The sequence below is a fragment of the Macaca nemestrina genome, chromosome 11 (genome assembly GCF_043159975.1).
Source record: "Macaca nemestrina isolate mMacNem1 chromosome 11, mMacNem.hap1, whole genome shotgun sequence".
NCBI lineage: Eukaryota > Metazoa > Chordata > Mammalia > Primates > Cercopithecidae > Macaca > Macaca nemestrina.
The window spans coordinates 130,492,217-130,561,304 of NC_092135.1; the positions used below are offsets into that span (position 1 = coordinate 130,492,217).

General features: G+C 53.0%; 3 protein-coding genes, 1 long non-coding RNA gene and 1 pseudogene across 4 annotated transcripts; 4 read left to right on the top strand and 1 right to left on the bottom strand.

The window, feature by feature from the left end:
- The first annotated feature begins 2,001 nt into the window (after nt 1-2,001).
- On the top strand, nt 2,002-7,010 carry LOC105474006 (alkaline phosphatase, placental type-like). The gene is made up of 10 exons (XM_071072484.1): nt 2,002-2,331; nt 2,837-2,953; nt 3,067-3,182; nt 3,372-3,776; nt 4,021-4,155; nt 4,255-4,327; nt 4,458-4,592; nt 4,674-4,865; nt 5,085-5,201; nt 5,327-7,010. The coding sequence occupies exons 1-10, from the start codon at nt 2,145-2,147 to the stop codon at nt 5,620-5,622; spliced, it is 1,773 nt and encodes a 590-aa protein (XP_070928585.1). The 5' UTR covers nt 2,002-2,144; the 3' UTR covers nt 5,623-7,010.
- A 3,228-nt stretch (nt 7,011-10,238) lies between these two features.
- Nucleotides 10,239-16,514, bottom strand: LOC105474005 (endothelin-converting enzyme-like 1; annotated as a pseudogene).
- A 1,267-nt stretch (nt 16,515-17,781) lies between these two features.
- LOC105473916 (uncharacterized) lies at nt 17,782-26,602 on the top strand. Its single transcript, XR_982573.2, has 3 exons — nt 17,782-17,894; nt 18,645-18,847; nt 26,433-26,602. It is a non-coding gene; the product is annotated as an uncharacterized lncRNA (long non-coding RNA).
- An 11,368-nt stretch (nt 26,603-37,970) lies between these two features.
- Nucleotides 37,971-41,302, top strand: LOC139357242 (DIS3-like exonuclease 2). The gene is made up of 2 exons (XM_071073553.1): nt 37,971-38,470; nt 39,157-41,302. Exons 1-2 carry the CDS (start codon nt 38,303-38,305, stop codon nt 39,484-39,486), a joined length of 498 nt encoding a protein of 165 aa, XP_070929654.1. The 5' UTR covers nt 37,971-38,302; the 3' UTR covers nt 39,487-41,302.
- Nucleotides 41,303-52,188: 10,886 nt separating this feature from the next.
- LOC105474004 (intestinal-type alkaline phosphatase) lies at nt 52,189-56,371 on the top strand. Its single transcript, XM_024790291.2, has 11 exons — nt 52,189-52,255; nt 52,337-52,453; nt 52,568-52,683; nt 53,168-53,342; nt 53,419-53,591; nt 53,837-53,971; nt 54,067-54,139; nt 54,270-54,404; nt 54,494-54,685; nt 54,899-55,015; nt 55,127-56,371. Exons 1-11 carry the CDS (start codon nt 52,189-52,191, stop codon nt 55,477-55,479), a joined length of 1,653 nt encoding a protein of 550 aa, XP_024646059.2. The 3' UTR covers nt 55,480-56,371.
- The last annotated feature ends 12,717 nt before the right edge of the window (nt 56,372-69,088 follow it).

The following is a 69,088-nucleotide window of genomic DNA, read 5'->3' on the forward strand; positions in this document are numbered from 1 at the left end:
AAAAATTAAAAAGTAAAAAGAGTTTAAAAATAAATAAATAAAATTATCAATGAATCCCAATCAGAATAAATATAAAGTTGAAAACCACACTAAACCAATCACTATATTATTTAGGAAAACATGCATATGTGGTAAAAAACAATCAACAGCAAAGTCAAGATTAACCAAAATACAGGATAGTTGTTACCTCTGGGGAGAAAGGTGGGAGACTCAAAGGCTTTAAATGTCTTAGTAAATCGTTTTCTCAAAAAAGATTTATCCCTAAGAGTAAATAAGGGTTTATTTTTGTTATTCATCTTAAAATGGAACAGATGGAAAATATTTTTTTGCATGACCACAACAAATGGAAAATATATTAATGAAGTTCAGTCATTCTTCTTCTGTTTTACTCATAATAACAGAAGCCAGAAACCTGGGAGTTACCCTTGACCACTCCCTCACCAACCAAGTCCAATTAATTTTCACTTCTAATCACACCTATAATCCCAGCACTTTGAGTGGCCAAGGCGGGCAGATCACTTGAGACTAGGAGTTCGAGACCAGCCTGGCCATGATGGTGAAACCCCATCTCTACTAAAAATACAAAAGTTAACCAGGTGTAGTGGCTCATGCCTGTAATCCCAGCTACTCAGGAGGCTCAGGCAGGAGAATTGCTTGAACCAGGGAAGTGGAGGTTGCTGTGATCCGAGTGCACAACATTGCAGTCCAGCCAGGGTAACAGACCAAGACTCTGTCTCAAAAAAAAAAAAAAAAAAGGATTACTTTCTATTCTTCCCTACCCACAGCACCAAATCCTGGCCCCAGCCACTGTGATTCTCACCAAGAACCCAAATCCCTCCCTCTTCCTTAACATCCCCGCTCTAATGCAATCTCCATACAGCAGACAAAGCCAACACTTGAAAACATGATTAACTTTGTCTTCAACTTGAATCTCCCTCACCACCCTCCTTTTCTATCAGAAGCAGCAGAGAGACAAGTACATTGCCCAAGGCCACACAGCAGGACATGGCAGAGACAGGATTCAGAATCTACTAGTCCTGACAGTTCACACGTCTCCTCCACCCACTACCCCACCTTGGGTGATCCCAGAAAAGGGATTGCCCTAACACAGGGTAATCTCGGACAAGAACAGACGATTTCCTGCAATCACCACTTCCCTTCCTTTATCAGCCTAACTCCTAGTTATCCCTAATTCTGAGCTCAAACCACACTTTCTAGGAAAGGCCTTCCTAGGCCCCTTGTCCTGTTCCAGCAACTCCCCACAATTTGACGGCCAGCACTTTGTACATCTCTAAAAACATTCCTCTTCAACTAGATTGTGCCCTCCACAAGGGCAGAGGTCTGTTTTGCCCACGATTGTGGCACATGTCACATACCCTTGAGCACTCTGGTTCCTCTCCAAATCCATTTCTCCCAAATGTGGGCCCAGATTGGTGGCTCAAGTCTGGAACCCTAGCAGTGTTGAAGGATCGCTTGAGCCCAGGAGTTCAAGACCAGCATGGGTAACATAGGGAGATCTTGCCTCTATACAATTTTTTAAAAATTAGCTGCACGTAATAGAAGATAATGGGAGGTTGATGTGGGAGGATTGCTTGAGCCTGGAGGTGTGGTGTGATTGCACCACTGCACCCCAACCTAGGTGACAGAGCCAGGCCCTGTCTCAAAATAATAATAATAATAATAATAATAATAATAATAATAATAAAACAGAAAAAAAAATGATGACAGGATATTTGAACTGGAGAAATACTTTTTAACTCAGCCTGAGGCTATCAAAACATCTGATCCTCATGTGAGAGGCTACAGTTCTGGGCGTGCTCAGGGCCCATGGAAAACAGAGTCGGCCCAGGCACCTTCTACCTGTGCAAGGGAACAGATGTCAAATTCAAGTGCACAAGCTGCTCTGGAAGACCCAGCCCAGGCCTGGCTGGCCGAGGGCACTGGACTTTCCCCATCTGCATCGTCCAAACATTAGTGAAGATGCACCTGCACAAACACATACACAATCACACACAACACGTGAGCAGTGGGCAAGACTGGCCTGGCCCCACTCAGTGTTGTCACCACTGGCCCCATAGCCGCCCACAGCCCTAGAGCTCTGGGCCCGGATTCCTGCCAGCCCCCGCTGTCCAGGCCAAGGCCAGATGATGGAACAAGGGGGTGCCAGGGCAGCAAATCCCCCACGTGCCCCTTTCCCACAGGGCACAGGCTCCTGGAATCAGAAGGCTGAACCTAGTCCCTGGCCCGGGCTGTGTGCTTCCAGCCTCTTCTCCTCTCGACACCAGAACAGAGCCTGGCTCCAGCTCCCAGGAAATACAGAAAAAAAAATGGGTAAATGAACGAGTGACAGGGTGTCTTGTTCCACATAAGACACAGTGAGCAGGGGGAGGGGGAGGGGCTCCTGGCTGCAGGATGCACCCCACACCGTACCCAAAACCCCACCCTTCCCTGGGGGACACATGGTCCCACCCCGAGCTGCCTTTCTTAGGACCCCAGCCCCAGCTGAGCCCAGCCACACCCTTCCACTCCCTTCAGCCAGTCAAGAGGCTGGGCGGGGTCAAGTTGGCAACAAGGGGAGGGGCCAGGACACAGTTCTCCTTGATTTAAACCCAGGGAGCCTGGAGTGCAGCTCATGCTCCATACCCCAGATTCCCACCTTGCCACTCTCCTGCTGCCCTCCAGACATGCGGGGGCCCTGGGTGCTGCTGCTGCTGTTGGCTCTGAGGCTACAGCTCTCCCTGGGTGTCATCCCAGGTAATGAGGCTCCCCTAGCTGCCCCTACACACAGGGCACCCCCCAGCCCAGGCTGACCTGATCTTTGCTCTCCCCTGGCCAGTTGAGGAGGAGAACCCGGACTTCTGGAACTACCAAGCAGCCGAGGCCCTGGGTGCCGCCAAAAAGCTGCAGCCTGCACAGACAGCCGCCAAGAACCTCATCATCTTCCTGGGTGACGGTGAGTGAGCAAGGCCTGTCCAGCCCCGCAGCCCTCACAGCCGCAGTGCCCAGACTATCGGTGGTTCTAGGACAGCCCTGGGGCCCAAGCTTCACACACTTCTGCTCCTTCAGGGATGGGGGTGTCTACGGTGACAGCTGCCAGGATCCTAAAGAGGCAGAAGAAGGGCAAACTGGGGCCTGAGAACCCCCTGGCCATGGACCACTTCCCATATGTGGCTCTGTCCAAGGTAAGGGCTGGGCCACCTTAGAGTCTTCAAGCAGAGAAGGGTATCCTGGCTATGGAGTGTCATAGGACGGAGGGACCCTAAACAGCTGGGCCTCCAGTAAGGAGCTGGAGGCAGTTGGAATCCCAGAGGACAGAGATCAGGGTCTGTGTGTCTGCCCCAGAGAAGAGCTCAGAGTGTCTCTGTCCCCAGACATACAGTGTAGACAAGCATGTGCCAGACAGTGCAGCCACAGCCACGGCCTACCTGTGCGGGGTCAAGGGCAACTTCCAGACCATTGGCTTGAGTGCAGCTGCCCGCTATAACCAGTGCAACACGACACACGGCAACGAGGTGGTCTCCGTGATGAATCGGGCCAAGAAAGCAGGTGAGCTGGGGCCCACTGCGGGATCAGGGCCAGGTCACAGACCTCTGTCACCCTTAAGGAAGTCAGTGGGAGTAGTGACCACCACACGGGTGCAGCGCGCCTCACCAGCCGGAACCTACGCCCACACGGTGAACTGCAACTGGTACTCGGACACCAACGTGCCTGCCTCGGCCCGCCGGGAGGGCTGCAAGGACATCGCCACACAGCTCATCTCCAACATGGACATTGACGTGCGACCCCAAGGCCAAGGGTTGGGGCTGGGCAGAGAGTAGCAGGGGGCACCAGCTCAGACCCAGGCAACCAACAGCCTGATCTGGGTCAGCAGGGTCTGGAGGTGGGGTTGGGGGCATAGAAGGTGCAGCCCAGGCCGGGCCACTCCCACAGCCTTGGGGAAGGGAGCCAGGGGCTGTGCAGGAGGAAGTGGCACAGGGCCAGCCAGGCCCCAAACCCACGTGCCCGATCCTCTGTTCCCAGGTGATCCTGGGTGGAGGCCAAAAGTACATGTTTCCCATGGGGACCCCAGACCCTGAGTACCCTCATGACTACAGCCAGGATGGGACCAGGATGGATGGGAAGAACCTGGTGCAGGAATGGCTGGCGAAGCAGCAGGTGATGGGGGCTGGCGGGTGCAGGAGGCACAGCAGGGGGAGGGCAGAGGTGTGGGGCTCAGGGCTGTGGGCTGAGACCTGGCTCTCTCCCTCCCTGCAGGGTGCCTGGTACGTGTGGAACCGCACTGAGCTCATGCAGGCTTCCCTGGACCCATCCGTGACCCACCTCATGGGTAATGACCCCCTTCCTGCCCTGGCATCCCTCAGACAGCCTCAGATGGCACCTTCTGAACCTGTGTACACGTCTGCCAGCACCCTTCCACCCCCAGCCTGCCAGTCACCATGGGACCCCTTGTCCCACAGGTCTCTTTGAGCCTGGAGACATGAAATACGAGATCCACCGAGACCCCACACTGGACCCCTCCCTGATGGAGATGACAGAGGCTGCCCTGCACCTGCTAAGCAGGAACCCCCGCGGCTTCTTCCTCTTTGTGGAGGGTGCGTGGTGGCCCCTGGGGAGTGGGGGTTGGGGTTTGGAGCAGGGCAGGTTCAGCACCACCCTCGCTGGCCTTCCTGCAGGCGGTCGCATCGACCGTGGTCATCACGAAAGCAGGGCCTACCGGGCACTGACTGAGGCGGTCATGTTCGACGACGCCATTGAGAGGGCGGGCCAGCTCACCAGCGAGGAGGACACGCTGACCCTCGTCACCGCTGACCACTCCCACGTCTTCTCCTTTGGTGCCTACCCCCTGCGAGGGAGCTCTATCTTCTGTAGGCCCGGGGAGAGTGGCAGGTGCTGCTGCATCAATTACGTGGGTGAAATCTGAGCCTCAGTCTCCCCCTCTGTCAAATGGGAGTAATGCTGGCACCAGCCCTGTAGGGTCTCCTGAGGACTAAGCCCCTGACCAGGCAAAAAGTGGCGGTGCCTAGCACGTGGGAGGCACTCCACAGCTGTGTTCAGCTCAACCACAGGGACCCCTCTCTCTGCAGGGCTGGCACCCGGCAAGGCCCAGGACAGGAAGGCCTACACGGCCCTCCTATATGGCAACGGTCCAGGCTATGTGCTCAAGGATGGCGCCCGGCCGGATGTTACCGAGAGCCAGAGCGGTGAGTGCTGCGGGGTCGCCCCCTGAGGGGGACCAGGGTGCCAAGGATGGGGGACTGGCGGGAAGGGGTCACCTTCTGTCTGCCTGGAACTGAACCTTCCTACCGGAACTGAACCCTCCTACCAGGGAGCCCTGAGTACCGGCAGCAGTCAGGAGTGCCCCTGGACGAAGAGACACACGCAGGCGAGGACGTGGCGGTGTTCGCGCGCGGCCCGCAGGCGCACCTGGTTCATGGCGTGCAGGAGCAGAGCTTCGTAGCGCACGTCATGGCCTTTGCCGCCTGCCTGGAGCCCTACACGGCGTGCGACCTGGCGCCCCCCGCCGGCACCACCGACGCCGCACACCCGGAGCGGTCCGTGGTCCCCGCGTTGCTTCCTCTGCTGGCCGGGACCTTGCTGCTGGGGACGGCCACTGCTCCCTGAGTGCTCTGTCCCTAGGGCTCCTACTTCCCCATCCTGGTGTTCTCCTGCTCCTCACCTCCAGTCGTCCTGCCCAGCCTCCACCTGGAGCTGTCACCCCCGGAGTCACCACACAGATGTCCTGCCATGGAACCTTCCCCTCCCAGTGCACCCTGGGGACTGAGCCGTTGACATCATGCCCTTTGTTGTATCTTGCTCTTCAAATTTTGGCCCCAACTCCAGGGACTGGGGATTTGTGCCTGGCAGCTGCCTGCATTTCAGGAAAAGAGAAGGCTTAGACCACCCAGCCCCAGCCCATATCCTGAGGTGGATCAGGCAGGCTCTCTCCCTGGGACATGAGGCACCCAGACCTAGGGCCCCCTGCGCCTTTCTTAGCTTCTGTCATGGCAGCACCTGAGGGACACAAGGATTGGGTGCATCAGGATGCCTGGAGAAGCGTGGCTTCCTGCCACCCTGCAACCCACCCTGCAGGCCAAGGAGGCTGCTGTGGTGGGGATCCCCAGGGGGGCTTTGACACAGTCCTCTGCTGTCCCTCCACTGGGCTAATGCTACACCCCTGCACCCCTCCTAGGGTGCAGAGAGGCTTGCCCCAAGTCACAGCCACTCAGATGCTCGAAGCCCTCCAAGGTCCATTCCAGCACCCAACTGAGTTCCCAGGAGCACCTGGGTGCAGGATAGCAGCCCAGAGTCCATGGCCCCTCCCAGGCCATCTGGGCACTGGGCATGGATTTCTCAACAAGGAAGACTATTACCTCCCTTCCCCGGGCCTCCATTCTTCTAGGAAACACAAAGCAATAATATAAGGAAGTGTTAGACAGTGTAATGCCAGTACTGCTTCCTAGGAGAAAAATCGTGAGTGCCTGTGGGCACAGTGGCTGGAGGGGTGGATAATGCAGGCCGGGAGGGGCTGCTGAGGAGCAGACGATTGAGCAGGAGACCTGAACAGAGAGGGGCTTGAGCAAGGCGGCACAGCAGTGCAAAGGCCCTGGGGCAGCGCCAGCAGGCTGTCTGAGAGGCCAGGGGCTGGATCAGAGGATGGGTAGATGGGGGAAAGCCTGAGGGGTCAGGAGGGTGGGGGACATGGGGGACTGTGAAGTCTTGGTAGAGGGGTGTGGTTGGAGGTCTTTGAGGAGGGCTGTGACCTGCCCTGGCTGGGAAATGAGCATTCTGGCTGCTGCTAGGAGGAGGGTCTGGTCTTTTGGGTAGAGGGTGGGGGTGGTAGAGGGTAGAAGGTAGAGTTGAGAGCTGGGGAAGGAGCTGACTCCAGGTGTTTCTGACCTCCCTCCAAAAGCATTCTGCAGCACCCATCCCAATATAGCCATACTTAGTGAGTATCACACTTGCCCCAAGAGAACATTGAAAAGAATTAAATAAAGGTGAAATCAACCACATTTTCCAGCGAACTTTACACTATTACAAATTTATTTGTACATTTACAATGGTACAAGAAGCACTTTGTCAACATGGTGAAATTCTGTCTTTACAAAAAGTACAAAAATTAGCCAAACTTGTTGCCCATGTCTGTGGTCCCAGCTACTCAGGAGGCTGAGGTGGGAGGACTGTTGGGCCCTGGGAGAGTGGAGGCTGCAGTGAGGTGTGATCATGTCACTACACTCCAGCCTGGGTGACAGAGCAAGACCCAGTCTCAAGGAAAAAAAAAAAAAAAGGACTTTGTGCTCACTAGAAATACTAGAATGATTGAATACTTCATTTATGAAAATTGAATTAACATTGTAAGACATCTATTTGCCAGGCGTGGTGGTTCAATGCCTGCAATCCCAGCACTTTGGGAGGAAAAGAGGTTAGGATTGCTTGAGTTCAGGAGTCCCAGACCATCCTGGGCAAAATGGTGAGACCTCACCTCTACACATTTTTGTTTAGTTTTGAGGCAGAGTCTCCCTCTGTCTCCCAGGCTGAAGTGCAGTGGCAGGATGTAGGCTCAGTGCAAACTCCACCTCTTGGATTCAAGTGAATCTCCTGCCCCAGCCTCCAATGTAGCTGGGATTACAGGCGACTGCCACCAAGACAGACTAATTTTTGAATTTTTAGTAGAGATGGGGTTTCACCATGGTGGCCAGGCTGGTCTGGAACTCCTGACTTTACGTGATCCACCTACCTTGGCCTCAGAAAGTGCTGGGATTACAGGCATGACCACCATGCCCAGCCCCAAATTTTTAAAAAAATTAGCCAGGCCAGGTGGTACGTGCCTGTCGTCCTGGCTACTTGGGAGGCTGAGGTGGGAGGTCACCTGAGCCCAGGGTAGTCGAGGCTGCAATGAGCTGAGATTTCGCCACTGCACTCCAGCCTGGGCGACAGACCAAGACCCTGTCTCAAAACAAAACATGTATTTGAGAACCTGGGTTTCAGGACAGTTTTTTCAATTCTGGGTTTCAGTGGCTGTCACAAAAATATGGGAAGTGAACAGAAGATGGACTCCATTAGCTGGCCTTACTAAATTATCATACTCCTTGTTAAATTCCATCCATCAAATATGCAAAGGTTTCTGGTAAAATCCAGCTAGTATATTTCTGTCTTCCCAGTTGTCAGTTAGTTCCTCTTTCTAACCAATGCGGAGGTGCTGCATGATTATATTTTACATGAGTGCTCACACCCAAGGACTTCTATTATTTAAAACTAGACAAGTTTAAAAATAGATTGTTCTGGAATTAGATTATTCTGTTCTCTAGGTTTTTGTTTTTTGTTTTTGTTTTTCATGTGTAGGTATAAGGGCTTATCAGTCAGCTACATTATTGACCACAAAATCAAGTGTCATGAAAATATTTTCAAACTTCTATTCAAAAATATGCCCTTTCCTTAGCATGAGTTTTCACGGAAAGATAATTACCTTCTCTTTTTGTCATTGAAATGACATCTTTACCTGAAGGACACACAGGAAGTATATTTATATTTTCCATCTTTTCACGGTACGCCTAAAATGGAGAGCTTTTCAGTTCAAAGTCAGCAAACTGGATTGTAAGAAGGAGGGAGGGAGAGTTAGGAAGAGAGGGAGAACTCAGGACAAGTGGGTTCGGTACTTTGTCATTTTGCAACTCATTCTATGTGGCCAGAAAGTTTCCATGGTTGCACCCACTCCCCTTACCAAGTATCTTAAAGTTTTTACTTATGTTTAAGTTTAAGTTTCTATTATGCGGCAATCTAAGCTTTACAAAATTAACCACCTTCTGCAACATCCCATGTAGGCTCCAGGCTTCTTCTTCCCTGTGCTGATTAGACTGGGTGTGAGCCAATGAGTGAGGGGTAAGGGTGAACCTACCTCTGCATGCTGATTCGTATCCAGAATGCTTTTTCTGAAAAAACGCTTTCTGAGTAGCTGTTCCATCTGTGGTTGCATTTCCACCATTTCCTCATATGTTGTTTTTATTTTATTTTTTAATTTAATTTTATTTATTATTTATTTATTTTAAGACGGAGTCTCGCTCTGTCGCCCAGGCTGGAGTGCAGTGGCCGGATCTCAGCTCACTGCAAGCTCCGCCTCCCAGGTTTACGCCATTCTCCTGCCTCAGCCTCCTGAGTAGCTGGGACTACAGATGCCCGCAACCTCGCCCAGCTAGGTTTTTTTTTTTTGTTTTTTTTTTTTTTTGTTTTTTGTTTTTGGTATCTTTTTGTAGAGATAGGGTTTCACCGTGTTAGCCAGGATGGTCTCGATCTCCTGACCTCGTGATCTGCCTGTCTCGGCCTCCCAAAGTGCTGTGATTACAGGCTTGAGCCACCGCACCCAGCCAACACTGTTTTTATTTAAAAAGGCATTTACTGTTGGCAATACATCTTGTCTGCTATATCTTCTCTTTAGTGGCTCACACACACCGACAGAAAAAGCGGTTTGTTTATTTCCTTATTGGAACAACACCTGGCAAATACCTTCAGCTGAGCCATGTTGGGAACATCTGTGCCTTCAGCCCACTGCAAAGCAAACCGCCCACACTGGGTACTTGGCTCTAACGCGAGTTTCTTCCAATCTTCGGCAGTGTTTTCTCTATATCTTCCGACGGTGTTTGCTGACAAAGAAATGCCTTTCGGTTTGTCAACAGATCATTTACTGCTCATTGTTTCTGCCATTTTTCCTGCAACAGAAAGAATTAAGTTTCTCCCTGGTGGTAGGTGTTTCTCACGCTATCATGCAAGAAACTTTAAAAGAGCTTTCCAAATATTAGTCATTGCGTATGGAAATATCAAGAAGTACTGGATTGAACTGCACTTAAATTTAAACATTGATGGGAAAAAATTACACTCTTTCTTCTGTTCTGAAAGCTTCGTTTGGCCGGGCACAGTGGCTCACGCCTGTAATCCCAGCACTTTGGGAGGCAGAGGTGGGCGGATCACCTGAGGTCAGGAGTTCAAGACCAGCCTGGCCAACATGGTAAAACCTTGTCTCTACTAAAAAATACAAAAGTTAGCCGGGCACGGTTGTGCATGCCTGTAGTCCCAGCTACTTGGGAGGCTGAGGAGGGAGAATCACTTGAACCCAGGAGGCGGAGGTTGCAGTGAGCTAAGATCTTGCCACTGCACTCAAGCCTGGGCGACAGAGCGACACTCCATCTCAAAAAAAAAAAAAAAAAAAAAAAAAAGCTTAGTTTTAGACACCTTGCCAACCATGAGGATTTCACACTGCTCACAAGTAATTAGTAATACCTCCAGGAACAAAGGCCCAGGGCAAACTTCAGCAGTAATCACAGAGTGCAGGAAATTCAGAGTTTTGTTTGCTGATTTTTTCTTAATACTTTATGTTTGCTGATATTTTATTATTAGGAGCTAACGTCTGGTCAGGTCTGTACCCCTGGTGACATGCGCTCTGCCAGGAGTAATAAGGAATTCTCAGCTCTCCCTTCTGCTGTGGTTCATCTGCTCTGGATTTCTGGTGTTAGTTGCAGATTCTTTATAGGAATCTTGTGTGAGCCTCTTGGCCCTTTTGGAGGATGAGGTCGGTTAAAACTAGATCATATAATCCGTCAGTCCACTTAAGCAGACACACTAAACTCTAATATTCAAAAACTCTAAAACTCTAATACTCTAACACTCCGCAATTTGCTGAAAGCTTGCCATCTGGAGGGCATACTGTGTCAACCCCTGGCCTGAGGGCCTGAGTCCCTTACTCCGGGACACCCAGGAACCACACGGGGTGGGTGCCTGCATGAATGGTGAAGGCACCAGCATGCAGCTCGATATGAAACATGAGCTCTTGGGGCGCTCACTGCCCAGGGCTGTGCTGAGGCATGTGGTGAGCCCAGCAAACAGTAAGCACTCAGGACGGCCTGATGTCCCTTTAACCAAACCCCAAGGTCCAGGTTAGTCTTGAGGTGCTTGCAGCCTAGGCAGGCCTGAGCAACTCCTTGTGAGCAGGGGCGTCTCACTCCCTGCAAGATTCAGACCCCAGATGGCACCACAAGTTCAGTCTCCACCAGATCCGAGGCCGCCTGCCCGTTGAGTGCCTGTGAGCCCCTGCACAGTTCCAGTGATGGGCACAGGAAGCCTCATGATCGGGGAAGAGGAGGATGCTCCCTGCAGCCTCTCGGGAGGACTCAAGGGGGATCCCAGCTGTGCCCTTCTGTCCTGGGTGCTGACATTGCATCTGATGATACCCTGGTCCCACTGGTTCTAGGAATAGGCCTCCCCACTGGGTTAGCATCTGTGTAACTGGCCTTTGCCCTCCTCCCAAGGGGTCCCCAGATGTCTACAGTGTGTGGGATTTACTATGTGGGACTTGCAATTGTACCCTCTGAACTAAGGGGGCCCCAGGGCCTACTGACTCCATCCGACCAGAGCTTCCTCCTTTGCTACCAGGGCATACACTGGACCCCAACACCAAGAAGCAGCTGAAGTTCCTCTTTATAGAAGCTTGCCACCCGGGATGCCACCAGGCATGCGGGTATGTTATGTCTTGGTCACTGAAGTCAGGTCATAGAGCCTGGACTGCAGGACATTCTGTGGTTACACTACAGGGAGGGTGTAGTCAGTGGGAGACCTGCCCACATTTGGACACAATAGGTGTAGAGACACACCCTGTACCCATCTGGTTCTTGTTGGGTAGATAGAAGGCAATGAGCACTGTGGGGGGAATAGCCACCTCTGTAGGAAGGTCACAGAGCCTGGACTGCAGGACATTCTTGGCAGCCCAGCCACACCCATCTCCTGACAATATACTTTCTGTGCCACCTCTGAGCTAGGCCACCACCCTCCCGGCTACTACCTCATGACCCTCCTCTGACCCCCCAGCTCTGGGCCAGGCACCCATGTGGACTTGTCCACCTCCTGCCCAATCTTCTTGACTGAAAGCTGGATGTTGAAGCGGATGCTATTCAAGATGTTCTTGTAGTAGGTCTTCTCGTGGACCTTAAACTATGCAGGGCACGGGCAGCACTCAGCCACAGACCAGGGCAAGGCTGCAGACAGCGCCACAACCTGGCCATGCAGGCCCTCCCAGGTGCCATTAGCAGAGGGGCTGTGGTCAGGCTGGGCAGGCAGGGACACAGTCCCATCTCATACTCCTTGTCCACAGACCCAGTTTGAGCAGGAAGTCTGAGTAGCCGACCATCGCCACCATGTACTGAAGCTGCGGGCCAGAGGGCAGGTGAAGGTGGCATGGGGCCTCAGGACACAGTGTCCCTGCCCACCCCCGCCCACCAAGGAAAGGAGTACTAGGCCAGCCTGGGAGTGGGCTTCATGGTGGGGGAGGCAGGCCTGGTCAACTCCACGAATGCCTCTTTGTCCCTTTTATTCTCTTTCACTGGCACACAGGAGGTGCTCAGTCAATGTTCATGGGACCAACCGGTGGCACTGGGGGCCCCTCGCCACGGCCCCAGCAGCTGTTCTGGTCTCCATGTAGTCCAGCTCCTCCAGGCACTGGCCCTGGAGGTACTTGATGTCTTCCACCAGCTGCCACACCTGCAGGGTCAGGGGTCAGGGAACAAGGGTCAACCCAGCAGCCTTTCACTCTGGTCCATCATTCCTGGCACGAAGGAGTCTTTAAGCACCACTTGCTAAGCCCAGAGCTCGGTGCTAGGTGCCAAGAGGACACATTGGAGGTAGGAGTCTAGACCCTTCCCCTCCAACAATAAGCTCACAGGCTAGAAGAGGCAACAGCTGCAGCAACCACCATGGGCATCCCTAAGGAGATGCCTCCTGAGCACGGCTGAGAAGGTGGGCAGGGGCCTGGCGGGGAAGGCCACCTGCCACTGACAGACCAGGAGGAGGAGTCCTGCGGAGGAGCATCCTGGAGCCTCAGAATGGGCTGAGGCCTAAGCAGGGCCTGGTACCCCTGCCTGCAGTGGGATGTGTGGGGCTCCCCACGCTAGGACCATGGCCTCGGGAGGCCTCCACCCTCAGTTCAGCACCAGCCTCCCCACCCTAAACCAGAGCAGCCCACGTTGGCTGAGGCGGGCTGAGAAGTGTTCATGTACAAAGAGGGCATGAAGCGCCATGCCAAAGTGGTGGTTGGCCTGGCTCAGGCTGACCCGGGCCAGTTCCTGTGGCTTGTTACTGCCCTCTATCTCCCGTGCCAGCTTGTGCAATGCCTCATGGAATGACACGAACAGGTGCTCACTCAGGACCACCACCACGCCCCACACAAGGTAGTTGTGCAGGATGCTGGGGGCCAGATGAAGCCAGTGGGGTGTCCAGAAAGACATTCATATGGGCCACCAAGGGCACCACCCCGACCTGTACTCCCCAGCCCGTGACTGGACCCAGCACCCAGATAGTCCCTCAAAGAAGGGGCAGGAGGTCATCCCAAGTATGTGGAGGCTGGAATTGGAGTGTGCTGAGCTCAATGACACAGCAAGACACTCTTGCTACTGATGCCAGCCCCTGATGTGATGGGTCAGGGCTTGAATCATTTCCTGACTTGCCATGGGGAGACAGCGTCTGACCTTGAGGGTGACTGTCTGACTCAGAACTGGCCTGCAAAGGCCTCTGTTCCTCCCCATGGTGGATAGACACCACGAGGCTCTCCCAAGGGTGGTGCAGGAACAGCAGAGCTGTAGCCACACTTTCTCTTTCCAACCATCCCTAGGTGAGGAAACTGCAGCTCAGGAAGCTCCCAGCCCTGCCCAGGGGCTTGGAAAGCAGAGGGGAGAGCTAGGATCGGATCTTCGGGCTCTGGGTCCTTTTTGAGTGCTGCCTCCTTTAATGTGACTACTGGACAGAAGAGGAGGCGGAAATTCATGGCACACCCAGCAGGCAAGTCCAGGGGGCAGGGGAGGGGCCTGGGCCATATGGGGAGGTGATATTCTGCAGCTGCCCCAGCGTCACCTTTTTGTACATGGAGCTGATATCTGGCTGGAAATGATCATACTCTGACACAGTGATCTGGGTGGGGGTAGAGATCAGGGCTGAGCCAGTCTTGTCCCATGGTCCCCTGTCATCAGCTGTCCCCACTACAGACACAGGGTCTCCTTGGCCTTCTGCTCTACAGCATCAGCACCCAGGAGGCTGAGCACTCGCTCTATGAACACACTGTATGCTGCCAGTATCTGCACCATGGGAAGGGGCTCCTCCAGGGACACGGACAGGCCTAGTCTGGGCCCACCCCTCCTGGGGCCCCAGGCCTTCTCTGCCTCCCCATCCCATGTCCCAGCACCTTCTCACTCGCCTTATCCTGAGCGAGGTACAGGGTCCTCTCTGGCAGGTTGAGCCCATCCTGGTCAATCTGGGGAGGGAGACAGGGGCCAGAGGTCAGAGGTCCACATGCCAGACTCCCCAAACAGATGGAATTCTCACCCCAATGCCCAGAGAGCGACCAGACATCCATGAGGACAGCTCCAGAAGCACGCAGACCCCAGCCCCTCTTTCCACCAGATGAGATGACCAAAGCCCCATCCCCGACTGTCTCAGCCTACCCCTGAACGCCTGCACTTTCCCTACCTGTCGGGGGCACTTGCTGCAGTGCCGCACTGACAGTTGGGGTTCCTGGCTTTGGCGCCAGCCCCAACCCTCACGGAGATGTCAGCCCAGCCCGCCGGCGCATCCTCCTTCCCCACCCTCACTGCCTTCCAGAGGGCTGGGAAATTGCGGCTCCCACAGCTCCGCTAAACACCTCAGTTAACCCAGAGAAATTACTTGCGCCCTCCTCCCGCGCTCTGCCGCCAAGCGCTCCCCTCCCCTGCTTTCCCTTTCTCTCCTCTCGCGCGCCCTCCTCCCACGCGCAGGGACCCCTGGACAGGGACGCCCCCGGGTCCACGGCCGCTGGAGGGGCGCTCGGGGGGCCTTCTCACGCGGATGATGTAGCGCGAGGAATTCCTGTAACCTAGGCTGACTCAGAGGGAGAAGAGTGCTGTGGCGCTGTACACGCCCTGCCCCTTGTACAGCAGCAGGCTGAGGTCCCAGGGCGTCACGACCCCCGGATGCTCCGCCGCGCCGCCCAGGTCCCAGCCCCGGCAGTCCTCCACGACCTCTCGCATGGGCCGAGGACTCAGTAGCTCGATCTCGCGCATGCCGAGGCACGAACTGAAAAAGGTGCGCACCTTGCGCTGGGCCGCGCCGCCGGGCCCACCCCTGGGCCGTGCCAGCAGGCGCCGCAGGCGCTCCTCTTTCTGCTGGCGGATGGCCGTGATGGTGCCATAGGTGAGCTTTTCGTTGGGAATGGCGCGGTGCCTCAGTCAGCCGCTGCGGGCGAAAGAGTAGAAGTGCTGGCATGGGTCCATACTGGCGTCCAGGTTGGCTGCCAGGAAGCCGGCGGCGCGCGCTAAGGCCTTGCCCTCGGGGCAGCCCTCGGGACAGGCGCCGCCGCCCGCGACGACCGGGTCCAGGTACTTGAGCGCCAGCATAGCCGCCAGTATGGCGCAGAGACCAGCGGCGAACACCAGCCCTGACAGCAGGCTCATCTCGTGCAGGGTTCCAGCGCGGCAGCCCAGACCCGTCCCCGGTGGCGCTGCTCCTCCAGAGAAGCCTGGGGGGCAGAAAGGCCTCTTGCACGATCCCCGCGCCGCAGCAGCTCAGGTACTTGACCTACTGGGACGCGTCTTAGTGCGCAGTCAGCGAATACTGCTCTCCATGGCACCGAGGCCGCCGCGGTGCAGCCCTGGGCCACCTGGGCTATGAGATGCGCACGGCCGCTGGCCTCCTCGTGGGCCTCTGCATGGCCCCAGGGCCAAGGCTGCGGGAAGAGCAGTCAGGCTTAGGAGGCGCAGCAGCCCGACGGGGCTCCCAAGCACAGCGAGGAGAGACGCAGGCCTGGGTGCAGAGGACCCAGCTGCCGGCCTCATTCACTGAGGAAACCAGGAATGAGGAGAATCTGGCGGGGCCACTACCCCGGCGTGCACAGTGGAGTCTTCTCCCCTGTCCTCCTCCCTGCACACACGTGTTGGACGCTGAATTGGGAGGCCTCTTATGGGAAGAGGGATGCTCCAGGCACGGGGTCTGGCATGTAGTGGGTCTTCATTGAAAGGCCATACCTCTTCCTTTCGCCTTTCTTGTCCACGACCTGGCCTAGCCAAGGTCAAGTGGGGTGGGGGAAAGACCGGAAGCTGAAGTGAGGAGGTGCGGTCAGGGGCACGTCTATGAGGCACTTTCAGCTCTCCGAACTGGACCCAGACAGACGCTCCGCAAAACGGCCAAAGAACCAAACTTTGTTCTTCCTCGCGGAAGTCCGCCGGATCGACCACTTCAACCCTGCTCGCTGGCTCCTTCTGCTCGGTGGCCCGACGGCCCACCCGCCCCTTCCCAAGGAGCACGCGCCAACGCCCCAGGGTCGCGGATGCACAACCCACTCCCAGCACGGCCGTGATGGAAAACCCGAGACCTGTCGGTCGCTATCCCCTTTCCGCTCCACTCCTGGCTTCAACAGGTTCTCCCTAGAATCCACACTTGGGCGAAGTTTCACCCACGTCGGGGCGCGAGCTGTCCGGGCGAGCCGAGTCCTGCAGACTCGGCGCGCAGTCCATGGAGCCGGAGAGCCGAGCCTGGGAGTCGCAGCTACAGCGGCGAGTACGCAGACAAAGCCGGGAAGCTCCGCGCAGCGGCTACGAAGGTGACGGAAGTGGCCGCCACGGTGACCGCGGCTGCAGGGACTCAGGCGCCACTTACCCGGCAGGTGCGCGCCGGAGCCTGGCAGAAGCGGAGCGGGTCGGGCCGGAGCCGCTGCCTGAGCAGGAGCGAAGCGACGCGGGCGGCCGGTGTCTCCTGGAGCCCGCTGCCTTCTTTGCTGCAGCCCCAGCCCGCCGCCCGCCTGCCTGCCGGAGGGAGGGGACGCGCCGGCGGCTCCACCCTCCTCCGCCAGTTCCGCGCTCCCTTCCTTCCTCCTGCGACCCTCGGGCCACCTGGCAGCGCGGCGGCAGCTGGGACCTGGGTCGGGGGCCGCGGAGACAGGCTTTCGAGGGTCGTGCGCGGGCTACGGTGGGGACTCCGGGTCTAGCCGCGTCCCGGGACGAGTGGGAGGAGTCCCCTCCGATCCCATGTCCCCACTCGGAACCTCCCACCAACCGGCTGGAAAGGAGCTGGAGCTACGCAGCTGGGGGCCGTCATGGCCCAGCCCACAGCCCTGGAGCACCGCCCAGGGAGGACTCCTCCTGAGGATTGAGGGGCGCTAATAGAGTGCCTGGGCTGCCCGAACAGCGCCTGCGCAGAGCGCACCTTCACCAGGGAGCTTCCTTTACCTCCTGGGAACCCCTGTCCCAGATCAGCTCTCCCCGGGGTGTCTGGGCTTCTGGTTGTCTCGCCCCCTTCCCCCAGCCCCTGATCCACGGAGAGCAACGCAGAGCCCTCCCAGAAGCAGGCCGGGGGCTGTGAGTGCGGCCCGCATGGTCCCAATGGGCGGTGGTCCCAGAGCACAGCAATCACTGCCTATAGGAGGTGACTTGGGTTTAGCCTCTGACCACACAGTCCTGGTCACCCTGCACAGACTGCCAATAAAGAGGGGTCCGAGGCCCAGCTCCTTGGCTCCCCTGCAGTTCCCCGAAAAGAGAAGCTGAGGCTGTGGGTGAGTGGGTGATGCCAGTGGTCCACCTCCAGTTCCCTCACTGTAGGGGGCTTCCCCTACCCCTGTGATATGGTTTGGCTCTGTGTTTCCACCCAAATCTCACCTTGAATTGTAATCCCCATGATCCCCACATGTCAAGGGTGAGACCAGGTAGAGGAAATTGAATCATGGGGCTGGTTCCCCACATGCTGTTCTTGTGATAATGAGTGAGTCTCGCGAGATCTGATGGTTTTATAAGCATCTGACATTTCCTCTGCTTGCTCTCATTCTGCTCCTGCGGCCCTGTGAGAAGGTGCTTTCCACCATGACTGTCAGTTTCCTGAGGCCTCCCCAGCTATGAGGAAATGTGAGTCAATTAAACCTCTTTTCTTTATAATCTACCCAGTCTCAGGTATTTCTTCATAGGAGGGTGAGAACGGACTAATACACCCTGATTGTCCAGGTGACCCCATGACTCATATGCAAGAGCATGACAGACCACAGCAGTGCCCAGTGACACCCAGTGAAGCCCTGAGTGACACAACTGGATATCTGATGTGAGGGTTGGGGGCGGGTGTTGGGAGGGGGTAGAGTAGCCAGAGCTGCCTTGGAGAGAGAAGGCGCGAGGGGATGCCAGGCACAGACCGTGAGGGCTTTAGAATCTGACTCACTGCCTCCTCCCTGACTAAGGACAGATCCCAGTCACCCAGCCTATGAACCTTGTCAGAATCAAAATGGAGTTCCTTTTGTTAAAAACCCTGAGAAGTAAAGCCAGGAACATGAAGGGGATTTATCATGCACAAAACCTGACAACAAGAACTATCACAGAAGACTGCAAACAACCAGCTTGCATAATGACTTTCACAACCTTTCAACAAAGAATACTTCTGCAAGGACATCTGCCCAGCAACTGCCTGTCCAGCCTCAAACTGGTGCCACTCATATCCTTGATCCTTGTAGCCAAGGATAAATATCTCAAAACAATCCTGTGATCCTCCTCCTTTTTCCTCTAAAAACCTTTATCTTCCTTCACCTCTCTAAATTCACACATAGTTTCCTATGGCCTGCTTATTCCCGTTGCAGTACCTATTTCCAAAGAAATTTCATTTTATTTTAGAGTCTCCCTGTATCTGTTATGCAATGTCACATAGTGGAGCCAGAAGTGGGACTGAAGTGAACTCTGAAGTGAACTCATCTTGGACGAATCAGAGTTTCCTGAAATCTAATGCAGCGTTGACTGAGCCCTCTGCAGACTGCCTTTCCAGGAGTTGATTTTCTGTTCTGGTGAATCTCCTTGAATACTCAGACTCCCTCCCTTTGGTCAGTTCCTTTTTACTTTATCGTGGATGTAATTTAGTTATAAGGCTTCCTTAAACAAAGGACCTTGCATCCTTCTTGGGAGTATAAAGGTTGGAGTTTTGTTGGGGCGTGTGTGTGTGTGTGTGTGTTTGAGACAGTCTTGCTCTGTCACCCAAAAGAGTCCTGCCCTGCTGCTCAGGCTGGAGTGCTTGGCAGGATCACGGCTCACGGAAACCTCCTCCTCCCAGGTTCAAGCGATTCTTGTACCTCAGCCTCCCCAGTAGCTGAGACTACAAGCGCGCACTACAACGTCTGGCTAATTTTTGTATTTCTGGTAGAGACTGGATTGCACTATGTTGGCCAGGCTGATCTTGAACTCTTGACCTCAAGTGATCTGCCCACCTCGGCCTCCCAAAGTGGTGGGATTACATAGGTGAGCCACTGTGTCTGGCCAGTTTTGTTTTTTCATTTGCTGCTTTGCTTTTCGCAAGCACTTTCTGGTATAAACAGAAGTGCCCTTCTGGTTTGAGGGCTCTGGTTTCTATAGAATTTATTTTCTGTCTAGACAGCAAGTCTTTTCTGGTGAACTCACTTTTGGTTCTGGATGCCTGGCTGAATATTTTGTTTGATGTGCAGCACCTTGGTTGAAATTTTTTTTTTTTTTTTTTTTTTTTTTTTTTTTTTTTTTGAGACGGAGTCTCGCTCTGTCGCCCAGGCTGGAGTGCAGTGGCCTGATCTCAGCTCACTGCAAGCTCCGCCTCCCGGGTTCACGCCATTCTCCTGCCTCAGCCTCCCGAGTAGCTGGGACTACAGGCGCCCGCCACCTCGCCCGGCTAGTTTTTTGTAGTTTTAGTAGAGACGGGGTTTCACTGTGTTCACCAGGATGGTCTCGATCTCCTGACCTCGTGATCCACCCGTCTTGGCCTCCCAAAGTGCTGGGATTACAGGCTTGAGCCACCGCGCCCGGCCGGTTGGTTGAAATTTTTTGAGCACTCTGATTTTGGTTTGGTTTCCCACGTCTGTAAATGATGTGGCCTTTTTTTTTTTTTGTGCTTGTGAACATCTTCTAATCATCCGATAGCAAAAATAAACATAAATGGTTTGGTACCGTAGGAAACATTTAAAAACAAATAAATAAATAAATGTTGAGTGCAGGCCTGGCACAATGGCTCGCGCCTATAATCCCAGCACTTTGGGAGGCCAAGGTGGGAGGATGGCTTGAGCTCAGGAGTTCAAGACCAGCCTGGACAACATTACAAAACTCTGTCTCTACAAAAAATACAAAGATTAGCCAGGCGTGTTGGTCCATGCCTGTAGGCCCAGCTACGAGGGAGGCCGAGGTGGGGGGGATTGCTTGAGCTCAGGAGGCTGAGGCATAAGAATTGCTTGAATCTGGGAGGTAGAGGCCACGTTGAGCTGTGATCGCACCACTGCACTCCAGCCTGGTTGACAGAATGACCCTGTCTCAATAACAACAACAAAACAATTTCAAAAGGTGGGTATGAGATGGCCAGTTAAAAGAAACTAGGGCATCACCACCATTGAAATACTTGTGCAAACTCCAGGATTTATAGGATTTTCTTTGCTTTTGAGATTCATAAGAAAGGGAATGACATTCTCAAACATTAACAGCCAGCTACATGGCTTTTCCTCATGCACATTTTAAAATCAATGGCATGATGGGAATCATTTGAACTCCCCAAGTTTGCTTTTTCCTTATACTGAATTTTAAAACTGCCAACTACAGAGTTAAGTGCTCTCTCTTTTTTCTGCCTACTTGAAATCTGCTGACATTTCTGCTGGTATTAAGATAAACCCACAATATCACTTTCCAGCCAAGATAAAAACCAATAAGGAAGAGGTTTTAAAAGGTTTTCAAATTAATGGCTCTACAAATTACAACAGCTCCATGGCAACCCACAACCTAGACACCTTTTGGAAATGTAAATTTAGGTTTGCCTGTCTAACAGTTGCTTTGGGTGATGGACCAGTCCATGGAAGGGCTGCTATTAGAAAGAACAGAACGAGAGAAATGTTTATAAAAATTAGGCTCTCAGATCAAAGAGGTCAAAATTGTGAACTCAGTGCAATAACAAAAAGGATCTCCGCTCAGAATAAAAATTGCTTTGTCTGCTACACAGGGCCAGAAAAAAGCTGAAAAACCCTCCTAAAATGCTTCCCTACCTGCATGGAGCTGTCAAGCAAATAAGAGTATGTTTTTTCATGTCGTGCGTTGTGTCTCCAATTTGAAATCTGACACAATAGTCCAGAAATTCCTTAAGGCATTCTATTCAGGTTAACTTAGATTAATTAAACTTGTTCAAATTTATAGTGAGCAGGGCATGGTGGAGCATGCCTGTTTTCCCAGCTACTCGGGGCTAAGGCAGGAGGATTACTTGAGCCCAGGAGTTCAAGGACAGTTTGAGCAACATAGCAAGACCCCATCTCTAAAAAAATATGTATATAGGTTGGGTACGGTGTCAAACGTCTTTAGTCCCACCACTTTGGGAGGCTGAGGTGGGTGGATTGCTTGAGCCCAGTAGCTGGAGTTCCAGATAAGCCTAGGCAACATGGCAAAACCCCATCTGTACAAAAAAAATACAAAAATTAGCCAGGCATGGTGGCGTGTGCCTGTAGTCCCAGCTACTGGGGAGGCTGAGGCAGAAGAATCACTTTAACTTGCGAAGTAGAAGGTTCCATGGGCTGTGATTGTACCACTGCACTCCAGCCTGGGTGACAGAGTGAGATCCTGTCTCAAAAAAAAAAAATGTACATATATATATACACACACATACACATACACACACACACACCTGTGTAGATACATACATATATAAATACATGTATACATATTACATATACCTACATATATAACATAGTAATGAACCCAAATACCTTTTAGTTCATGTGATTTAACCACATTTTTGATAAATAAGCTTGTTTTAAATTTGTTGATAAAATAAAAATAGAAATATCTTTAGCATTTTCTTTTCTTTTTTCCTTCCTTCCCTCCCTTCCTTCCTCCCTCCTTTCTTTTTTTTATTTTTATTTTTATTTTTTTTTTTTTTTGAGGCGGAGTCTCGCTCTGTCGCCCAGGCTGGAGTGCAGTGGCCGGATCTCAGCTCACTGCAAGCTCCGCCTCCCGGGTTCATGCCATTCTCCTGCCTCAGCCTCCCGAGTAGCTGGGACTACAGGCGTCCGCCACAACGCCCGGCTAGTTTTTTGTATTTTTTAGTAGAGACGGGGTTTCACCATGTTAGCCAGGATGGTCTCGATCTCCTGACCTCGTGATCCACCCGTCTCGGCCTCCCAAAGTGCTGGGATTACAGGCTTGAGCCACCGCGCCCGGCTCCCTCCCTCCTTTCCTTCCTTCCTTCCTTCCTTCCTTCCTTCCTTCCTTCCTTCCTTCCTTCCTTCCTTCCTTCCTTCCTTCCTTCCTTCCTTCCTTCCTTCCTTCCTTCCTTTCCTCCCTCCCTCCCTCCCTCCTTCCTTCCTTCCTTCCTTCTTTTTTTCTCAGAGTCTCTGTCTGTCACCCAGGTGCAATCTCAGCTCGCTGCAACCTCCACCTCCCAGGTTCAAGTGGTTCTCATGCTTCAACCTCCTAAGTAGATGGTACTATATAGGTGCTCATCACCACCCCTGGCTAATTTTTTTTTTTTTTTTTGTATTTTTAGTAAAGAATGGGTTTTGCCATATTGGCCAGACTGGTCTCAAACTTCTGGCCTCAAGACAAAAACGTTAAAATTAAAATTAAAAATCAAATGCCTGGCCTCAAGTGATCCACCCGCCTCGGCCTCCCAGAGTGCTGGGATTATAGGCGTGAGCCACCATGCACGTTCATCTTTAGTATTTGCAGCGTACGTCTTCCCCTGGGTTTGCGAGTCAGATAAGATTATATGTGTCTCTGCTAGATGCTTCAAGGTCATAAAACTTTATTTTATTTTATTTTTTTTATGAGATGGAGTCTCACTCTGTCACCCAGGCTGGAGTGCAGTGGTGTAATCTCAGCTCACTGCAACCTCCGCCTCCAGGGTTCGAGTGATTCTCCTGCCTCAGCCTCCTGAGTAGCTGGGATAACAGACATGTGCCACCACACTCTGCTAATTTTTACATTTTTATTAGAGACATGGTTTCACCATATTAGCCAGGCTGGTCTCGAACTCCTGACCTCAGGTGATCTGCCCACCTGGGCCTCCCAAAGTGTTCAGATTATAGGCGTGAGCCACCTTGCCTGGCTTAAGGTCATAAAACTTTAAACCCAACCTAAAAACAGAGTGATCTTTGTGTAGTTCTTTGATAAATAAAACTAATTTAGTATTGCTGGTTTAATGTAAACAGCTCTGTCTTAGGAGTTACTGGCAAAATATCCATGTATTTAACTTTAAGCTTCTTAAGTGAACGCCTGAGAGTCACAGGCTATGAAAATAGTGAACAAGAAAATACCTGGAAATGAGTACTAGCTTTGTGTAATATCGCAGTATTCATAATTAATGGAGGTATAATTGTTAAAAATATAAATTACGTAAATGTAAATAGGATGAATCTCTATAAATGAGCTTTTCATAGAATTTGAAATCTTTTTTTTTTTTTTTTTTTTTTGAGACAGAGTCTCCTCTGTCACTCAGGCTGGAGTACAGTGGTGTGATCCTGGCTCACTGCAACCTGGCGCCTCCCAGGTTCAAGTGATTCTCATGCCTCAGCCTCTTGAGTAGCTGGGATTACAGGTGTGCGCCACCACACCCAGCTACTTTTTGTATTATTGGTAGAGATGGGGTTTCACCATGTTGGCCAGGCTGCTGTCGAACTCCGGGTCTCAAGCAGTCCTCCGCCTCAGCCTCCGAAAGTGCTGGGATTACAGGCGTGAGCCACTGTGCCTGGCCGGACTTCGAAATCTTAAAGTCATGTTATGCTACCTTAACTGACAGATACTCATTAAATATATTGGTCATTTCCAAGTAAGATAAAACACAAATACATAAATTGCTGAACATAAATATAAGTTTGTTTTTGGTTTCTTAAATTTTATGGAACTACCAAATTTATAGGGGTTAATACATATAAAAATTATGCGATGGGGAAACATGTTTCTAAAATTATAAATGGTTCCCATCTGTAAAATACTAATATGTGACTGTCATTTAAATGTTTTTTGCTTCCTAGGTTTTCACTAGAAATTAAGGTTGCTAAGAATTAAAAATTCTAATTAATCTATACAATTCTGTAGACAAAGTGTACCAAAAAATAATATGTATGTTTGATGAGAAAAACTATTTAAAATGTGTAAAAACATGTTTTTGCTTTATTTGAGTTTTTTATATACTTAAAAATTGTTTTAACTTTTTTTAAATTAAAAAAAAATAGAAATAGGATCCTGCCACGCTGCCCAGACTGGTCTCGAATTTCTAGGCTCAAGCGGCCACCTCCCAAAGTGTTGAGATTGAAGGTGTGAGCCACTGCACCTGGCGAACATGTGTTTTCATATATCCAAAATATGGATTTATGAAAGAAAGAAAAACAGGATAGAAAGGAACCCGTAAGTAGGAGAGAGATGTGAAGAAAGGTATGAAGATATATTTTTGATAAGTACGGTTAAAAGAAAAAAGAATAATTTGGAATGAGAAAGGATCTTGTATGGTAACTTTTTGTGTCCTAAAGTAAAATAACTTGTTACCTAACAAAGGGGAACTTTAGGTCAAAGCAGAGGCCTAAGCATGTCATAGAAGTGCTAAGTCGTGAAAGGTGTGTGCAGATTGTGCCACTGCACTCCAGCCTGGGCAACAAAGAGAGACTCTGTTTCCAAAAAAAAAAAAGAGAGAGAAAGAAAAGCTTGAGGTATTTCTATTTTATCAACCAATTTAAAACCAGCTTGTTTATCAAAGATATAGTTAAATCACGTGAACTAAAAGGTATTTGGCTCATTACAATGTATATATGTATGTATATGTATAAAACAGAGCTGTTTTCAATAAACCAGCAATACTAAATTAGTTTTATTTATCAAAGAACTACAGGAACAAAGATCACTCTGTTTTTAGGTTGGGTTTATAGTTTTATGACCTTGAAACATCGAGCAGAGACACATATAATTCATCCTTCCCATCTTTTGGGGAAGGATGAATTTGTGAAAGAAATTTTTGTATGTGATCAGGTTGGCTAAAATTAGAAGGAAATTATTCACGAGTCTTTCTAAAGATTTAACTTTCTTTTTTTTTTTTTTTTTTGAGACGGAGTCTCCCTCTGTCGCCCAGGCTGGAGTGCAGTGGCCGGATCTCAGCTCACTGCAAGCTCCGCCTCCCGGGTTTACGCCATTCTCCTGCCTCAGCCTCCCAAGTAGCTGGGACTACAGGCGCCCGCCACCTCGCCCGGCTAGTTTTTTTTTGCATTTTTTAGTAGAGACGGGGTTTCACCAGGTTAGCCAGGATGGTCTCCATCTCCTGACCTCGTGATCCGCCTGTCTCGGCCTCCCAAAGTGCTGGGATTACAGGCTTGAGCCACCGCGCCCGGCCAGATTTAACTTTCATATTAAAACTACACTGATATTCTCATCTGAAAGCTCTAGGAGAAGTAAAAAACAAACAAAACAAACCTACACTGATTTAAAAACTAAAAATCTGGTCCCCTATGTTAGTACAACAAGATTTCCTTGAAATATAAATCTGCTTTTATTTTGACTTATTTATTTTTGAGATAGAGTCTCGCTCTGTCCCCTAGGCTAGAGTGCAGTGGCGCGATCTCAGCTCACTGCAACCTCCACTTCCCAGTTCCAGTGATTCTCCTGCCTCAGCCTCAGGTAGCTGGGATTACAGGCACGTGCCACCACACACAGCTAATTTTTGTGTTTTTGGTGGAGTTGCGGTTTCACCATGTTGGCCAGGCTGGTCTCGAACTCCTGACCTCAGGTGATCTGCCTGCCTTAGTCTCCCACAGTGCTGGGATTACAGGTGTGAGCCACCATGCCCGGCCTAAATCTGCTTTTGGTAAATCCACAAGAAGCATTAATTTTTAATTCTGTGTTTAACAGCCATCTAAACTGAAGCTTTAATTTATTTATTTTTTTTCCTGAGATAGGGTCTTGCTGTGTCATCCAGGCAAGAGTGGATCCCTCTAAAATTCAGACACTATTCATGAGTATTCTTATGACAATATGGTTATTTGAAGTTTAAGAATTTGCTCTCTTTTTACGTAGGATACAATTGGAGACATTGACTATATTACCAAAGCTTTGATTGCAATATATTTGTGAATGTGCATAGAATGCCTAGCTTCCGGGGTTCCCAGCCTCACAGCGAACAAGTAAAAATCGTCACTTCCTGGCAGGCCCAGGAACCTTCAGACTGCAGAAAAAAACATCTGAAGTCTGTCTTTGTTTGGCTTCCTAGCCTCAAGGGGTTTTATAATCTGAGATTCCTTTTTTTTTTTTTTTTTTTTTTTTTTAAGACGCTGTCTTGCTCTGTCACCCAGACTGGAGTGCAATGCTACAATCATGGTTCACTGAAGCCCTGACCTCCAGGGCTCCAGTGATCCTCCCATTTCGGCTTCTCTAGTAGCTGGGACTATAGGCACATGCTACCACGACCTACCGATTTGTTTTTTGTTTTTTTTGTAGAGATGGGGTTTCGATGTGTTGCCCAGTCTGATCTCCAACTTCTGGACTCAAGTGATTCACTCACCGTGGCCTCCCAAAGTGCTGGGATTACAAGCATGAGCCTCCGCACCCAGCCTGAGATTCCTGTTCAATCAATGTAGAGAGGAAAAGTTATGTGTATGAAGAAAAGCTTTACACCTGTTATTAGATTGCAGCCCTGTGCTTTATTTATGAGTTCTTTGATTTACCCGTAGAGAGGACTAGATCCTGAATTCTTCTAGCTTCCTCAAATCCAACTATCTTCCATGGAATTATTATTATTGTTATTATTATTATTTATTATTATTTGAGATGGAGTTTGCTCTATCGGCCAGGCCGGAGTGCAGTGGCATGATCTCAGCTCGCTGCAACATCTGCCTCCCAGGTTCAACCAATTCTCCTGCCTCAGCCTCCTGAGTAACTGGGACTAAGGTGTGCTCCACCATACCCAGCTAATTTTTGTATTTTTAGTAGAGATAGATTTCACTATGTCGGCCAGGCTGGTTTTTAACTCCTAACCTCAGGGGATTCACCCGCCTTGGCCTCCCAAAGCGCTGGGATTACAAGCGTGAGCCACTGCGCCCAGCCTTCTGTGGAACTCTTAAAAATGGGACCCGCCTTTGGGAGGCCAAGGTGGGCGGATCACCTGAGGTCAGGAGTTTGAGACCAGCCTGACCAACATGGTGAAAACCCATTTCTACTAAAAATACAAAAATTAGCCAGGCATGGAGGCAAGTGCCTATAATCCCAGCTACTTGGGAGGCTGAGACAGGAGAATCGCTTGAACACGGGAGACAGGGGCTATAATGAGCCGAGATCGCGCCACTGCACTCTGGCCCGGGCAACAAAGAACGAAACACGGTCTCAAAAAAAAAAAAAAAAAAAAGGAGGACCCGCTTTGTTCCTAAAGAGAGGGACCCCCACAGGGCAGGGCTAGGAGACAGTGACGTGGATGGGGACTGCAGGATCAAGGCTCATGGAGTGTTTGGGGTCACTGGGACACCTGGGAACAGGGCCCCATGCAGGCCAGTGGAATCCCAGAGCAGGGAGTGAGTCCTCTCCACTCCGACACCTGCTGAGTGACCCTGCTGGAGCCCTTCTTGTCTCTGGGCCTCAGTTTTCTCATCTGTAACATGGGAATAATAACAGGACCAACCAACCTCTCAGGGCGATTGCAGGGTTTGTATGAGGCGATGCTATGAAAACCCCAAGTGGCAGCAAGTCTGGCACACAGCAGGTCAACCCGCTGCCCCCCGTGCATACACACAAACAGACGCATACACACGCACACACACACAGATGCATACACACACACGTGCATGCACACATGCACACACACAGATGCATACACATGCACACACACACAGATGCATACACACACACGTGCATGCACACATGCACACACACAGATGCATACACATGCACACACACACAGATGCATACACACATGCATGCACACATGCACACACACAGATGCATACACATGCACACACACAGATGCATACACACACATGCATGCACACATGCACACACACACAGATGCATACACACACATGCATGCACACATGCACACACACACAGATGCAAACACACACGTGCATGCACACATGCACACACATGCATACACATGCACACACACACAGATGCGTACACACACATGCAGGCACACATGCATACACAGATGCATACACACGTGTATACACACACGTGCACAGAAAAAACACAGGGCTCACTCCCCAAGGGGACCTCACTGTGCGTCAGTTTGCCCATCTGTAAAGGGGGTGATTATAGCCCCTACTGCATGACGCTGCTGTGGGGCTCCGTGAGTCAGTACCTGGAGGATGCCTAGGACGGGGCCTGAACTTAACCTGCACAGCCCCACGGGGAACTGAGTGGAGAAGGTGAGCTTGGGTGTGGGGAGCAGAGGGGGCAGTATGGAAACCCAGGGGGTCTTAAAGGTCTAGGTGCCTGTCACCCATGAGGAAGCTCTAAGGGGTCCCTGAGGAACAGTGGCCCCAATCCAATCTCCTGCCCGGTAAGGGAGCAGGACTGAGGCCAGGAACAGGCCAGCAAGAGCCTGCTGGGGCCAAGGAGCCTTCAGTGTGACAGCCAAGGACCCACAGAGCGCCAGCCTGCTAAGGGACCCTGGGCCGCACTCAGGCCTGGGCAAGGGACTGACCTGGGGACTTCCTGAGGTTTCTCTGACTGTACGGAGCTCATCAGGGAAAACATGGGGGATGCCTGGATTCATTGCCCAGCTCTGAGCTCAGCATGAAAACTCCCTCTTGGAACAATCCAGAAAGAGGCTCACCTGAGGCCCAGCACCCAGGGGCCATGCTGTCATGTGGGCCAAGGCATCTGAGGGGCAGGGGCCTTCCCCATCCCACTGCTGCCATGGCCCGTGGCCCACTCTGCCCTGCCCTCCTGACCCGGGGACCCAGTGCATCTCTGTGGGGGCTGGGAGGAGCGTTAGCAAAGGAGAGCCTGCACAGGGCACATTCAGTGGTGACGGGAAACCAAGAGCAGGAAAAGCAACCATGCTCTGCCCTGGGTGACTCAGACAGGAAAGGGCCTGAGCCTGAGGCAGCCAGGAGGAGGCAGCCTTACCAGGAAGGCTGTGGTGCAGGCCTCAGTGCTGCTTCTGCCCTCCTCATCCAACTGCAGCGGGACAGAGGCAGAGGCAAAGTAGGGGCCTGGAAACAAGGCTTCCAAGGTGGCAACTGTGTCCCAGCCCAGCCAGGCAGTGGCTGCAGAGGGCCATGTATGTTTGCCTGGGTCTATGACCAGCCTCAGGCCTGGGACCAGGGAGCAGGGTGGGGGAAAGTCTCTGTCCCTGGGTGGTGGCCGGGCAGGTGGAGAGCCAGGTTCATATGGGTGACCCTGGGCTCTGCAGCTGCTGTGATCCTCGCAGAGGGGAGGAGGTGTCCTCAGCAGTCAGGAGCAGGATGATGGTAGTGACAAGGCCCTGCCATGGACTGAGCCTCCCAGCCTAGGAAACCTGGCTCTGGCCTCCCCTGCAGGCCTGTGATGTCTGGCTCCAGAGGCCTTCTCCTCTGGGCTTTTCCATGCCTGTGAACTGGGCCCCATTCATTTCCCTGTGGTTTCATGGGAATGTCCAATGTATTCAGGAGCTTGCAGCGCAGCCAGGAGGAAAGGGGTCAGTGAGAGGCCCAAGCTGTGACTGGTGGGCCACCCAGCAGCCACGGCACCCTCTGCTGGAGGCTGGCAGCAGGGTGCATGGCCAGCTGTGGGTGGGGGTCCATCAGTCAAGCAGCTGCACTTCCTCCCCATCCCCCCCACACTGAGGCCAGGGGCTCTACCTGCGGCTCCCTCATGCCAGGCCTCCACTTTCCAGCTCCCAGGCCCCCAGCCCCACCTGGCCTGGCCTGGGACAGAGCTGCCACCAAGATCTCTTCCACTTTCTCTCCCCAGCAGCCTACAATTCAGTGCCCTGCAGACCCCTGCCTCCTGGGCCCTGCGGTTTCCCCCACACTATATTCAATTTCCAGCTGCTGAGAACACAGCAGGTCCCATGTAAAGGTTGCCATCACCTGCACCCCATGGGTTGCCCAGCCATGGAGAAGGGGCCATGGTTGGGTGCACAGCTTCTGAGACAGGCCCAGCAGCTGCCTTCATGGCCTCGGCAGAGCCCAGGGCTCTGGAGCTTACAGGGAGCATATGCCCAAGTGTGGAAAATTTGGTCTGCAGAAGAAATGAGGCTGAAATTGGCTGGAAGCAATTCTTATCAAAGCCACATTAGCAGTTTTCAGCAAGAGCTAATTGAACAAGCTCTGTGAGTGGCCTCATTCCATTAGCAGGAGCCTCCCACAGAGTGTGACAAGGGCCCTGAGGGCTGAGAGCAGAAGAGGCTGTTTCTGTCTCACATTTGCCTTTGGCCTTTGAAAATGGACACATTTTCAGCTTTGGGGACTGCCCCTGCCCCTCTGCCCTGGCTCCCGCTCATTTCCAAAGCCACTCTCTGAGTGTCTTGTGTCTCAGCGCTTCAGCGGGTGCATGGATCTGAAAAAGGACACGCTTGGAGACACGGCCTCCTTATCAGGAAGGGTTGAGAGACCACGTTGCAGAGGAACCGAAAGTCTGAGGGCCAGGCCAGAGCAGGTTGGGTCAGGAAGCTGGGCCCTGCCTTAGCAACATGCCTGGGCCTGAGGAGAGACCCACGGCCGGCCCAGTCTCCCTCGACTCCTCTGGAGTCACGGTGTCCTCAGGGAGGGAACAGGAGGCAGCTGGGGTGTGGCCAGGCCAGAGCTGAGCTGATGGGACCTGAACCCCGCTTTTGTGGGGTGGCCGTGCTCTCTGCTTTCTCCTCTCTGCTGTGCCCAGTAAGGGCGCAGTCCTCGGGCCAGAGCTCGGGGGTCACCTGTCTGGACTCCAGCCTGTTTCCTCTGTGCTGGGGCTATCAGGGCAAGTGTCTGACCAGGGCCCACAGGGCGCTGGTCAAGGGGCCCAGGGATGTGGGGTCCAGCCCTCTGTGCCCCTGACTGGCTGTCTGATCTGGCCAAGGCCCTTCATCTCTTGGCCACTGTCACATGGCATGGGGAACACTCCTCAGTGCTGTGGCCTCTAGGATGCTATAAGGAAGTGGCATCCGACCACACCCACCCTTTCTGCAGGGACCATGGTCAGGACAGAGCTGTGGACACTGAGCAGGGGCTGGCCTCAGGGCCCACCCAGACAGGCCTCCTTGTCTCTACCAACACCACAGTGGGGCTTCCTCCTGGGAGTTGGCCAGCTGCCCTCCCCAGGATGGGACCTTTGGCTTCCATCCCGAGCTCTTCCCTCCTGCCCTGGGCCCTGCAGACTGCCCCATAAGCTGGCTGCTCTCCTGGGGTCTTTCCCTCTGTGAGCACCTCTGCAGATACATTCCGGCCTTTGGGATGCTTCAGACAGCAAGCAGGAAGCAGACAGACGCCCCGCATCTCCCCCAGGCCAACTCCAGCCCCATCAGCAGCAACCTGGCGGGGAACTGTCTACACCCGCCAGCCTCCCTCCCTCCGTCCTCTTGGGTTTCTGAACCGGCCTCTCCAGCCGCACCGCCACTGCGACTTACTCCTTCTGGTCAAATCCAAGGGCCCTGTGCAAGCCCCTGCTCTCCTCGGCAGCTCACACTGGGGACAACCCTCAGGCTCCTCCCAAGTCCCCAAGCTGCTTCTCGGCCACCTCCTGTTCCTACTGCCTCTGCCTGGGTGCTCACCACCTCCTGCCCCCCCGTGCCCAGTTGGGAAGGGGGTGCCCTTGTGGCCCCCCATCCCCAGCCTTGCTCGCTCTTTCTTTCTTTCTTTCTTTCTTTCTTTCTTTCTTTCTTTCTTTCTTTCTTTCTTTCTTTCTTTCTTTCTTTCTTTCTTTCTTTCTTTCTTTTTGAGACGAAGTCTCACGTCTCACTCTGCCACCCAGGCTGGAGTGCAGTGGCACAATCTTGGCTCACTGTAAGCTCTGCCTCCCAGGTTCAAACGATTCTCTCACCTCAGCCTCCTGAGTAGCTGGGATTACAAGTGCCCGCCACCATGCCTGGCTAATTTTTGTATTTTTGGTAGAGACAGGGTTTCACCATGTCGGCCAGGCTGGTCTCAATCTCCTGAGCTCAAGTGGTCTGCCCGCCTTGGCCTCCCAAAGTGCTGGGATTACCCTGCTCTTTTTTGCTTCCTGGGGCTGCTTCTTGGGAGCCTTGGGCTGCTCAGCTTTCATCCCAGCCATGCCCTGCCTCTGGCCCATTCTCTGTCCCTCACTGTGTCCTGCTAAGGTCCCTGTGCAAAGTCCTTCGCTTGTTCCAACAGCCTTCCCCAGCTCCCAGAAAAGGTGCTGGTTGTAGAGTGTTGACAGGCACCAGGCTGTCCCTGCGCCCCTCCTGGCCCAGCCCTTCAGTCTCCCCTTGACACAGTCTGCCCTTGACTTCTTATTTTTCAAACTAACCTGATGCTTTTCTTTATTTGTTTGTTTTTTGAGAGGGAGTTTCGCTTTTGTTGCCCAGACTGGAGTATAATAGCGTGATCTCGGCTCACTGCAGCCTCCACCTCCCGGGTTCAAGCAATTCTCTCGCCTCAGCTTCCCAAGTAGCTGGGATGATAGGTGCCTATCACCACACCCAGCTAATTTTTGCATTTTTAGTAGAGACAGGAGTTTCACCATGTTGTCCAGGCTGGTCTCAAACTCCTGACCTCAGGTGATCCACCCACCTTAGCCTCCCAAAGTGCTGGGATTATAGGTGTGAGCCAACGTCCAGCCTGTTTGTTTTTGTTTTGCCTCCGTGCCTTTGCTATATCACCCCTTTCCTATAAAACAGTCCTTTCTCGCTTACTATGTCTTGGAATTAGTCTTGCACTCAGGAATGCACCTCTGCTGTCAGGGCTCCAGAAAGTTAGGGTCAAGGCCTTCTGGTGCAGCAGTGCAGACTGTGGCCTGCGGGTGGGGGGACTGTGTGTGGCCAGTCTTTTTTTTTTTTCCACACCTTAGGCTTTGACCCACACAGAAAGAGATGGAACAGCCTGGGCTGCAGGGGCCTGGAAAGCGACGAGCATGTGGGCAGCACTGCGTGGGGCAGTTGCAGGGACTGCCTGTTCTCCTTCTCCTAGTGCTGCTCCAAGGGCACAGTCTGGTGACTGCAGCCACTTAGGGAGGCCTTAGGATGCAAAGGAGAATGAGGACACAAGGACACTAACAAAGCCCAGCTCTGCAGGAGGAGGCATGCTGCCCTGGGATGTCGCCGCCGTCTTGTCTGAGCCCGAGGGTGGCACTTGGTCCACCTGTGGGGAGCAGGGAGGAGAGAGGACCCGGCCCTGGCTGCCTCTGGTCTGCCTGGGAACGAGCTCCCTCAGGCGGAGCTTGACAGTCGGTATCCAAGCATCATCATCAGAAGCACGTAGTCCAGAGCTGTGTGCCCAGCAGAACAGGGCACTGGGGCAGGGACCCAGCCTTCTCGGCTCCTGAATTGGAGCCTGGCATGCCCCATCTTAGAGTCCTTCAATCTGCGCAGATGCACTTGGCATCTACAGTGGGACCGGAGTCCACGACACTGGGCATGGAAGGAAACGGCCCCTGTGATCAAAGAGGCCATCACAGACATGGCAGCTGAGTGCTGGGATGGGCTCTGAATGGGATGTCAAGAAGCAGGTGGCAGGAGATGGGTGAAGAGAGGGTGAAGGGGAGGGGAGCTGGATGCAGAACCTCATTCCCTGGAAGTAGGACTGTGTCCATGACAGGGGAGCCTCAGAGGGCCTTTCCAGGAGAGGGATGTGGCCAGCTTTGGTGTGAAGTCCACGGAGCAGAGCATGACTAGAAGTAGGGAGGCCACCTGGTAAAAGAGACGGAGGCTGGGACAAGAGTGCTGCCCTTGTCAGAGGGAGGCCAGGAGAAGCTTCTCTGAGTGTGGCTGCATGTTTAGCCCAATTCCTAGAGCTGGGGCAATCATGCCAGTCACAACATAGGACATGTTACAATGATGTCTTATTTTTTTCAAGGCCAGGCACTGGCACATTTCTTCCCTATTTTACAGGGAAATAAGTGGAGATTCTGAAAGCTTAACTAATTTATCTGGCAAGGCATGGTCTCTCATGCCTGTGATCCCAGCACTTTGGGAGGCCAAGGCAGAGGCAGGAGGATCACTTCAGCCCAAGAGCTGGAGACCGGCCTGGGCAACATAGTGAGACCCCCTCTCTATAAACAAAATTTAGCCAGGCAAGATGGTACACGCCTGTGGTCCCAGCTACTTGGATGCTGAGATGGGAAGATCAGAATCACTTGGGCCACCGGGGGGTCGAGGCTACAGTGACCTGAGATCATGCCACTGCACTCCAACCTGGGTAACAGAGCGAGACCCTGTCTCAAACTTAAAGGAAAAAAAAAGTTTGAAATCATGCAGCAAGAGAGTGACAGGGCTGGCATTCCAGCATCGTCCTTCAAAATGTGACAGACACAGGTCCCACCTGAGCCAGCAGGAATGCAGCACCCAGTGCTGCCTCTGCACAGGCCTGATGCTCGCCGGCACCTTAAAGGCAGAGGAGACCCTATGATAAACGCATGAAGAGCGCATGTTTCATGGGATTGATGTTGATGCTGGCGTTCCCTGCAAGCCACTGAGGAGAAGCCCCTCTCCCAATGGCAGGGCCACGAGAGGTGAAGGACCCCCCTCCACCACCCCTAGACAGGTCTTTCCTGGCCACAGATGCCCCAGGTCCCTGAATTTCAAAACCGAACCCCAACCCTCCAGCTGAGCAGAGAAACATTCAGATCCGGTTCCTCGGTGGTCAGGGAAGGCAGGCTTCCTCTGAAGGACAGATGGCTTCACCCTTTTCTCATGAGCCCTGCCAGGGCGAGAGCAGCCTTTCCCAGGATCATCCTTTAAGATGCGACAGAAACAGGTCCCACCTGAGCCAGCAGGAATGCGGCACCCAGTGGCTGCCTCTGCACAGTCCTGGTGCTCGCCGGCACCTTCAGGGCTAAGGACACCCTGTCGTAAATGCATGAAGAGTCCTGTGTTTCATATATTGATGTTGTTGGTCTTTCTTTAGAGGAACACTTGTGTGCTGTGGGAACCTGTGTCTCTACCAGTGTCACCCTTGCTGTGGGGAGTGTGTACTGTGTGGGGGGACTGGTGACCTTTCCCTGCTGTCTGCCACAGCATGTGAGGGGCTCGCCAAGCCTCATCCCTGCCCTCCCTTTCCCGTCCCTTCCTGCCCCAGGGAGGCCCAGACCCAGGGAGGAGGGGTGCTGGGAGGGAGTGACGAGGAGCTGGGGTCCTGGCCCTGCAGCCGCTGTCACAGCACAGCCCACCCCAGACCTCCAGAGTGGTGGGGCCCTGGTGGTGCGGGCTTCAGACACTCGGCCGATGCCAGGTCTGGGACCGAGGCCCCGTCTCCGAGGCCTTGGCTGGCTGTTCTGGAAGGTGGTGCTGGCTGGCAGCCATTCCCAGCCCCTCGGAGAGCAGTTGTCAGGCAGTCCCTGAGCTCCAGCGCCCCATCCCCAGCAGGCCCAGTGATCTCATGCCTGTGCCCCTGGCTCTGGGAGGAGCGGGGTGACATTAGGGCTGGTGCCCACATCAGGGGAGCAAGGTCTGAGGCTGGGGCAGGGGACAGGGTGCCCTCCCATCCAGCAGCCCCAGTGCCCTCCCCGCCCCCTTCAGGGCTCCCATGGCCCAGAGTGTGGAGCGGCGCAGCCTGACCAGCCAGGACACCTTGGGGCGTTTAGGAGGTTTGGCTGTCCAGGCTGTGCACCTAGCACTGCTCCCCAGGAGAGGGAGGGAGGAGGTCGGGGAAGAGGGCCTTGCTGACTGGGTCGCTGTCACAGCCTCCATCTCTGGCCCTGGGTTCTTGCAGGAGTGCCTGGGCTCTAAGCTGGAGCTACCCCATCCCAGGACCTCAGGAGGAGGAGGAGGAGGAGGAGGAGGCTGGGCGCCACCTGCTGGCCCATCAGGGAATTGACAGGGCAGGGGACTGGAGCCTGGGGTCCATGTGCTGGCCCCAGATGAGAGCCCGACTCCCACCTACCCTACCCCACCCACCCTGCACTGTTCAGCTCAGTTCTCCCACCTGTGGTGCGGGGCCCCGTTTGCGATGGTGAATCCTGAACTTGGTACAACTCTGGCTGCTGGCAGTTGGGCTTGGCTTTCACCTTCCTGTCCCCAAACTCCACTGGGGACCTCCCTTCCAGCCACCCCAGGGCGTCACCACCACAGCCAGGGGTCAGCCCCACCTTCATTCACTCCTGCTCAGAGCCCACCTGTTCTCTCCGCCCCCATCTGCTACCTGCAGCATCAGAAGGACATGAGGGCAGCAAACAGCCCCTGCAGCTGTCCACAAGCATCATGGCCAAGGCTGCGCCTGGGAAGTGCACTCTCTGTGGTGCCAGCTCCCTCCTCAGTGCCCTTGACCTTTGTCTGGGTCCCTGCTTGATGTGGCCCAACTGGCTGTGCCAGAGCTCCACAGGTGCTGTCCCAACTCCCAGCCCCTCAGAGGGAGGGAGAGGCTGAGACCGAACGGGAAGCAGAGATTTAGCCACACCAGGGGCCCTGGCACAGTGGGCATCTCCTCCAAAGCCTCACCAGGCTTCACATTCAAGGTCACCAAGAGTGCACTTGTTCACTGTCGAGGGCAGGGGTGACTCCTGGGACTGTGCTGGAGTCCAGGGAGGACAGGTAGCAGAGTTGCCAGGGAAGCAGCTTGCCTGAGGTCTGTGGTCATGGCAGAGGCTTCCACAGCAGCCCCACCCTCTCCCTGTCCCCTCCCTCTCCCTGTCCCCTCCCTCCTGTCCTTGTCCTCTTGTTTACTGAAGACCATGAGAAGAGATGTGGAGAGCCCCTGCAGGAACTAAGAGCAGGAGCCTGGCTCAGCCCCAGGGGCCCGCAGACATTCAGTTCCTAAACCCATAGGGTGGGGCATGGGCATAGGGGAGAAACCAGGGCTGCCCTGCACAGCCCTGCTCCTTCACCCTGCCTGCCTAGTGGCCTCCTTAGCCTGCAGCCTCAGTGCAACCCGCTATGGGGCCATGCTGCCCCCTGCTGGCCACACTGCAAAATGCAACCCAGTGTCGACCTGGAGGCTACAGGCGTCCCTCCTCCCCCAGGCCTGCAGCTGGGCTGAAGGGAAAAGGGGGCACCAGGGAACAACCTGGGTGCTCCTGCCCAGGAGGATTGTCCGGCTGCATGGGGAGAAAGTCCAGAACCGTGCCTGGCACATGGTAATCCTTGTGGAGTGAGTGAACGAATGAATGTATGAACTATGCATTTGAGGCTTTTTGCTGATGATGACCCAACCAAGATAGATCACATAAGCCATTTTTCCAGCAGGAACTGGGACTCCTCTTGGGTTGACAAGATGTAAGTACAAAATCTAAATAAGATTCCAATGGCACTACACAGTGACACAGGTGACCCTAGCTATAAACGCCCATGGAAGGGAATTCTGTCTGACATTCAGGGAAGACTTGGAGCAGGGTAAGGGGACGAGATTGATGGCAGGAGTGAGACTTATAGGGCATGGGTGGGAGACCCCTGGCTGGCTATGTTGGGGGAAGAGGGGCAACTGGAAAGCAGCACCTGGATCTCGAGGGACTTGGCCTGCTCAGTCCTTCCATCGGGAGCCACGTCCATTCATAGTGACTGTTGAGTCTAACGACACTCACGTACAGTGAAGCCAGAGCAGCAGCCCCTGAAAGGGTGACTCCGGGGTCTCACCCCGTCCTGACTCCTGCCTCATCCCCTGGTGAGGGCTTCCCTCCTGCTGCCTCGGACTCTGCTGTCCACCCTCAGAGACCCTGTCGGGAGGCTTCCCTCCAACAAGGAACCATCCCCAGGGAGAAGGGAGCCCAGCACTCCTGGTCTTGCGGGATCCTCAGTCCACTCACCACTGCGGCATGCCCCAGGGAGTCCTCGAACTAGGGCCTGGGCCAGGGCCCCCTGGGTTCCCATGGCCTGGGTGGGCACAGTGCCCTCTTACAGCCAGGGCTGCCCAAGGGTTCCAGGTGTCCTATCATTCAGCAGATATCTTTCCTCGGTGCCTTCTCTGGATTGGGTGGGCTGCTGAGCTCTGGGGCTGCAACAGTGAATTAGACAGGGGCTGTCCCTGCTCTCCAGGGTCTAGTGGAGGAGCCAGCACGGAGCTAACCAGTCAGAGGAGAAGGTGGTGTAGACCCACTGGTGCAGGGGAGACCATGGGAGTGCTGGGCAAGACAGGGACTTGGCGGAACACATGAGATGAGGCAGCTGGGAGGTCGTCTTTAAGCTGAGACCTGAAGGGTGATAGAGAGCCAGGCAGGCTGCAGCGTGGGAAAGCCTGAGCAGCTGTCCCCCAACCCCAGCGGTCCCTCCCATCCCACCCACCCTCTGCAGGCTCGTGGAGGAGTTCATGCTCTTGGCCAACATGGCAGTGGCCCTCAAGATCCACCGCGCCTTCCCCGAGCAGGCCCTGCTGCGCCGGCACCCCCCACCCCAGACAAGGATGCTCAATGACCTGGTGGAATTCTGCGACCAGATGGGGCTGCCCGTGGACTTCAGCTCCGCAGAAGCCCTCAATGTGAGTGGTGGGAAGGGTTCAGGGGAGGCTCTGCTTGGGGGAAAGAAGAGAAAGACCTGGAAGGTGGGGGGTCCAAGGGCCTCTGCTTCCCCCCAGAGTCCCTCCCCTTCAGCCAGGTCTCTCCTATAGAGGAGGAAGGAGGCCCTGGGAGGAAGGGCCCCTCTGAGTCACAGGGGCCCTGACAATGGGACTTGCCCCCTCACCAGGACTGTGCCAAGCGGGGACCCTGGAGGCCTAGCAGAGGGCAGGGGTCCTGTGGCCAGAAAGGGCTGGTCTTGGGCCCAGAGGCTTTCAGAGTGTGGGGGCTGGAATTGTAGGAATCCTGGGAATGTTCCTGGTGGGTACTTTCAGGTGCTTCGTGCCCGGGGCCTTGGCTCTGGTCCTAGAGGAGGGAGAAATCTCACCCAGGCCCGACCCTGGGAGGGGAAGGCAGGTGCCCTAGGCCCGAGAGCTGGAGCCCAGTGAGTCCAGGCCAGTCAGCAAGACATGGAAGGGACTAACCTCAGGCCAGTGTGGGCCACAGGCTGTGGGCAGCTGCCCCCTCTCCCCACCCATCCCCTCTGAGCAGGGCTGAGCCCCCAGGCAGCTCCTCCCCCTGAGAGCTGGGCATGAGGTACTTAGCAGATGACAGGGCCCCGAGTCTCTCCCCGAGCTGGACCACACGGGTTTCTGGGATTTGCTTCTAGAAAAGCCTGACCCAAACATTTGGAGATGACAAATACTCACTGGCCTGGAAGGAGGTGCTCACCAACATGTGCTCCCGGCCCATGAAGGTAAGGAGGGCCCAGCCCTGTCCCATGCAGGTAAGGAGGGCCCAGCCCCGGCCCATGCAGGTAAGGAGGGTCCAGCCCCGTCCTCGCCGGCTCCTGGGAGCACACTGGCCCCAGACCTGTGACCTCCACGTGCAAGCACAGCCCACCACCCTTCCTGTCCTGCTCTGGACATGGCTGGGTGGACGGGGCTGCTCCTCCTCTGCCGGAGGGTGGGAGAGGAGGCCGACCCCAGGCAGCACCTAGGAGGGGGCACCCTGAGCCTCTTGAGTTTGAACCGCTGCCTCCTGCTCAGACTTGCTCAAGGACAACATGCCTTGGAGCTGAGGGGCTACCGAGACCTCCTGTCAGGCTGGGGTCCTGGAGGAGAGACAGAGTCCCGTGTGGCTTCCTGTCCCGGGGAACACTCCACAGCCTCCACCCCCGCATGTGGAGTCCAGAACCAGCTGTTGGCCTCTGGCCAGTGTGGGAAAGAAGCAGACTTGGCCGTGGGCCTAGGCCTGGGCCTGCAGGGAGGTGGCAGCCTGTGGGGTGGACAGCTGGGCTTGCTCTGGGACGCCTTTCACAGCCCCCAAGGCTGAGCTTCACCCGTGCAGGGCCTGAGCATCCTGGGACCAGGACCCCAGAGGACCCTCGGGCCAGCGGGAGCAGTGGGTGCTGATGAGTCAGCTCTGGGCCCCAGCCCAGCCCAGGGGCAGGGACAGGCTGTATTTCAGGAGCTTGGTCACACAGCAGATTCAGTCTGTTCTCAAGAACTGGATGGCTTCAGCTGACCCCAGTGGATTTATTTTCTGACACTTCAAGCTCTGCTGGGTTTGAAGCCATCAGGATCTGCTTGGGCCTGGCTGCCCTGACCTGCCCCCAGTCACAAGTGTCTGCCCAGCCAAGCACCTATGGCACCCACAGCTGAGAGGGGCTGGGCCGTGCCTGAGGGGCTGTGTTCTACACGCCAGGGGCTCTAGGCCTGGCAGAGATGGCACAGCAGCCTCTGAGTCCCAGAACTCCCACTGGCTCTGCCCCGCTGGGGCCCATCCCATGCCCTTGCCTCTAATGCCATTACCTTCAAGGAGGTACAAGCCAAGCTGGAGTTCCAGAGATCAGAGCCGCTCCGGAGTCAGCCAGAGCCTGAAAAGGCTGCATTCTCCTGGCTCGCCTGCCAGGGAGCTCGGAGGCGCCCTTGCCTGGGAATCTGATGGCAGCGAGTCACCAGAAGGTCTGCGGTGCTCCTGTTCCTCGGCCCCGGGAACTGCGGTGGGGACAGGGCAGGGCAGCAGCAGAGAGCACAGAAAGGTGTGAGGGGGCACGCAGTCCCCAGTGAGCTTCTGCATCAGGACTCCAGGGCTGTCCCAGGGACGGCGGGGCCTGTGGGAAAGCCATGGTCCCCACCCCCCGTCCCACCCCACCCTGAGCCACCTCCACCAGCCAGGAGGGGCCAGGGCCCTTCTCCAACCTCACCCAGGTCATCTGGGGAACTGGGCCACCGCTGAGAACAAAGCCCAGATGTGTCTGGGAGTGGAGGCTGTGCCCACCTCCCCCAGAGACTTGCCCCCAACTTAACCCAGGGCCCAGCAGGTGCTGGAAGGGAAGTGGAGTTAGGGAGCTGAGCAGGTCACCACCAGCTGCGCCCTGGATTCCAGGGCCCGTGTGCACAGAGTAATGGGAGCTGGCTGGCTGTCTGGCCAAGGGCACAGGAGGGTGAGTGTGTACAGCAGCCAGGGAGCAAGGGAGCCAGCGAGACACACAGGAGTGACCTTGGACCTCTGCAAGGAACCCGTTCACTCGCTCCCAGGCAGCAGCACTGGCCTTGACACCCAGCCCTGAAAACTGGGGGACTGCAGGGCAAGCAGCTTCAGTGACTGTGGCCCCAGCTGGGCCGGGCTGTGTGCTGGTCCCTAGAGACTCTGGGTATCTCCCCGTCCCAGTCCTGCCTCCTGCCCAGCACAAGGGCCTCTGGAACTCCGCCCTCTGTGTCTCAGCCCCTGGGAAGATCAGATGGTTGGAGATGAGAAGGGCCGAGGCTGGCAGGCCGGAAACTGCCTCCCTTGGCGGCTGTGGGGTGGAGTACTGGGGGGCACAGAGGTGCTGGGGTGAAGCGTGGCTTCAGCTGGGCGGGTTCAGTGCCAGAGGGGATGAGGTCGGCCCTGACCAAAGGTGGGCCTAAGTCTGAAAGAAAGCGCCAGGAGCCTGAGGCCTGTGTTGCACGGGGCAGGGAATGGCATCCTGGGCTTTCTCGCCTGCCTCCCACTCTGGCCAGATGGAGCAATGGACTTGGCCTCCTTGAACAAAGACCCACAGCCACCTCGGCTTCTGCTTGTGTCTCCAGCAGACACTGTCTGCAGCCCCCGGTCATACATGGCCACAGGCTTCTCCCTCCTCCTTCCTGGGCCAGAGTAGCAGCCTCAGCCCCATGCTGGGGAGGAGTAGACCAGAGACCGTTCCCTCCTGGAGGTGCCCAGCAGTGACTCAGCAGCGACGGGACATGTCTGGGCCATTCTCAGTGCTGCCCCTCGAGGGCATTTGGGAGGCCCAGGCAGGCCAGATTTGTCTCCTGGAGAGAGGTATGGGCACCCCTGGGCTCTGCCCAGCCTCCTGGCCTCCCCTTGGGTCCCCTTATGCAGAAAGGGGCACTGGTCCTGGCACTGGTCCTCCTTGGCTTTGCTCAGCAGCCAACAGTCCGTCAGGTCTGTGCACACCAAGGCTACCAACGGCGAGGCTGTGGGTGACACGGGCCCTCCGGGACTGGCCGGGAAGCTCTGGGCTGGCCAGGCTCTGACTCGCCCCGCAGATGGCACTATACTTCTGCTCAGGGCTGCTGCGGGACCCGGCATAGTTCTGGCACTATGCGCTCATCATGCCCCTGTACACACACTTCACCCACAGTGGGTGCTGAATGGCCCAAGACCATTCAGGAGTGACAGTGGAGGTCCAAAGGTTGGGCGACCCAAGCGAAGGGGAACCTGGCCTGAGAACTCTCCTTATGGACCAGTGCTGCGGAAGCTGCATGGGGCCCACAGCCAGCCCTGGACACAGCTGAGAGGAGGACACTGACCTCAGAGGGCTGCTTTCTGCTGCCCTGGGAGCTGGGTGCTGGGGTCCTAATCTGTCACCTGGGGTGGAGCACCATGCAGCCCATCCCCCAGCCATTGCCCTTCCCCACTCCCCACCCCCCAACCTCATGCCCCATACAGCACCGCCCACCACCCCACCCCCTCTTCCCAGGCTATAGGGAGCAACTAGACATGGCACCTGATACCCTGCAGAAGCAGGCGGACCACTGCAACGACCGCCACATGGCGTCCAAGCACGTGCAGGAGCTCAGCACCGGTCTCTTCTTTGCCGTTCTGGTCAAGGTGAGCCCTCCAGCCTGGTGCCCCTCACCTCCCTCTGGCTCCCGACCCTCCTGGGCACCTACTCACCAGGAGGCCTCAAGAAGCCCAGGGCAGTGCCAGGAGGTGCCATGGCTGCAGCACTGTCCTTGCAGAAGAGTGGCCCCCTGGAGTCAGAAGCCATGGTGATGGGTGTCCTGAACCAAGCCTTCGACGTGCTGGTGCTGCGCTATGGCGTGCAGAAGCGCATCTACTGCAATGTGAGTGCCCTGGGAGAGCCCGTGGGCGGCCAGGGCAGCCCAAGCCACCCCACACTGGAGGGGTGTAGGCTGTGATGGGTCACACTCCACCCCTCGCTTCCCCAGCCCTAGCACAAAGCCCACCTGATGGGCCTTGCAGAGACGCCCAGCTCTCCCACCTGGGATGGTGGCTTCAGGCCCAGGGTCAGGCCTGGCCCCCTTCCCCAAGGACCCAGGAACCAGAGAGCAGGCCCCTCCATGGCCAGTACAGCTCGGCAGGGTGTGCAGGCTTCGGGAACTGTGTTTATAGGAATGTGAAGGAATGAGAGGCCAGAGAATGGTCCTTGGCCGCTCTGGAAACTGTCCCCTGAAGACAAGGAAGAGAGCTGTCCCTGGCTTGGCTCCTGCCCTGAGTGACTGTTGATTCACAGTTCTCTCCAAGGGGATGTGGGCCTGTCCTAACGCCGCCTTAGGGGCATGGCTCCAGCTGGCCCTGGGGTCTGCAGGTCACCACCTGGGCCCTGTGCCTGGCTTTGAATTTCCTAACATCCAGAGTGCCCTGGGAGTACAGTGTCCAGCCCGTTGTGTGCAGTTAACGTGGTGTTCCTAACCTGGAGCTGGGCAGAAGAGGAAGGACAGAGTCCCCCTGCTGACCCTCGGGACTCTGTGTCCTGAAGTTCAAGTCTGAGTCACCCTGCTGTGGGCCCAGCCCTGCCTGCACTGACAGATGGCACCAGCAGGGGGCGCAGTGCTCTGCCGCCACCGTTCTCTGTCCCCACCTCAGTGCAGTCAGCCCTGGACGCCCCCACCACTTGCCCACAATAGCACACAGAGCTACGGGCCTTCCCGGTCCCCACCCCTGGCCCTTGGTCACTCTCACCTGCTGCCTCAGCCACAGGTGGCCTGGCACGGCCTCCCTGAAGCTCCCTCCAGCCAGCCAGGGCCCAGGACCGAGGGCGGAGGGCTGCCTCCAAGCAGTGAAGCTCTCCAGGGTGGGAGGGCAGGCGGCCCCCTCTGTGTCCCATCCCCCTTAGTCCTGGCGAGCCCTCCCCTGCCTCCTACGGTGCCCCCTGCCCTCATCTATGCCCCCTGGGCTCCCCCAGCACTGCAGCCTCCCGGGTGGGGTTTTAGGACCCCCAGGCCCTCCCAGCTCACCCAGACCCTTCCTGAGGGTCCTGCTTTCTGGCACCACCTTCCCTTCCTTGGGGACAACCACAGTGGAGAGAGGTGGGGCTCTACCTGTCCCACTAATGCAGGGGTGCTGACCTTTTGGTGTCCTCTAGAGAACTTGATGAAAGCTATGAGTTTACACCTAAGAAATTGTCGGGCACCGTTTTTCACCAACAACGTGCCCTGAAGGTGGACCCAGGCCCCCAGGTTGCATTTTGTAAGCCTTGGGAGCTCTCAGGATGCCTCTGACTCCCTCAGCTCTGCACCGACCCGAGGCATTCATCCTGGAGCAGGCCCTCGTTACAGACAGGCGAGCAGAGGCTTCCAGAGGCCAAGGGAGGGTCCTGGGGGTCCTGCTGCAGGGCCGGAGGCAAAGCTGCACCTCGACATCAGTCCTTTTCATCTTTGTCCCCTCACGGCTGGGCTCTGCACAGGTCATCACCATCAGCAGCCTGGTAGAGGTGGTCCTGTGGGCGGCCATGACCCTCAAGTATAGTGCTGTCCTGAAGCAGCCGAGCAACCAGGGCCACCTGGGCCCCGAGGAAGAGGAGGAGGAGGAGGAGGTCGAGTGTGAAAAGGAACCTTGGCCAACCCTCCTGCCCCACCCCACTAGCTTTAGGAACAGGACCTGTTGACACCAAGGGGGATTTTTAATTTGGATTTTAACAACGCAAGTGTTTGCTTTTGGTTTTAGTTTTGCATTTTATTTAATGTTTGCAGCTCAGTTTTCAAACAAACTGCAGGGAAGAGGATGGAGCTGGAAGGAAGGCTGAGACCTGGCCAGCAATGAGACTGGCTCCCCTTCTGCCCGGGCCCCACTGCCTCCTCCAGGCCAGGGAATGGGGCCTTTTCTGCAAATCCATGTCAGGGAATAAAATCAAGTGTGGAGTGCCATCTGGTGTTTGGGGCGCCCCTGGGAAGCCTGGGCAGTGGAATGCCCCTTGCACCCAGGGCAAGGGACCCAGCTCAGGCTCCACCCCTCACTGTTGAGCCGATGTCACCGCCCGGAACCTTCCCGTCAGTTCCAGCACGATTCAGAGTCGGCTACGTGGCAGATTGATGCCGGAGTCTCATTCTGCCTGATTAAAAATGTAATTAGTATGCAGGACTGAGAGCGCCCCCGTCACCCTGACGCATGTGACTGTGTCCAACCCTGTCCCCGCTTCCTCCTGCACCAGCTCTGCAGGGCCTGGTGGGGGTCATGGGTCCTGCAACACCGTCTCCCCGCAGTTCCTTGGCCAACACTCTGAATGGCCCTGTCTATACCCTGGGTCTGAGTCAGTGCCCTGGCAGCTCCAGGCCTAATCCTGTGCTCTGGGGACAGAAGCAGGCCTGGGCCTGGGGGAGGGGAAGAGGGCCCTCCAGTGCCTTCCCAACCAGGAGGGGAAACCGGCTTCTGGTGACACAGCCTGGCCCTGTTGCCCACCCAGTGTCCGAGCACCCACGGATCCCACCTGCCTCGGGTCCCGGACAGAGCTGGCCGGCCACTGGGCAGTCCCTTCCCCAGCCAGCCCGACCCCAGCCTGCCCTCCTTCCCCCTCCATGGGGGAAGCTCCATGGCTTGGCTTCCCCGAGAGCTGCCAGAAACTAGGATGAAAGCCGCGGTGAGCACGGCCTCTGCTCCCCCGCACCATGTCCTGGGGTGTCTGGATTAACAAGCTCATTTGATCTGGTTACAGTGAATTTTCTTCAAAGAAACACTCAATCGGGTCCCTTGTCAGAGTGCCTCGTAGCGCCTGAACGACAGTGACTGGGTACGGCTGCCTTTGTTCTGCCACCGTCAGATGGGGCTGGCTGTGGGAGGCAACCAAAGACGTCCCCGCCCCTGCCCTCGGAGCCTTTCCCTCCTCCAGGGCTCAGCCACCTCAGGCGGCCTTCAGTCTGTGCGTCCTGCCACCCCCGAGATGTCCCAGAGGCCACGGTCACCCCATCTGTTCCTGCCCCCAGAACCTTCTCCTGGAGCCAAGTATCTGCAGGGACAGACAAGTGAGCGTCTGGGGGTTTGGTGCTGGGATGTAGAAGGCTGTGGGGTGCTGCCCTGCCCCAGGCAACCTGACTGTGAAAGCCCCAAACAGGAGACATCCCAGCCCCTTCCCCTCCCCTCCACGCTGCCCACCCTCTGAGGAGCAGTGGCCAAGTTCCTCTCTGAGCCTCTCAGGCCAGGCTGGCCCTGTCCCCCAGGGCCTCCCATGAAACCTGGGAGCTATTCCCTCACAGGCAGCACAGACCTGGACGGACACCTGTCCCTGTGCCCCAGCACCCCCAGGCCCCAGTGAGGAGTAGCCAGGGGGGTGAACAAGGGGCTTCCTGCAGGTACTGGGCTCAAAGGTTCTTCAGACAGCCTCGCCTTCCCTGCTGGCCCCAGAGCATGGCAGGTCCCTGGAGCCGTGGAGGCCATGGCAGCCCCAGCCCAGTCCTCCCCATCCCATCTGGGGAAGTGGAAACCGTATTCACAAGGGTCAGATCAGGTCTCTGCCTACAGTGACCTGGCAGTTTTGTGCCCAGCTAGGGCCTCTATCAGGCCCAGGCTGCCCCCACACCCTACCCAGAGCTCAGAGAAGACGGCCCAGCCTTCTCCCCACGTCAGTCATGCTGAGCCCTGCATCTGCGTTCACTCCTTTAAGGAACGTGGTTGGCTCAATCCGGTGCCGCACCTTCACAGGATGGCTCTCCATGGGTCCACTGGGGGCCCAACCTCTTATATGGCCCCTCGCTAAAAGGACTCAACAAAAAGAGTGACCAGGCACCGACCCTTGTTTGCAGGAGGACTTGGCCATTCCCTGAGCTGTCCCACAGCACCTGCCGGCCAGGGCCCAGGGCACAGAGCGAGACTCTGTCTTTTCCTCAAGGAGACACCGTGGGGGAGGGAGTGAGAGGTAGACACCACCAACCTCATCCCATGACCAGGGGCTGGCGACGCTCAGAGGCCCATGAGTGTGTTCTCCACCCGGAAGGGTCAGTGCCGGCTCCCTGGACCCAGAGGAAGATGGCTCAGGCGGTGGCCCGGCCTGGGGAAGGAACTGAAGCCACCCTCCTGGAGAGAAACTGACGCCTCCCCAGTTCCTGTTAGGAAGGACCTCAGGAAAGAACTGGGATCAGGCAGCCTGGGGTGGCGACCTCAGGGCCCCTGAGGAGGATGTCAGGCTGCAGAAGGGAGGGGATGGGCATGAAGCTTGGGAAGGGGGCGCCAGAGGAGGCAAGGCCTGTGCAGAGGCAGCACCAGAGGCCACTGCAGTGACTCCACCACCCAGCAGCGCCACCATGAGTCCGGAAGTGGGAGGCCAGGCAGGAGGGGTTGTGATGGCCCAGGTGCCAGGAAGAAGGGCTGAGGGGACAGTGCAGGCGTCCAGAGAGGCCTCGCAGGGACAGGCTGCGAAAGTCACAGGTGGGGATGGGCTTTCTCCAGGGAGTTCTACAGCACAGATGGTGCCGCTGGCCTGGCTGTGGCCAGCTCTGCACGTGAGCCTGCCCCAGTCCTTGCTGGGCACAGACCAAAGAGCGGTTCCTGGGTTGGAATCACAGAATTCAGGGGCTGATGGCAGTCAGGATGGGAGTTGGGAGGGGTGAATGAATTAAATATTTGAGCCCTGGTGGAGGCTACAGGATGTGGTGCCTTTCACATTAAAGAAGGTTCTGGAGAAGGGGATGATTCTTGGAATAAGTATCAGTTTCCACATGCCTGAGATTAGGTTCCGGATTTAAAACCTTATTGTAAGATCATCTCTTTGAACCTTCTCTCTGGTTTGGGGGAAATTTTGATTATTTTTGTTGTTTTGGGTTTTTTGTTTGTTTGGTTTTTTTTTTTTTTTTTTTTTTTTGAGACAGGGTCTCCCTCTGTTGACCAGGCTGGAGTGCAGAGGCTGGAGTGCTATGGGGTGATCAGGGCTCACTGAGGTCTGCACCTCCCTGGCTCAAGAAATGCTCCCACTTCAGCCTCCCAACTAGGTGGGAATACAAGCGAGTGCCACCATATCCAGCTAGTTTTAAAAATGTTTTGTAGTGATGGGGTCTTACTATGTTGCCAGGCTTGTCTCAAGCTCCTGGGCTCAAGCGATCTTCCCGTCTCAGCCTCCCAAAGTGTTAGGATTATAGGTATGAACCACCACGCCCAGCTGATTTGTTTTTTAACAGATAGAAAATCATTTGAGGGGGAAACTGATCCATTTAATTTATTTTACTTAAAAAACAGTTTTGCTCAACCTCGTTCTTAAGCTGTGTTGTGTTCTTAATGTTTATCAATAGTACATTGCTCAGTTCTGGAAAGCACTTAGCCAGATATTTAAAAAGCAACAAATTGAAGTGCAAAATAGAAGATGGAACAAAAACTCTCCAATAGTGTATTCAACTTAACAGGTTTTCAACTCACCAGAGTGCTATTGGAATACAATTGTCCTCCTGGTTCCTGTCATATAAGATCAAAGTTAAACCACTAAACACAATTGCCGCATCCTTGACTTCATAAACTTTCCTTTCCACACATCCATATAGATGCCCGAAGCACCTTTCAGGGCAGAATTGTCTTTTGTCCCTCACTCTCAGGGGACAACCATGCACTAGGGCTCACCTGCCAGCCATCCCTGCCAATGTCACTACTGCTGGGGGGGCAGTGAAGGGGGTGGCCAGATCAGGGCTCAGGGTGCCTGGCTAAACGCCCCCTTCACTGAACCTGCTCCTGTGCCTGCAGCTTCCCGCAGGCTGAGGCCCCAGTGCCCTGCTTGTGCTGCTGAGGGAGGCTCCATGGCCTGTTGAGAGGCCTCCCCAGGAAGCCCGTGGGGAGGAGGTTGGGGTGTCTCCTGCCTTGGGGGTGGGACAGTCCCTTCTTGTTCCCATCCCAGGTACCTGACCCAAGTTCTTCTGTGTGTGAGGAATGCCTGGATGTCCCTCCCTGGTAGGTGGGATGGGACAGAGGGAGGTCCTGCCTACACAGCCCTTAATTAGGAATTTAAGAGATTTGTGCTCTAGGAAGGAACTGCTTCCGCTACCATTTGGCCCACTGTGTGGTGTGCAGACCCTCAGATCGGAAACAGGTTTCAAGGGTGTTCAGGATTTACCTCGTGTTCATGAAGGTCAGGGTTCACCTCTTCCCCCCTGTTCCCCCTGCTAACTCTGCAGCAGACCCTGCACTAATTAAGTCCCCACAACAGCCCTGAGCCCCCGGCTCTGTGAAAGTTGTCAGAATCAAAATGAAGCCACTTTTGTCCAACCCTAAGAGCAACAACAAAATAATGTAGCCGGGAGGTTGTGAAGGAGGCCCCACCCGCACACCTGCCTGTGATCAGAGCCCTTCCGAAGCCTCTGGGAAGGGCTCTGAGGCGTAGACGCCTGAAACAAGACCTTTTTTTTTTAAATTTTTTTGCCAGGACTTTGCAGCTCGCTACGTGAGTCACAAGGACGGCTAGCCAGATGCACAAGAACACTTGCCTGATACGCTGTGTCCACTCATAAACTGACGTCCATTCCTGGGATAAGCCCCTGGAATCAGTGTTCTCTTCCTTTCAAAACAACTGTGTAGGCAGATGTGGTGGCGAGTGCCTGTAATGCCAGCTACTCAGGAGGCGGAGGCAGGAGAATTGCTTGAACCTGGGAGGCAGAGGTTGCAGTGAGCCAAGATCGCACCACTGCACTCAGCCTGGGCAACAGAGCAACTCCAAAAAAAAAAAAAAAGGCAAAAAAGACAAAAACCAAAAACCGAGCATGTACTGCTCCTTTGGTCTTTCAAAGCCCTCCTTGCCTCCCCTCTGATGCGCCCCTAGTTTACTAAGGCTGGGGCTCCACATGCAGTGCTGCTGCTTGTTCCCAATTAAACTCCACAGTTTTGGGGAGCCTCCCTCTGTTTCTTGAGGTTGACAGGACTATCATTCTTCTTGTTCGTAGATGAGGGAATTAAGGCTTGGAGAGGTTCCGTTTTGAAGGACACTCAGTAAGTGGTGGAGAGAGAATTTCAGCTCAGACCCAAAGGCTATTTATTTCCTGTGGAGGGACCACAGGAGCACGCCCTTTTCGCTCTGCTAATTTTTGTATTTTTTGTAGAGATGAGATTTTTCCATGTTGCCCAGGCTGGTCTCAAACTCCTGAGCTCAAGTGATCCTCCCGTCTCAGCCTCCCAAAGTGCTAGGATTACAGAGATGAGCCACTATGTCGGGCCTCTTGTATTATTGCCTGGTTTTTTTTGTTTTGTTTTGTTTTTGAGACAGAGTCTCACTCTGCCACCCAGGCTGGAGTGCAGTGGCACGATCTTGGCTCACGGCAACCTTCCCCTCCCAGGTTCAAGCGATTCTCCTGCCTCAGTCTCCCAAGTAACTGGGACTACAGGTGCATGCCACCACGCCTGGCTAATTTTTTGTATTTTTAGTAGAGATGGGGTTTCACTGTGTTAGCCAGGATGGTCTCAATCTCCTGACCTCAAGAGCTGTCCACCTCAGCCTCTCAAAGTGCTGGGATTACAGACGTGAGCCACTGTGCCCGGCTTGTATTATTTCTTACAACTACTTGTGAATCTATAGTTCTGTCAAAAACTCCAACTTAAACATGAAACTCAGGGTGGCTATAAAGCCCCCGACTCATCTTGACTTTGGAGTGAATCAATGAATTAATTGCCTGCCCATTAGTGAGTCTCCTCTGACCTTTAGCTAAGAATGTTCCTCACTCAGCAAGATGAAGCAAGAGGTAGAGGGAACTAAGGGGGCAACAAGCAGGAGGCAGGAAGGGCCCATGAGGGTGACATCTTCCCTGAGAGCCCCAGGATGACCAGCAGGAAGCCAGGCAGGATGCAGGCAGGAGGACCCAGGAAAGCTCGTATGAGGGGAGGCCCTGGGCGTGGTGTGGAGTGGGGCAGGGCAGGCAGAGGCTGGGCAGCAGGTGAGGTCCCCTGGGTTCTGAAGGCCAAGCCTGGGGTTTGAGGTAAACAGGCCTGAGTGGAGAAGGGGCTGCTGTGGTTGGGCTGGGGTGGGTGGAGCTGGAGGAGCCTTTTCTTCTCGAACCAATTTTTGAATTGTGCTACATAACATGGTACATCAAATTTACCTCCTTCACCATTTTCAAGGGTACAGGGCAGCAGTGTTGAGTACACGCACAGTGTTGTGCAGCTGATCTCCAGAACATTCTCATCCTGCAACCTTGAAGCTCTGTCCCCATTAAACTCCAACTGTAACCCTAACCCCAACCCTAACACGAGCCCTAACCCTAACCCTAACCCATTGCCTCCTCCCTCAGCCTCAGGCAACCTCCATTCCACTTCTGTCTCTATGAATTTGACTCCCCTAGGGACCTCAGAGAAGTGTGTTCATGCGTATTGGTCCTTTTGCACTGTGCATTTCACTAAGCATAATGTCCTAAGGTTCATCCACGTTGTAGCAGGTGTCAGGGTCGCCTTCCTTTTCAAGGCTGCATGATACTCCATTGTATGTGTGCACCCTGTTTGGTTTCTCCATTCCTCTGTTGCTGGACACTTGGTTGCTTCCAGCTCTTGGCTGCTGTGGATAATGCTGCTGGGAACATGGGTGTGCAGTACCTGTTCGAGTCCCTGGTTTGCATTCCTTTGACTACACACTCAGAGTGGGATGTCTGGACTGGAGCAATACTTTTGAACTCAGCCTGAGGTCACCAAACTCTCTGAGCTCCTTATCAGAGGCTACACTTCTGGGTGTGCCCATGGCTCATGGAAAACAGACTCACCCCAGGCTCAATCTACCTGTGCAAGAAAACAGGGGTCAACCTCAAGTGTACAAGCTGCTGTGGAAGACCCAGCCCAGGCCTGGCCAACCCAGGGCACTGGCCCCTCCCCAGCCCATGTCCTCAGGACATAGGTGTGGGCACCCACACACACCAAGTGGGTTCTAGGGCAGCCAGGCCACCCCACACGCCTCCTTTCACACTCCTCTGGGGCTCGTGGTATGATGAGCCCTAACCTGGGCCCTGGCCTAGGCTGTGTGTTTCCAGCCTCACCTCTCTTCACACCTTGAATGAGGTGAACAAAGGAGTGGCAACGGATCTCCCACAAGACACTATGAGCCACACACGGTCCCTTCCCTTCAGCAAGCTTGGCTTCTGGTCACAGGATTGGGTGGGGTCAAGATGGACACAAGGGGTGTGGGGAGGGACGTGGAGCATTTACAGCCAGGGACAAAGTCCTACCCTGATTTAAACCCAGGCAGCCTGCACTGCAGCCGGTTCCTAGTGTCCCCACTTCGCCTCCCTCCTGCTGCACCGAAGACATGCGGGGGCCCTGGGTGCTGCTGCTGCTGGGCCTGAGGCTACAGCTCTCCCTGGGCATCATCCCAGGTAATGAGGCTCCCCAAGCTGTTCCGCACACAGGGCGCCCCCTCACCAGGCTGACCTGATCTCTACTCTCCCCCTGGCCAGTTGAGGAGGAGAACCCAGCCTTCTGGAACCGCCATGCAGCTGAGGCCCTGGATGCCGCCAAGAAGCTGCAGCCCATCCAGAAGGTCGCCAAGAACCTCATCCTCTTCCTGGGTGATGGTGAGTGACCAAGGCCTGTCCAGCCCCGCAGCCCTCACAGCCCCAGCACCTAGGACCTTTGGTGATTCCAAGCCAGCCCTGGGGCCCAGGACTCACACATTTCTGCCCCTTCAGGGATGGGGGTGCCCACGGTGACAGCCGCTAGGATCCTAAAGGGGCAGAAGAATGGCAAACTGGGGCCTGAGACGCCCCTGGCCATGGACGGCTTCCCATACGTGGCGCTATCCAAGGTAAGGGCTGGGCCACTTCAGAGTCCTCCAAGCAGAGGAGGGGGTCAAGGATATGGAGTGTGGCAGGAGGGAGGGAGCCAGGACAGCTGGGGCCTGAGTTAGGAGCTGGGAGCAGTTAGGACCCCAGAGGACCAGAACCAGGCCCCTGGTTGGGGTCTGTGTCCAGAAGGCTGGGTTCTCCTCAGCTGGCCAGGGGGAGAGTAGAGATCAGGTCAGCCTGGTGAGGGGGCGCCCTGTGTGCGGAACAGCTTGGGGAGCCTCATTACCTGGGATGATGCCCAGGGAGAGCTGTAGCCTCAGGCCCAGCAGCAGCAGCACCCAGGGCCCCTGCATGTTTTGGGCGCAGCAGGAGGGAGGCGAAGTGGGGATACTAGGAACTGGATGCAGTACAGGCTGCCTGGGTTTAAATCAGGGTAGGACTTTGCCCCTGGCTGTAAATGCTGCCGAAGCCCCAAAGTAGAGCTCAGGGTGTCTCTATTCTCAGACGTACAATGTGGACAGACAGGTGCCAGACAGCGCAGGCACAGCCACAGCCTACCTGTGCGGGGTCAAGGCCAACTACCAGACCATCGGCTTGAGCGCAGCCGCCCGCTATAACCAGTGCAACACGACACGCGGCAATGAGGTCATCTCCGTGATGAACCGGGCCAAGAAAGCAGGTGAGCTAGGGCCTGCTGCGGGGTCAGGACCAGGCCCAAGACCTCGGTCACCAATCCTGACCCCTGTCACCCTCAGGAAAGTCAGTGGGAGTGGTGACCACCACACGGGTGCAGCATGCCTCGCCAGCTGGCACCTACGCACACACGGTGAACCGCAACTGGTACTCAGATGCTGACATGCCTGCCTCGGCCCGCCAGGATGGCTGCCAGGACATTGCCACACAGCTCATCTCCAACGTGGACATTGACGTGCGACCCCAAGGCCAAGGGCTGGGGCTAGGCAGAGGGGAAGGTGGGGGCATAGGCTCAGATCCAGGCAACCAAAAGCCTGATCCGGGTCAGCAGGGTCTGGAGGTGGGGTTGGGGAGGTGGAATGTGCAGCCCAGCCTGGGCCATTCCCACTGCCCTGGGGAGGGGAGCCAGGGGCTGTGCATGAGGAGGGGACATGGGGCCAACTAGGCCCCCAACCCACCTGCCCCATCCTCTGTCCCCAGGTGATCCTGGGTGGAGGCCGCAAGTACATGTTTCCCAGGGGGACCCCAGACCCTGAGTACCCAAGTGATGCCAGCCAGAATGGAACCAGACTGGACGAGAAGTACCTGGTGCAGGAATGGCTGACAAAGCACCAGGTGATGGGGGCTGGCAGGTGTGGGAGGCATGGCAGGGGGAGGGCAAGTGTGTGGGTCTCAGGGCTGTGGGCTGAGGCCTGGCTCTATCCCTGCAGGGTGCCCGGTACGTGTGGAACCGCACTGAGCTCATGCAGGCTTCCCTGGACCAGTCTGTGACCCATCTCATGGGTAATGACCCCCTTCCTGCCCTGGCATTCCTCAGACGGCCTCAGAGGGTGCCATCCGAGCCTGTGTGCACATCAGCCAGCACTCTCCTGCTCGCAGCCTGCCAATCACTACCAAGCCCCTTGTCCCACAGGCCTCTTTGAACCCGGAGACATGAAATATGAGATCAACCGAGACCCCACACTGGACCCCTCCCTGCTGGAGATGACAGAGGCTGCCCTGCGCCTGCTGAGCAGGAACCCCCGCGGCTTCTACCTCTTCGTGGAAGGTGTGTGGTGGCCCCTGGGGAGTGGAGGAAGGCGGGGCAGGGCAGGGCAAGGCAAGTTCAAGCATCACCCTCCTCTGGCCTTCCTGCAGGTGGTCGCATCGACCATGGTCATCATGAGGGCTTGGCTTACCATGCGCTCACTGAGGCGGTCATGTTTGATGACGCCATCAAGAGGGCAGGCCAGCTCACCAGCGAGGAGGACACGCTGACCCTCATCACTGCTGACCACTCCCACGTATTCTCCTTTGGTGGCTACACCTTTCGAGGGAGCTCCATCTTCGGTAGGCCTGGGGAGAGTGGCAGGTGCTGCTGCATCAGTTATGTGGGTGAAGTCTGAGCCTCAGTTTTCTCCTCTGCCAAATGTGTGTAATGCTGGCACCAGCCCTATTGTGAGGACAGAGCCCCTGAACAGGCAAAGTAGTGGTGCCTAGCACATAGGAGGCACTCCCACAGCTGTGGTCAGCTCAACTACAGGGACCCCCGTCTCCCTACAGGGTTGGCCCCCAGCAAGGCTCAGGACAGCAAAGCCTACACGTCCATCCTGTACGGCAATGGCCCGGGCTACGTGCTCAACTCAGGCGTGCGACCAGACGTGAATGAGAGTGAGAGCGGTGAGTGAGGCTGAATGGCCCGCTCAGGGGGACCAGAGTGCCAGGGATGGGGGTATTCGCGGGAGGGGGACGCCGCCCGTCTGCCCTGAACTGCACTCACCCTCCTACCAGGGAGCCCCGATTACCGGCAGCAGGCGGCGGTGCCCCTGTCGTCCGAGACCCACGGAGGCGAAGACGTGGCGGTGTTCGCGCGCGGTCCTCAGGCGCACCTGGTGCACGGTGTGCAGGAGCAGAGCTTCGTAGCGCACGTCATGGCCTTTGCCGCCTGCCTGGAGCCCTACACGGCCTGCGACCTGGCGCCCCCCGCCGGCACCACCGACACCGCGCCTCCTGCTCCCGCCGGCACCACCGACACCGCGCCTCCCGCTCCCGCCGGCACCACCGACGCTGCGCACCCGGTTCCCGCGTCGCTGCCTCTGCTGGCCGGGACCCTGCTGCTGCTGGGGGCGGCCGCTGCTCCCTGAGCGCCCCACCCTGGAGTTATCCTGCTCCCCACCTCCAGGCGTCCTGCCCTGCTCCCCGTCCTGAGCTGCCACTTCCGGCGTGAACACATACAGGTGACCTGCCGCTGGACCTTCACCCACTAGAGATAAACCAGCATTAGCTGGAGCAGCGCTGCCCTTCTTCCCTCTGCATCCCCTTCAGGGAGCAGGAACCCAGGGCGCCCTGGGAGCTGAGCCTGGGACTCCCAGGACCTCCCCCCAGGCTGCTCTCTGATTCTTCCTCCCAACCCCAGAGACTGCGGATTTGTGCCATGCGGCTGTCTGCACCCCAGACAATAAAGGGACCCAAACCACTCAGCCCCCACCCTGCCTCTAGCCTGAGGAAGACCAAGCAGGCCTGGACCCATAGACGTCCTCCAACCCTGGATACGACACACCGAGACTGTGTGCCCCATCGTTCTTAGCTTCAATCCTCACAGCACCTGGTAGACCCAAGGACTTGGGTGGATTAGGACACCTGAAGAAGAGCAGCTTCCCGCCACTCTGCAACCCACCCAAGGAGGCTGCTGGGGCGGGGATCCCCATGGGGCTTTGACACAATCCTCTGCTGCCTCCCCACTAGGATCATTCCACACCCCTGCACCTGACCAAGGGGCCAATGAGGCAGAGGCTTGCCCCAAGTCATAGCCACTCAGATGCTTCCCGACCCCCAGTGCCCTTTCCAGGTCAGGAGATCCAAGGAGCGCCTGAGGAGCTCTGGGTACAGGGCAGCAGCCCAGAGCCCATGGACCCTCCCGGGACATCTGGATGCTGGGCATAGATTTCTCAACAAGGAAGACTCCCCTGCCTCCTGAAGGTCTCCATTCTCCTAGGAGACAAAGCAATAATAAAAGGAAGTGTTAGACAATGTAATGCCTGTACTACTTCCTAGGAGAAAAATCATGAGTGAGTGTGGGCACGGTATCTGGAGGGGTGGATAACGCAGACCAGGAGGGGCTGCTGAGGAGCAGACGATTGAGCAAGACACTTGAATAGAGTGGGGCTTGAGCAAGGCAGCACAGCAGTGCAAAGGCCCTGGGACAGTGCCAGAAGGTGCTCTGGGAGGCCAAGGACTGGATCAGAGGGGTGGGGGTGGGTGGGTAGAGTGGGGAAAGCCTGAGGGGTCAGGAGAGTGGGGGTGGGGCATGGGAGACCATGAAGTCTGGGTACAGGGGTGTGGTTGGAGGTCTTTGAGGAGGGCTGTGACTCACCCTGGCTGGAAAATGAGCACTCTGGCTGCTGCCAGGAGAAGCGTCTGGTCTTTTGGGCGGAGTATGGGGGTAGTGACAGGTCCAGGTGAGAGGTGAGGAAGGAGCTGACTCCAGGTGTTTGTGACCTCCCTCCAAAAGCATTCTGGAGCACCCATCCCAATAGAGCCATGCTTAGTGAGTACCACACCTGCTCCAATAGAACATTGAAAAGAATTAAATAAAGGTGAAATCAACCACATTTTCCAGCAAATTTTGCAGTATTACAAATTTATTTGTACATTTACAAAGGTGCGAAAAAGCATCTCGCTTTTGCAAGAAATAGTAACATGATTCAATATGCTTTCTTATTTACTAAAACCTTGAAATAAAATTGTAAAACATCAGTTTGAAGGCCTGGCTCTCAGGGTCGTTCTTTTTTAATTCTGGGTTTTAGTAGCTGTCACAAAAATATTGGAGGACCATGATCCCACTTGTGAATAGCCATAGGACTCCAGCCTGGGAAGCACAGTGAGAATCTATGTCTAAAATACGAAATAAAAGGATGAATTTTATGGTATGTACATTATATCTAAATTTTAAAAAACAGATTCAAATATATAATCTGCTTTCAAGTTTTTTTTAAATATGTAGGGATGAGGGTTGTATCAGTCAAATACATTTTTGACCACAAAATTCACATGTCCATGAAAACATTCTCAAACTTCAGTTCTAAAAAATGTTTTCTTTGGCATGAGTTTTCATTCCAAGATGATTACTTTCTCATTTTTTCATTGAGAGGACATCTTTACCTTGAAGGAGCAGATGCAAGAAAAGTAAAATTATTTTTCAAGCTTTTTCCTGATTGTCTAAAACAGATAGCTCTTGTCATCTCAAAAGTGTCAGCACTTTGGTCTTTAGGAAGGAGGGAGCCCAGGTGCGGTGACTCATGCCTGTAATCCTAACACTTGGGAGGCCAAGGTGGGCAGATCATTTGAAGTCAGGAATTCGAGACCAGCCTGATCAACATGGTGAAATCCCATCTCTACTAAAAATACAAAAATTAGCCAGACATGGTGCCACACACCTATAATCCCAGCACTTTGGGAGGCTGAGGCAGGCGGATCACTTGAGGTCAGGAGTTTGAGACCAGTCTGGTCAACATGGTGAAACACTGTCTCTACTGAAAATACAAAAATTAGCCAGGTGGGTGGCGGGGACCTATAATCCCAGCTACTCCAGAGGCTGAGACAGGAGAATCTCTTGAACCTGGAGGCGGGGGTTGCAGTTAGCCACGATCACACCACTGCCTCCAGCTTGGGAGACAGAGCGAGACTCCCTCTCAAAAAAAAGGAGGGAGGTAGGAGTTGGGGTGAGGATTGAAAAATCACCTATCGGGTACAAATTCATTATGGGTATTGGGTTCACTAGCAGCCTAATCTCCACCAGTATGCAGTCTACCCATGTAATAAACAAGCACATGCACCCCTGAATCTAAATTTTAAAAAAGAATATTCACAGGGAAAAAAATCACAGGGAAGAAATAAATTAAAAATTACTGATAAATTTTAAAAAATAAGGAGGGAGGGCTGGGCACGGTGGCTCACGCTTATAATCCCAGCACCGCGGGAGGCTGAGGCAGGTGGATCACAAGGTCAGGAGATCGAGACCATCCTGGCTAACACAGTGAAACCTCATCTCTACTAAGAATACACAAAATTAGCTGGGCTTGGTGGCAGGTGCCTGTAGTCCCAGCTACTCAGGAGGCTGAGGCAGGAGAATCGCTTGAACCTGGGAGGTGGAGGTTGCAGTGAGCTGAGATGGTGCCACCGCACTCCAGCCTGGGCGAGAGTGAGACTCCATCTCCCAAATACATACATACATACATACATACATACATACATACATACATACAGAGAGAGGGAAAGTTAACAGAGAGGGAGGGGAACTTGGGGCAACCCTCTTCAGTATTTTGCCATGAAGATAAGTCATTCTGTGTGGGTGGAAAGTTTTCATGGTCACACCCAATCTCCTTACCAAGTATGGGAAAGATTCTACTCTAATGCCACAGTCTTGGCTGTATAACATGAGCCTACGGTCGGTCTCCTGCAATATTCTCTGCCCTCCAGGCTTCTACCTCTTTCCTGCGCTGATTAGACCGTGGATGAGCCAATGAGTGAGGGGTAAGGGTGAAGCCACCTCTGCACCCTGATTCATATCCAGAATCCTTTTTTAAAAATCCCTTTCTGAGTAGCTATTCTATCTGTGGTTGCATTTTTACCATTTTCCCATATGACATTGTTTTTATTAAAGAAGGCATTTACTGTTGGCAATATATCTTGTCTGCTCTATCTTCCCTTTAGTGGCTCATGAAAAAAAAAAAAAGGAAAGAAAGAAAGAAAAGAAAGAAGTGATTTGTGTATTTCAGTATTGGAACAGAACCTGGCAAATACCTTCAGCTGAGCCATGTTGGAAACATCTGTGCTTTCAGCCCACTGCGAAGCAAACCTCCCACACTGGGTAATTTGCTCTAACACGAGTTTCTTCCAATCTTCGGCAGTGTTTTCTCTACATCTTTCGACGGTGTTTGCTGACAAAGAAATGCCTTTCGGTTTGTCAACAGATCATTTACTGCTCATTGTTTCTGCCATTTTTCCTGCAACAGAAAGAATAAGTGTCTGCCCGTTGGTAGGTGTTTTTTGTTTCATGCTATCTTGCAAGAAACTTTAAAAGAGCTTTCCAAATATTTATCATTGCTTAGGGAAATAACTAAGAAGGACTGGGTTGAACAGCACAAAACTTTAAATATTGCTGGGAAAAAAGACTGCACAGGTTTCTCTTCAGTTCTGAAAGCTTAGTTTTAGACACCTTGCCAACCATGAGGATTGCACACTGCTGATGACTTAACAGCTCCAGGCACAAGGTACCTTGGGCAAACTTCAGCAGTAACCACAGAGTAGGGGAAATTCAAAGAGTTTTATTTGCTGAATTTTTATTTTAGGGGCTAACTTCCGGTCAGGTCTGTACCCTGAGCTCAGCCAGGAGTAATAAGGAATTCCCAGCTCTCCCTTCTGCTGTGGTTCACCTCCTCTGGATTTCTGGGGTTCATTGCAGATTCCTTACACGAATCTTGTGTGAGCCACTCAGCCATTTTGGAAGATGAGTTTGGTTAAAACTAGATCATATAGGCCGAGCACTGTGGCTCACGCCAGTAATCCCAGCACTTTGGGAGGCTGAGGTGATCTGCCATCACCTCAGGTTGGGAGTTCGAGACCAGCCAGACCAACATGGAGAAACTTTGTGTCTACTAAAAATGCAAAATTAGCTGGGCATGGTGGTGCATGCCTGTAATCCTAGCTACTCAGGAGGCTGAGGCAGAAGAATCACTCTAACCCAGGAGGCAGAGGTTGCGGTGAGCCAAGATGGTGCCATTATACTCCAGCCTGGCCAACAAGAGTGAAACTCTGTCTCAAAAAAAAAAAAAAAGAAAGAAAGAAAAAGATCATATAATCCATCAATCCACTTAGACGCACTAAACTCTAATCCTCCGCAATCCGCTGAAGGTGTGCAATCCAGAGTGGGTATTGCATCAACCCCTGGCCTGGGGCACCCAATTCCCTTCTTCTGGGATACCCAAGAACTGTGTGGAGTGGTACCTGCATGAAGAGTGAAGGCACCAGCATGGAGCTCAATATTAAACATGAGCTCTTGGGGCACCCACTGCCCAGGGCTATGGCAAGGCATGTGGTGAGCTGAGCAAACAGCAAAGGGACGTTTGGTTAACGTCCCTTTAACCAAACCCCAAGGTCCAGGTGAGTTCTGAAGTGCTTAAGTACTGGGCAGGATGCCCAGGCTGAGCAACTCCCTGTGAGCAGGGGCGTCTCACTCCCTGCAGAGCACAGACCCCAGAGGGCACCACAGGTTCAGTCCCCACCAGACTCGGAGCCCCCTGTCCATCAAGTTCCCTTGAGCCATTGCCCCTGCACATATCCAGTGATTGGCACAGGAAGCCTTGTGATCCAGGGAAAGGAGCACACTCCCTGCAGCCTCTCAGGAGGGACTCAAGGGGGATCCCAGCTGTGCCCTTCTGTCCTGGGTGCTGACGTTGCATCTGATCTTGTCCTGGCCCCACTGGTTCTAGGAACAGGCCTCCCCACCGGGTTAGCAACTGCATAACTGGCCTCTGCCCCTAGAGGAAGCCTCCCTGAATCTCAGCCTCCCAGAGGGGCTCCAGAGGCCTTCCGGAAGCTGTGTGAGATTTGCAGTTGCACCCCTTCATCTAAGGCGGCCCCAGGGTCTACTGACCACAGCTGACCACAGCTTCCACATTTACTGCCGGTCCGCACACCAGACCCCAACACCAACAAGGAACTGGAAGCTCCCCTTGATAGACCCTTGCCACTAGGGATGCCAGTCTTTGCCAATGCACTTGGCATGGTGCCTGGGAACCAGCCGCATGGCTCTTGAGCTGCCCTTCAAGGAGGAAACAGAAGCCCCCTGTCAAAAGATGAGGCTGCCATCCACCCTTGGTAGGGAGGTGGCCAGGCCCTGGTGCCCTGTTCTGGTACTCTTTGTTCACCAGATTTGCAAATTTGTTGTTATCAGCCAGCACGGTTTCCCCACCTCCACCCACCCTGTCTGGGCTCCTTAGAGTAAAGGAAAATTCTCCCCAAGGAGCTACCTTCAGACCTCTCCACACAGATTCCTGACAGCAGTCCCTGCAATGGTTTGGTTCCATAGGATTGTAGTAGCTTTTTAAAATTATTATTTATGCAAAATAAAGACAAGGAAAGATGCGATTTGACTGCACCATGTGACAGCTTCTTGGGGATTTGAGCTGCCTGCTGATCCAATGAACCAGCCATGAGCTGCTGCCAGAGGCTACGGGATCCTGGGTGGCAGCTGAGGTTGGGGAAGCCAGGAACCCATCTCACTCCCTTGCAACCTGATGAGCTCATGCTGGACACAGACCCAGCTTGGGACTGAACCGTGTAGCCCCCTGGGCACCTTGAACCTTGCACCAGGGTGCTGGGGAGGCTGGGGAGGAGGAGGCATTCACTGTGACCAATGGGGTTGCTTTATCTGTGGATGTGTTTCTAGCTTTTATTTTATTTTATTTTGCGTGTATTTATTCTTTCTTTTTAATTTTATTTTATTTTTGAGACAGGGCCTAGCTCTGTCTCCCAGGCACAATCTCGGCTCACTGCAACCTCTGCTTTCTGGGCTCAAGTGACCTCCCAAGTAGCTGGGATTACAGGTGTGCACCACCATGCCTGGATAATTTTTGTATTGTTTATAGAGACAGGGTTTTGCCATGTTGTGCAGGCTGGTCTTGAATTGCTGGACTCAAGCAATGCACCTGCCTTAGCCTCTCAAAGTGCTGGGGCTGCAGGCGTGAGCCACCACGCCCTGGCCAGCTTTATTTTATTTTTAATTGATAAATAAAAATTGTATATATTTATGGGGTACAATGTGATGTTTCAATATATGTATACATTGTGGAATGATCAAGTCAGGCTTATTAGCATATCCACCCCCTCAAATATTTATTATTTCTTTGTGATGAGAACATTTAAAATCCCATCTTTGGCTGGGTATGGTGGTTCATGCCTGTAACCTCAGCACTTTGGGAGGCCGAGGAGGACAGATTACCTGAGGTCAGGAGTTGGAGACCAGCCTGACCAACATGGTGAAACCCCGTCTCTAATAAAAATACAAAAACTAGCTGGGCATGGTGGCACACACTTGTAATCCCAACTACTTGGGAGGCTGAGGCAGGAGAATTGCTTGAACCCAGGAGGTATAGGTTGCAGTGAGCTGAGATAATGCCACTGCACTCCAGCCTGGGCGACAAAAGCGAAACTCCGTCTCAAAAAAAAAAAAAAAACCAAAAACAGTAAAATCCAGTCTTTCAGCTGTTTTAAAATATACAATACATTATTATGAACTGTAGTTACCTTGCTATGCAATAGAACAGCAGAACTTATTCCTCCTACTAGCTGTAATTTTGTACCCGTTGACAAACCTCTCCTCTTCCCCGTTCACCTCCCCTCTGTGCCTGGCTTATTTCACTCCATATAATATCCTCTCGGTTCATCCACGTTGTTGAAAATGACAGAATTTCCTGTTTTTATAAGGCTGACTAGTGTTCCGTTATGTAAATACACCATGTGCTAAAAATCCATTTATCTGTTTAGGGACACTTAGGTTATTTCCATATCTCAACTATTGTGAATAATGGTGTCACGAACATGGCAGTGCAGACATCTCTTCTGCATACAGATTTCAATCCTTTGGGTATGTACCCCGTAGTGGGGTTGCTGGATTATATGATACAGGTAATTCTCTTTTTTTGTAGAGATAGGGTCTCACTATGTTGTCCAGGCTGGTCTTGAACTCCTGACCTGAAACAGTCCTTCCCCCTTGGTCTCCTAGAGTAGAGTGCTGAGATTATAGGCATGAGCCACAACACCTAGCCCTCCAAGTAATTCTATTTTTAGTCTTTTGAGAAACCTTCATACTCTTATCCAAAATGGCTGTACTAATTTACAATACTACCAACAGTGTATAATGGTTCCCTTTTCTCCACATCCTTGTCAACACTTACTATCTTTCATCTTTTTTATACTGGCCAATCTAACAGGTGCGAGGAAATATCTCATTGTGGTTTTAATTTGCATTTCTCTGATGATTAGCAATATTGAGCACTTTTTCATATAACTGTTGGCCATTTGTATGTCTTGTTTTGAGAAATGTCTGTTCAAGTCCTTTGCCTTTTTAAAATAGGGTTTTTTTTTAAAATTATTGAGTCATTTGGGTTCCTTGTATATTTTGGATATTAGCCCTTTACCAGTGTATGATTTGCAAATATCTTCTCCCAATCTTCGAGTTGTCTCTTCACCCTATTAACTGTTTCCATTGCTGTTCACAAGCTTTTTAGTTTGATGCAATACAATTTGTCTATTTTTGCTTTTGTTGCCTGTGTTTTTGGGGTCATATCCAAGAAATCTCTGCCCAGACCAATGGCATGGAGCCTTTCCCCTGTGTTTCTTCTAGTAGTTTTATAGTTTCAGGCCTTGCATTTAAGTCTTCATTTTGAGTTGATTTTTGTATCAGGGGTGAGATAAAGTCCCGTTTTCATTCTTCTGTCTGTGGAGATCTAGTTTTTCCAAAACCATTTATTAAAGAGACTGTCCTTTCCCCATTGTCCAAGACCAGGTAAAGCAGCACATGCCTGTAATCCCGCCCTCTGAGAGGCCAAGGTGGGAGGATCACTTGAGGCCAGGAGTTTGAGACCAGACTGGACAACATAGCAAGCCCCGTCCCTTTAAAAAAAAAAAAAATTCATTAGCTCAGCATAGTGGCATGCACCTGTAGTCCCAGCTACTCAGGAGGCTGAGGCATGAGGATTGTGAGAGCACAGGAGTTCAAGGTTACAGTGAGCTATGATTGCATCACTGCACTCCGACCTTTTTTATGCTCTCTTAAGTGGGGTTGTTTTCGTAATTTCTTTTTCAGACAGTTAGTTAGTATAAAGAAACACTACTGCTTTTTGTAAGTTGATTTTGTATCCTGCAACTTTACTGAATTTGTTTATCAATTCTAATGGTTTTTGGGGGGAACTGTTTAGGATATTTTACATATAAGATCATGTCAGCAAACAGAAACAATTTCACTTTATCCTTTCCTATTAGGATGCCTTTTATTTCTTTTTCTTGCTGAATTGCTCTGGCTAAGGTTTCCAGTACCATGTGCAACACAGCAGGCATCCTTGCCTTGTTCCTGATCTTAGAGGAGAAGCTTTCAACTTTTCACTGTTGAGTATGATGCTGGCTGTGGACTTGTCACACATGATCTTCACTGAGTTGAGGAACATTCCTTGCATACCTACTTTGTTGAGAGTGTTTTCGTTTTTGTTTTTGTTTATGTTTTTGTTTTGAGACAGAGTCTTGCTCTGACACCCAGGCTGGAGTGCAGTGGTGCGATCTCAGCTCACTGCAAGCTCCGCCTCCTGGGTTCACGCCATTCTGCCTCAGCCTGCTGAGTAGCTGGGACTACAGGTACCCACCATCATGCCGGCTAATTTTTTTGTATTTTTAGTAGAGACGGGGTTTCATCATGTTAGCCAGGAAGGTCTCAATCTCCTGACCTCGTGATCCGCCCGCCTTGGCCTCCCAAAGTGTGTTGAGAGTTTTTTTACCATGAAAGGATTGAACGCTGTCAAATGCTTTTTCTGCATCTATTGAGATGAATATATGATTTCTTGTCCTTCATTCTGCTAATATGGTGACTCTCATTGATTGGCATATGTTGAACCAAACTTGCAGAGATAATCTTTTTTTTTTTTTTTTTTTTTGAGACAGAGTCTCACTCTGTGGCCCAGGCTGGAGTACAGTGGCACAATATTGGCTCACTGCAACCTCCACCTCCCAGGTTCAAGCAATTTTCATGCCTCAGCCACCCTAGTAGCTGGGGCTTCAGGCGTGTACCACCATGCCTGGCTAATTTTTGTATCTTTAGTAGAGACAGGATTTTGCCATATTGCCCAGGCTGGTCTCAAACTCCTGGGCTCAGGTGATCCGCCCACCTCAACCTCATGCTGGGATCACAGGCATGAGCCATCATGTCCAGGCCATGGTGAATGATCTTTTTAATGTACTGGTGAATAGGGTTATCTAGTATTTTCTTGAGGATTTTTGCAACCATGTTCATCAATGATATTGCCTGTACTTATCCCTTCTTGCAGTGTCTTTGTCTGGCTTGGTGTCAGAGTAAGCTGGCCTTGTAGAATGAGTTTGGAAGTATGCTCTCCTCTTCAGTTTTTGGGAAGGGCTTGATAAGAATTGGTATCAGCTCTTCTTTAAATATTCGGTAGAATTTAACCATGAAGTTTTCTCGTTCTGGGATTTTTTTGTTGGTGGTGGTAGACTTCTAATTACTGATTCAATCTTCTTATTAGTTATTAGTCTGTAGTCTGTTCAGATTTCCAATTTTTTCATGATCCAGTGTTTAGGTTATATTTCTAGGAATTTATCCATTTCTTCTAGGTTGTGTGATTTGTTGGCATATAATTGCTTATAGTAGTCTCTTACGATCCTTTGTATTTCTGTTATCAATGGTAACAACTCTTCTTTCATCTCTGATTTTATTTGAGTCTTCTCTCTTTTTTCTTTATTAGTCTAGCTAAGGGTTTGTCAATTTTGTTCAGCTTTTTACAAACCAACTCTTAGTTTTGTTGATTTTTTCTATTGCTTTTCTAGTATCTATTTCATTGATTTCTTCTCTGATCTTTGTTATTTCCTTCCTTCTGCTAACTTTGACCTTAATTTGTTCTTCTTTTTTCTAGTTCCTTGAGGCATAATATTAGCCTGTTTATTTGAGATTTTTCTTCTTTTTTGATATAGGCATTTATTGCTATAAACTTTCCTCTCGGAACTGCTTTAGGCTGGGTGTGGTGGCTCATGTCTGTAATCCCAGCATTTTGAGAGGATAGGTTGAGGCCCGGAGTTTGAAACCAGCCTGGTCAACATAGTGAGACTCTATCTCTACAAAAATAAAAATAAATTATCCAGGTATGGCGGCACCTGCCTGTAGTCCCAGCTACTTGGGAGGCTGAGGTGGGAGGATTGCTTGAGCCCAGGAGTTCAAGGCTACAGTAAGCAGTGATTGTGCTGCTGCATTCCAGCCTGGGCAACAGAATGAGACCCTATCTCAAAAAAACAAAACAAAACAAAACAAGCTGCCTTTGCTGCATCCCATACGTTTTTGTATATCGTGCTTCCGTTTTTTGTTTGTCTCAAGATATTTTTAAGTTTACCCTTTAATTTTTTCTTTGATTCAACAGTTGTTCAGAGAAGCATATTGTTTAATTTCCACATATTTGTTAATTTCCCATAATTCCTTCTGTTATTGATTTCTAGTTTCATACCATTGTGGTTGGAAAAGATGCTTGATATGACTTCAATTTTTTTCTGTTTTTTTTTGAGGCAGGGTCTTGCTCTGTCGTCCAGGCTGGAGTGCAGTGGTGCTGATCACTACTCACTGCAACCTCGGACTCCCAGGCTCAAGCAATCCTCCTGACTCAGCCTCCCTAGGAGCTGGGAGTACGGGCATGCACTACCACATCCAGCTAATTTTTTTTTTTCATAGAGACAGGGTCTCTCTATATTGCCCAGGCTGGTCTCAAACTCCTGGGCTCAAGTGATCCTCACGCTTCGGTCTTTCAAAATGTTGTGATTATAGAAGTGAGCCACTGTACCCAGCCAATTTCAATCTTCTTAAATTTGTTAAGACTTATTTTGTGACCTAATATATGATATACCTTGCAGAATGTTTTATGCTCACTTGAGAAGAATGTGTATTAAGCTGCTTTTAGGTGGAATGGTCTGTGTGTGTATATATATATGTGTGTGTGTGTATATATATATGTATGTGTGTATATATATACACATATATATGATCCATTTGGTCTAAAGTGTAGTTCAAATCCAATGTTTCCTTATTGATTTTCTGTTTGGATCTGTCCAATGCTGAAAGTGAGGAATTGCAATTCACTACTATTATTATGTTGTAGTCTGTGTCTTTCTTCAGATCCCTTAAGGTTTGCTTGTCTGGTTGCTTGATTGACTGACTGTAGGGATGGGGTTTTGCTATGGTACCCAGGCTGATCTCAAATTCCTGGCCTCAAGCAATCCTCCCCCCTTGGCCTCTCAAAGTGCTGAGATTGCAGGCTTGCTTCATGTATTTAGGTGCTCCAAAGTTGGGTGCATATATATTTGTACTTGTTACATCCTCTTGATGAATTCGCCACTATAGAATGTCACTATACAATGACTTTGTCGCTTTTTACAGTTTTTCCTGTAAAGTATATTTTGTCTGGGCCGGGCATAGTGGCTCATGCCTGTAATCCCAGCACTTTGGGGGGGCCGAGGTGGGCAGATCACCTGAGGTCAGGAGTTCGTGACCAGCCTGGCCAACATGGTGAAACCCCATTTCTACTAAAAATACAAAATTTAGCCGGGGGTGGTGGTGCACACCTGTAATCCCAGCTACTTGGGAGGCTGAGGCAGGATAATCCCTTGAACCTGGGAGGTGGAGGTTGCAGTGAGCTGAGATCACATCACTGCACCCCAGCCTGGGCAACAGAGGAAGACTCCATTACACACACACACACACACAAAAGTATATTTTGTCTGAAATAAGTATAGCTACCTCTGTTCTCTTTTTTATCCCATTTGCATGGAATATCTTTTTCTATCCTTTCACTTTCAGTCTATGAGTGTCCTTTAAGGTGAAGTGAGTCTTGTGTAGGCAACGTATGTTGGGTCTTGTTATTTTATCCATTTAGCTACTCTGTGCCTTTTGATTGGAGAATTTAACTCATTTACATTCAGACTAATTATTGATAGGTAAAGACTTACTAGTACCATTTCGTTCATTGTTTTCTGGGTATTTTGTAGATCTTTTGTCGTTTCTTCCTCTTGTTTTTTTCCTTTGTGATTTGATGGCTTTCTATACTGCTATGCTTGGGATCTGTTCTTTTTAACTGTTGTGTATCTATCATAGGCTTTTGCTTTGTGGTTACCCTAAGGCTTACATAAGCCATCTTATACTTAACTGGTTATTTTAAGTTGACAACAACTTAACTTAGATCGCATATATAAACTTTACACTTTTACTTCTCCTCCCATTTTATGTTTTTGATGTCACAGTTTACATCTTTTTATAATTTGTATCTTTTAACAAATCACTGTAGCCCTAGTTGTTTTTAATAGTTTTACCTTTTAACGTTTGTACTGGATATATATAAATGATTTACCTGCTGCCATTATGGTATTAGAGTGTTTTGGATTTGACAATGTACTTACTTTTACCAATGAGTTTTATACTTTTATATGTTTTCATATTACTACTAATTAACATCCTCTTCCTTCAGCTTGAAAAACTTTTAGCATTTCTTGTAAAGCAGGTATAAAACAAAAACTCTCTCAGTTTTTGTCGAGAAAGTCTTTATCACCCCTTCATTTTTTAGAGACAGAATTGCTGGGTATAGTATTATTGGTTGGCTTTTTCTTTTTTTTTTCTTTCAGGATTTTGAATATATCATCCCACTTCCTTATGGCCTACAAGGTTTCTGTTGAGAAGTATGCTGATAGTCATATGGGGGTTCCCTTATACATGATGATTCACTTTCCCTTGCTGCTTTCAACACTCTTTTTAACTACTGACAATTCGATTACAATGTGTCTTTGTGTGGATCTCTTTGGATTCATCTTATCTGGCATCCTCTGGTCTTCCTGGATCTGGCTTTCTATTTAACTCCTTAGGCTTGCAATGTTTTCTGCTGTTATTTCTTTGAATATGTTTTCTATCCCTTTCTCTCTCTTTCTTCTCCTTCTGGCATG

Coding starts and splice junctions, on each gene's coding strand:
- LOC105474004 (XM_024790291.2), top strand. CDS start 52,189: ATGCGGGGGCCCTGGGTGCTGCTGCTGCTGGGCCTGAGGCTACAGCTC. Junction 53,592..53,836: donor TCTCCAACGTGGACATTGAC/GTGCGACCCCAA, acceptor CTCTGTCCCCAG/GTGATCCTGGGTGGAGGCCG. Junction 54,405..54,493: donor CTTCTACCTCTTCGTGGAAG/GTGTGTGGTGGC, acceptor GCCTTCCTGCAG/GTGGTCGCATCGACCATGGT.
- LOC139357242 (XM_071073553.1), top strand. CDS start 38,303: ATGCTCTTGGCCAACATGGCAGTGGCCCTCAAGATCCACCGCGCCTTC. Junction 38,471..39,156: donor GCTCCGCAGAAGCCCTCAAT/GTGAGTGGTGGG, acceptor ATTTGCTTCTAG/AAAAGCCTGACCCAAACATT.
- LOC105474006 (XM_071072484.1), top strand. CDS start 2,145: ATGATGGAACAAGGGGGTGCCAGGGCAGCAAATCCCCCACGTGCCCCT. Junction 2,954..3,066: donor CATCATCTTCCTGGGTGACG/GTGAGTGAGCAA, acceptor CTGCTCCTTCAG/GGATGGGGGTGTCTACGGTG. Junction 4,328..4,457: donor ATCCGTGACCCACCTCATGG/GTAATGACCCCC, acceptor CTTGTCCCACAG/GTCTCTTTGAGCCTGGAGAC.